The sequence below is a fragment of the Phoenix dactylifera genome, chromosome 4 (genome assembly GCF_051530095.1).
Source record: "Phoenix dactylifera cultivar Ajwa chromosome 4, Ajwa_hap1_PhDact_Kaust_v1.1, whole genome shotgun sequence".
In the NCBI taxonomy this organism is placed as follows: Eukaryota; Viridiplantae; Streptophyta; class Magnoliopsida; order Arecales; family Arecaceae; genus Phoenix; species Phoenix dactylifera.
This window is the reverse complement of record NC_143193.1, coordinates 30,927,896-30,999,984: the sequence shown is the minus strand read 5'-3', so window position 1 is coordinate 30,999,984 and position 72,089 is coordinate 30,927,896. Positions and strand designations below refer to the sequence as shown.

Here is a 72,089-nt window from a genome sequence, read left to right as displayed (position 1 = left end):
TCTTCGCAGAGGCGATTGTTAGTAGCACCGAAAATGATATCATCAACATAAATCTGTACTAATAACATATCTTTGTTTTGCTTTTTCAGAAATAGGGTTGTATCTACATTTCCCCTAGAGAATTCATGTTCTAATAGGAATTTGCTAAGTCTCTCATACCATGCTCTAGGTGCTTGTCTTAAACCATAAAGTGCTTTGTTCAGTTTATATACATGATTAGGGTATTGATGATTTTCAAAACCAGGAGGTTGTTCTACATATACCTCCTCATTAATATACCCATTTAAAAATGCACTTTTTACATCCATTTGAAAAAGTTTGAAGTCCTTAGAGCATGCATATGCTAATAATAGTCTAATAGCCTCAAGTCTAGCTACAGGAGCAAAAGTTTCATCAAAATCTATACCTTCTTCTTGATTATAACCCTTTGCTACTAGTCTAGCCTTATTCCTTATAACAATTCCATTTTCATCAAGTTTATTTTTATAAATCCATTTCGTGCCTATAATAGGATATTCAGAAGGTCTCTCTATTAGATTCCATACCTTATTTCTAGTAAATTGGTTTAATTCTTCTTGCATTGCATTTATCCAATTTACACCATTTTCGGCCTCTTCTATGTGTTTGGGCTCAAAGTGTGAGACAAAAGCTAGATGGTTATTTAAATTTCTAAGGGATGCTCTAGTCCTAACCGGTTGAGATGGATCATCTAGAATTAGTTCCTTAGGATGCCCGTGAGCATACCTCCAAGCTTTAGTTAGCCCATGATCCACAATAGCCTCTTGGCTTGATGGTGCTCCTTCACTCAACTTTTGATTATCATCTTGTAATGCCATCTCATCTATCTTTTCTTCAAGAATTTCAACATCATCATCAAAATTAACTTTCTTACTAGAGGAGATGTCACTAGAGTCATCAAATACAACATGTATAGATTCTTCTATAACTAAGGTTCTTTTATTAAAGACTCTATAGGCTTTACTAGTTGTAGAGTAATCTAAGAATATTCCTTCATCCGATTTAGAGTCAAATTTACCTAGATTATCTTTCCCATTATTATGAACAAAACACCTACATCCAAAAACATGAAAGTAATTAACTTTTGGTTTTCTGTTTTTCCACAGTTCATAAGGTGTTTTCTTTATGATGGGTCTTAATAAAACTCTATTTAATATATGGCAAGAAGTATTAATGGCTTCTTCCCAAAAGTACTTAGGGAGGTTACTTTCACATAACATAGTTCTAGCCATTTCCTCTAGAGTCCTATTTTTCCTTTCCACAACTCCATTTTGTTGTGGTGTCCTAGGTGCAGAAAAATTATGGGTTATCCCCTTTTTACTACAAAATTCCTCAAATGACTGATTTTCGAATTCAGTTCCATGGTCACTTCTAATGGCTATGACTGAAGACTCTCTAGCATTTGTTAGTTCCTTATGGAACTTCTTAAAAACAGAAAATGCTTGATCCTTATGTGCTAGGAACATGACCCATGTGTACCTAGAGTAATCATCTACAATAACTAGACCATATTTATTTCCACCTAGGCTTGTTGTTCTAGTTGGTCCGAATAGGTCCATGTGTAATAATTCTAGAGGCCTAGAGATAGAGACACATTTTATGGATTTAAATGAGTTCCTAGATTGTTTGCCAAATTGACATGCTTCACATATTTTGTTCTTTTCAAATTTTAATTTTGGCAAACCTATCACGGAATCTCTTTTAACTAGTTTAGTTATTATGTCCATGCTTGCATGACCTAACTTACGGTGCCATAACCAACTAGCATCATTATCTTTAGTTTCATTAACAACTAAACATTGGTTATGTTTTGCAAGATCTTCTAGGTCAACAACATATACATTTCCACGTCTAATCCCTTTAAAAACTAAACTATTGTCATTAGGGTTTGTTATAATGCATAGTGATGGTTTAAACATAACATCATATCCTTTATCACATAATTGACTAATGCTTAACAAGTTATGCTTAAGACCATCAACATATCTAACATTATCTATAAAAGTTGAAGGGATAATTTGAACTTTACCAATACCAATGATGTGACCTTGGTTGTTGTCTCCAAAAGTCACAGCACCTCCCTTCTTAGCTTCAAGGGTGAAAAATTGATCCTTATCACCCGTCATGTGCCTTGAGCAGCCACTATCCAAATACCAGCAGTTTTTGTTGACCTTGGCTGCAAGACACTCCTACACAAGCAAATCATGTCAACTTAGGTACCCAAGTTTTCTTGGGTCCTTCATGGTTAGTCAAGTTGGTTCCTTTTGGAACCCATACCCTTTTAATTTTTCTTCTTGATTTACCTTTCCTAAAATTACACACATTTGCTTTATGACCTATAGTTCCACAACAAAAGCAGGTTATTTTCTTAGTTTTAGTTTCCCCAGCTTTAACAAAGAAGTTACTAAGAAGTTTTTGTTTATTTCTTGGTTTATATCCTAAACCCGCTTTATTAAATACTACTCGTTGACTATTGAGTATCATATTTAACTTTTCAGAACTATATGTAAATTTTTCAACTAAGGGTTTGTATTTGTTAAGTTCTTTAGTTAGTGTTTGATTTTTTGTTTTTAGATCATTTAGTTTGTTTGTTAGATCCTTGTTTAAGATTTGTTTATGGTTTTTAAATTCTGAAAATTTTTTAGTTAGTTTTTCATTATCTTTAGTTAAGGTATTAGTCTTTTGAGTTAAAAGTTGGTTGCTTGTCTTAAGTTCTATATTTTCTTTGGTGATTAAATCCTTATTCTTAACTAATTTATCGTATTTATGTAGGTATGATTGATTAGTTATTTTTAGTTCTTTATTCTTAAGATTTATTGCCTTATATTCTATCATTAATTCATTAAAAGCATCATAAAGTTCATCAAATGTAAAATCAAGCTGTGTTTCGGAAGTTACCTCATTTTCATTGGCCATGAAGCAGAAATTGGCCTTCTCTTCTTGTTCTTCATCCGATGATGAAGATGATGTGTCGGAGTCCGATAGGGTGGTGACAAGGGCTTTCTTCTTCTTGTACTTGCTGCCCTTCTTTAGTAAGGGACACTCAGCTCTGATGTGTCCCGGCTTTTTGCACTCATAGCACCCAATCCCCTCATTTTTCCTTTCCTTACCTTTGTCCTTGCGGTAGGAATTTGAGGGGCCTCTCCTTTGATGATAAGCCTTCTTGTGGTTGATGAATTTTTTGAACTTGCGCACAAGAAGTGCCTCACCATCATCTTCCTCATGTTCTTCTCCTTCACTGCTGCTACTGCAAGATAATTCCTTGTTAGATGAAGTAGATTTTAGAGCTATTACCTTTTTCTTGTGGGAGGACTCTTCCTCGTTGTGTTGCTTCATGGTTAGCTCGTGCGTCATTAAGGATCCAAGAAGCTCCTCGAGTGGTAATTTGTTCAAGTTCTTGGCTTCTTGGATTGCCGTCACTTTAGCTTCCCACGACCTTGGTAGACACCGAAGGATTTTCCTGACAAGCTCACTGTTAGTATAGTTCTTGCCAAGGCTTTTTAGGCCATTGACAATGTCAGTAAACCTAGTGAACATGCTAGTGATTGTCTCATTAGAATCCATTTTAAATAGTTCATACTTATGAACCAATATATTAATTTTGGATTCTTTAACTTGATTTGTGCCCTCATGGGTCACTTCAAGTCTATCCCAGATCTCTTTTGCAGAGTTGCAAGTAGAGACCCTATTGAATTCATTTCTGTCTAAGGCACAATAAAACACATTCATAGCTTTAGAATTTAGTTGTGCCTTTCTCATGTCATGTTCATCCCAATCCTTTTCTAATTTGGGTACCGTGATACCCTCTACATATGTGGATGGGATGTATGGGCCATTTACTACAATGGTCCACATCTCATAGTCTTGGGCTTGGATGAATATTCTCATCCTAGCCTTCCAGTATGAGTAGTCGGATCCATTAAAGAAAGGGGATCTTTGGGTGGACTGACCCTCAATGTGGGAAGATCCAAATGGGGTTGTCATTTTGATCTTTTAACTCTTGGGTGGAAGAGTTTAGGCTCTGATACCACTTGTTGCCTAGATAGACAACCCAAGAGGGGGGGTGAATTGGGTTTTAAAATAATTTGGGTATTTAAAACGATGTGGATAAGTAATTAAAACTAGTGTAAGTTATTTAATTAATTACTATGTGCTGTGAGTGATATGAAAGGAAGAAGAATAGAGACACGCAATCACAAACACCAAGTTTTATAGTGGTTCGGAGCTAACCCTTGCTCCTACGTCCACTCCCCAAGTCTCACTTGGGAATTCACTATAACCCCCTTGGATTACAGCCGGTTGTTTTCCAAGCTCACAACCAAACTTGTTGTTTTACGAGCTCACAACGAACTCGGTCGGTTTTCCCAGGCTCACCGACTAGAACCACCCCGATTGTTTTCTCGGGATCACAATCGAACCCTTACACACGTTGGTTTTACACTCGGCTCACCAACCAACCTCAAACCCCTTGATTCAGTCCTCCGATTGAACCAAGCAAATACAATGTGTAAATAAAAAGAAGAAACAGAAAAATACAGCTTCTCAAAAGCAGATAAAAGACAATATGAACAATAAATGAAGTTAAGAAGCCTCAAACGCTTTTAGGTTGGAGAAGAGAAATGGCTTCTTAAACTTCTGGTCTCCTCTTGAGTGAGTAGTCGACTTGAATGCAGGAGGAGAAGGCTTTAATTGCTGGGAAGATGTAGGTGGATGCAGTAAATGCAGATCTTCCTCTTTTTCGTTGAAGAACACGTTGCAGAGCTTGAATGCTTGATTAGTTGGAGTGGAATAGTTCTTCTCTGCCTTGCTACAGTCTTCTGTGGCTATTTAAACCAACCCCCACGGAAACTAGCCGTTAGAGAGCTTTTTCTGCCCGTTCTGCACACTCTGCGCAGCCTGACAATGTGTCCGTTGGTGGGTTAGAGTCGACTCGCGCGATCAGGAGTCGACTCGGCTGTAGCGGGAGTCGACTCAAGCTTTTTCGGAGTCGACTCGGTGTTGGCGTCCGACCGCACCGGAACCCACTCACACCGGCACTGCCCACCAACGTCGGAAAACAAAGAGAGAATAACTCTCTCGCTCCCTCGACACCGGACTCAAGGATCACCGCTTCGCTTATCCCTACGAAGGGCAAAAGATTACCCCGTGATATCAATAGGGTAAAACACTTGAGCACCGCAGCGGATTATCAAACCAAAGGAAGAAGAAATAGGAAGAAGATAGCAAAGCAAACACAAAGATGTAACGAGGTTCGGCTACAAATAGCCTACGTCCTCCACCGCTCCAAATCTCAACTAGGATGAATAGATTACAGAGATGGCACACACCCGAACGATCACACGAGATCGCTCTACAAGAGATTCACACAGAATTCCCTTTGCACAAGAAGTAGGATCCCAATCCTCTTCTTCTCTAGAACCCTAGCCTCACAAACAAGAGTCTCTCTCAAATATACGGCCAATCGCTATACCCTAGGGCTCTCATGAGTCCTATATATAGTCTCAAGACCTTCAGATGATCATAGCCGTCGAAACGCCAACAAAACATCAAAAGAAAACTCATCCGTATGATTTCCGCGAGCTCGAGTCGACTCGGCTTTAGTTCGAGTCGACTCGGGCACGTCTGGACAACTTTCAGTATGACTGGCACGATCTCGAGTCGACTCGACTGTGGCTCGAGTCGACTCGACGATGCTTCGAGTCGACTCGACTGTAGCTCGAGTCGACTCTGACAGTCCAGACAGAAACATAGTTTTTCGGCCTTTCTTCTCCCGGGTCGACTCGATGGACCTCGAGTCGACTCGACTGTTCCCGAGTCGACTCGACTGAAGCTCGAGTCGACTCCGACAGTCCGCCAGATAGAAAACTATGCAGAATTGATTTTTCTTCAATTCTCTTCATCACCAAAGGTCTCCACATACCCCAACAATCTCCCACTTGGAGACCTTGGGTATATCCTCTTGTTACTTCGCTCTCCTCTGTGCTCCCACTGAAACTGAATCATCCTAGTGAAATAGGTACGATGCCTCCTCAACGTCTTCAAGCATGAAGACCAGCAGAAGCTGAACAACTCCTCAGCTTCTCCACCGTGACGACCTTCGTCAGCATATCTGCAGGATTCTGACTTGTATGAATCTTCTCCAACTTGACGAGTCCCTGCTCGAGCAATGACCTCACGAAGTGGTACCGTATGTCAATATGCTTCGTCCTCGAATGGAAAGCTGAATTCTTCGCCAGATGAATTGCACTTTGACTATCTGAATATAACATGCAATCCTTCTGCTCCTTCCCAAGCTCCTTCATCAAGCCTTGAAGCCATATTAGTTCCTTGCACGCCTCTGTGGCTGCCACATACTCCGCCTCCGTAGTCGACAATGCAACAACTGGTTGCAACCTGAAAATCCAACTGACGGCTCCACTGCCCAAGGTGAACAAGTACCCTGTCGTGCTTCTCCTGCCGTCCAAGTCCCCTGCCATGTCTGAGTCCACAAAGCCCTGTAACTGGATCTCAGAACCTCCATAGCACAATGACATGTGCTCCGTGCCCTTCAGATACCTCAGTATCCATTTGACCGCGCGCCAATGCTCCAAGCCTGGGCAGCTCATAAAGCGACTCACAACTCCCACTGCTTGAGCAATGTCTGGTCTTGTACACACCATAGCGTACATCAAGCTCCCCACCGCCGATGCATACGGGATTTTTGACATATTGAGCTCCTCCATCCGCGTCTTCGGACTTTGCCCTTTGGAAAGCTTTAAGTGGGCACCCAACGGTGTGCCAACAGGTTTGGCACCCTCCATGCAGAATCTCCTGAGTACTCGGCTGATGTACTCCGCCTGAGATAGTCTGAGGATATGTTTAGACCTATCTCTGCTGATCCGCATTCCAAGGATCTGTTTCGCTGCTCCTAGATCCTTCATTGCAAATTTTCTTGATAGCTTCAGCTTCAATTTTGCAATCTCATGCATGCTAGCTCCTGCAACTAACATGTCATCAGCATACAATAGCAAGATAATGTAAGATGTACCGAAGTCCCAGAAGTAGCAACAGTGATCCTCCTGACATCTCCTGTATCCTATCTTAAGCATGTAGCTATCGAACTTGAGATACCATTGCCTGGGTGCTTGTTTCAAACCATAGAGGCTTTTCTTTAATTTGCAAACCAAGTCACCCGTGCCAGCTGCAATGTATCCCTCCGGCTGCTGCATATATATCTCCTCATCGAGATCTCCGTGGAGAAAAGCCGTCTTCACATCAAGCTGTTCTAAGTGAAGATCCTCTTCTGCCACCATGCTCAGCACCGCCCGAATAGAACTCATCTTGACTACAGGAGAAAAGATCTCCGTGAAGTCGATACCTGCTCTTTGCTGAAACCCTTTTACAACCAGCCTGGCCTTGTATCGCTTCTTCCCATTCTGCTCTTCCTTCAGCCTGTAAACCCATTTGTTTGACAGTGCTTTCTTCCCCTTGGGCAGATCCACCAAATCCCACGTTTGATTCTGCTCCAATGACTTCATCTCATCATCCATGGCCAACTCCCACTCCTTCCTGGTATCAACCTCCAATGCCTCCGTGAAGCATTCAGGTTCGCCATTATCTGTGAGCAGCAAATAACTAAGAGTCCCATCATACCTTTGAGGAGGCTTCCCATGAGTACTACGAGTGGACCTTCTTAGTTGTGGAGGGGGTGCCAATACTTCAGGTTCTTGCTCTGACTGAGTCTTCTGACCAGAATTTGTAGACTCCTCTTCAGGATCCACAAAACACGGCTCAACAGGTTTTGTTTCTGATTCAGTGCTCTGCTGCATTTTCTCATTGAATACCACATCATTACTACGAATGATCTTCCTGTGTTCGGGATCCCAAAACCGATACCCAAACTGTTGACCTCCGTATCCAACGAAAATGCACTTCTTTGATTTGGCGTCTAGTTTGCTTCTTTGACTGGAATCAACATGGACATAACTGGTACAACCGAATACTCGTAAGTGCGCCAAATCAATCTTCTTTGCTGTCCATGCTTCCTCAGGAATCCCAAATTCAAGTTTCTTTGATGGCCCTCTGTTGATCAAATAGGCAGCAGTGTTAACTGCTTCCGCCCAAAACTGCTGTGGCAATCCAGCATGTATCCTCATACTCCTGGCACGCTCATTAATTGTTCTGTTCATCCTTTCAGCAACTCCATTTTGTTGTGGTGTCCCTGGAACTGTCCTCTGCCTGACGATCCCAGCCTCTGCACAGTAGTCCTCAAACTCCCTGCTACAATACTCACCACCGTTGTCTGATCTCAGGCATTTTAACCTCCTTCCTGTCTCGAGTTCTACCATTGCCTGCCATCTCCTGAAGACCCCAAATACCTCTGACTTGTGCTTCAAGAAGAACACCCAAAGCTTCCTGGTAGCATCATCAATAAAAGTAACATAGTACTGAGATCCACCAATGGAAGAAACCGGTGCAGGCCCCCACACGTCCGTGTGCACGAGATCTAGCTTTTCTTGCTTCCGAGGTTTACCTTCTTTGTTGAATGAAACACGCTTCTGCTTTCCGAGAATACAATCCTCACAGAAGTCCATCTCAACACTCCTGAGATCCTGCAGCTTTTCCAACTGGTGCATCACCTCCAGTCCCTGATAACTCATGTGCCCAAGTCTGCAATGCCATAACTTGGCGTCCACATCTGCTGCAGCAACTCCAATAGAGTTTTCTGTGCCATTGGCGACATAAAGTGTCCCAATCTTCTTGCCACTAGCCACCGTCAACGAACCTCTGGATACCTTCCACTGATCAGCTGTGAAAGTAGTCTTGTACCCTTTGCTCGCCAACTGTCCAACAGAGATCAGATTCCTCTGCAGTTGAGGCACGTGCCGTACGTCCTCAAGCTCAAGTGAAGATCCAGAAATCAACTTCACTTCCGCGCTTCCCCTTCCTTGTATAGTGCAAGGCTCTCCATCCCCTAGGTAGACTTTGCCGAAGTCTCCCTTCTCATATCCTCCAAGAAGCTTCCGTTGGGATGTAGCATGGAAGGACGCGCCCGAGTCTATCACCCAAGACTCGTCACCGGTAGATAAAGATAGAACGAGGGCATCCATGTCACCGTCTTCAGCAAGATTTGCCAGATCCTTGCTGACTCCTTCGGTGTGGTCGCCTTGCTTCCCTTTAGGAGATTTGCAGTCCCTCCTAAAGTGCCCCATCTTCCCGCAGTTCCAGCACTTCGCTCCCTTGTTCTGAGGTGCTCGAGACCTGCTGGATCTCGACTTCGAGTCGCTTCGAAATCGACCGTCCTTCTTTTGTCTTCCCCGGTCAGAGGTGTTTAGTGCACTTCCAGACGACTCCGCAGCTCCAGAAGATTTTCTTCTTGCTTCTTCACTCAGAAGCACTCCCACAACGTCATCAAAGATCAACTTCCCCGTTGCCGAAGAGTTGCTCACCGCCATCACCAGGCCCTCCCAGTTATCAGGTAATCCGGAGAGAATTAGCAATGCCCGAATCTCATCGTCAAAACTAATCTCCACTGACTCCAACTGGGCCGTGAGTCCATTGAACTCGTTGAGGTATTCTGCTACGCTGCCGCCATTTTTCATACGAAGATTAAACAACCTCTTCATGAGAAATACCTTGTTTGATGCTGAGGGTTTCTCGTACATCCGCGACAATGTTGCCATCAACTCCATCGTCGTCTTCTCGTTTTTGATGTTGAATGCCACTTGGGATGCAAGTGACAATCTTATGGTGCCGAGCGTCTTCCGATCGAGGACCTCCCAGTCTTCATCGGACTTCTTCTCTGGTTTCTTCGCTCTACCTCCAAGAGGTAAATAGAGATCCTTCTGGTAAAGGTAATCCTCTATTTGCATCTTCCAAAACCCGAAGTTCGTTCCATTGAACTTCTCAATTCGCAACTTCCCTTCATCCGCCATTGCAGAAAACCAATAGCTCTGATACCAATTGTTGGCGTCCGACCGCACCGGAACCCACTCACACCGGCACTGCCCACCAACATTGGAAAACAAAGAGAGAATAACTCTCTCGCTCCCTCGACACCGGACTCAAGGATCACCGCTTCGCTTATCCCTACGAAGGGCAAAAGATTACCCCGTGATATCAATAGGGTAAAACACTTGAGCACCGCAGCGGATTATCAAACCAAAGGAAGAAGAAATAGGAAGAAGATAGCAAAGCAAACACAAAGATGTAACGAGGTTCGGCTACAAATAGCCTACGTCCTCCACCGCTCCAAATCTCAACTAGGATGAATAGATTACAGAGATGGCACACACCCGAACGATCACACGAGATCGCTCTACAAGAGATTCACACAGAATTCCCTTTGCACAAGAAGTAGGATCCCAATCCTCTTCTTCTCTAGAACCCTAGCCTCACAAACAAGAGTCTCTCTCAAATATACGGCCAATCGCTATACCCTAGGGCTCTCATGAGTCCTATATATAGTCTCAAGACCTTCAGATGATCATAGCCGTCGAAACGCCAACAAAACACCAAAAGAAAACTCATCCGTATGATTTCCGCGAGCTCGAGTCGACTCGGCTTTAGTTCGAGTCGACTCGGGCACGTCTGGACAACTTCCAGTATGACTGGCACGATCTCGAGTCGACTCGACTGTGGCTCGAGTCGACTCGACGATGCTTCGAGTCGACTCGACTGTAGCTCGAGTCGACTCTGACAGTCCAGACAGAAACATGGTTTTTCGGCCTTTCTTCTCCCGGGTCGACTCGATGGACCTCGAGTCGACTCGACTGTTCCCGAGTCGACTCGACTGAAGCTCGAGTCGACTCCGACAGTCCGCCAGACAGAAAACTATGCAGAATTGATTTTTCTTCAATTCTCTTCATCACCAAAGGTCTCCACATACCCCAACACTCGGCAACTGTTCCAAATTTGAATTAAAGTTGCCTTCACGACTGGGAGTCGACTCGTCTTGACCTGGAGTCGACTCGCCAACTTCTGGAGCTGACTTGGCAATTTCGGAGTCGGCTCATCCACTGAAGTCCGTGGATCCAATTTTGAATTTGATCCACTCGAGTCGACTCGACTGTCCTGGGAGTCGACTCGAATCTCAGAGCCCGAACTCCCGATCCTCTGTCTTTTGGCTCGTCCAGTCTTGGAGTCGACTCGAGCTTCCTCGGAGTCGACTCGGCTCTCAGTTTCCGAAACTTGGTCTTCTGCCTTTTTGATGTGAAGCTGTCTTGGAGTCGACTCGAGCTGTCTGGGAGTCGACTCGAATCTCAGAGGCAGTAACTTGGTCTTCTGTCTGTTGATGGTCGCGGAGTCTTGGAGTCGATTCGCGTATTGCGGGAGTCGACTCGAATCTCAGAGTCAATAAAATGCTCTCTGACTTTTTCTTTGTGTACCGCTGAGAGTCGACTCTTGCTTTCTTTGGAGTCGACCTGCCAACCATCGGAGTCGACTCACGTTCCACTGGAGTCGACTCGAATCTCAGACCCAAAAACTGCTCTCTGACTTTTTCTTTGTGTTCCTCTTGGAGTCGACTCTTACTACCCTGGAGTCGACTCGGTGAACATCGGAGTCGACTCGCGCACTTTGGGAGTCGACTCGTTGACAGGTTCTGAGTTGAAGCTTTCTGTTCTTCTGTCTGTTCTCAGTCGGAGTCGACTCGTACTGATCTGGAGTCGACTCGAGCTCGTGCCAGTGAACTTGATACGCTTGGAGTCGACTCGTGATACTCTGGAGTCGACTCGAGTCTCAGACTTTGGTTCAGGCTGATTTCTTAACTTATCCAAAAATACTATGAAACAAGTCTAGAGACACGTAGACAGGATTTTCACTGAAACACTTAATTGAATTCATTAGTAAACAAGAATTATACTCAAATGCTTTGAGCTCATCAAAATCAAATGGGGTTTTAATCAATCACTCCACACAAGGTTTTGCTAAATTAATCACAAGACATTATTTTCTGTTTCCAGAAGGGGTCAATTCCATCTCGACTCACAACTGACTACGCAAGTATTTGACTGCACCCAGTGACCTTCCATCACTGAATTAGAAATTCAGGAAGTCCGGTACCAAAGTACAGTGAGTTGCTTGCTAATCACAGGTTGCGATCTTAGGTCAGAGGGCCAAACTTATACCCATATCCACTCGGAACATTTCTTGATAGTAGAGCATTCCGGAATTAGTCACGTTCAGTGAAAAAATGTACTCCTACACTTAACCTATGTAGCACACCAATGTCTCCACACTCCTTAGTTAAGAGGACAACCAACGTATATGTCACACAACGACCTAATCTCGATAATGTTGTCGTCCCAGTAACAACATATCATTTGGTCGCGAACAAGTTTAAGGACTCAAAGATAAATCCTCCTTTATCATAACATAAGTCCTAAGGACTTCATCATATAAGAGTTCATTTGAAGATGAAATAATGAATAATGCCAAATAACACTTTATAAATTTGTCAATTCATTTACAAAATTCAATCATCAATATGCTGACGATTGACATTTAGGATACAAATCCCAACATGTTCTCCCATAGCTTCGGCCTCCTCTTGAGACATGTTGGCGTAGGGCAAGAGAAGCTAGGAAGGCTTTAACGCACAAAGGAAAGGACAAAGGAAGGAGTTGGTATGAAGAGCGGAACCTTCATGGAACTTTTTGAACTATTAGGCAAAGGAAAGAGTAGGTCTCTCAGGCAAACATAACAGAGACCGAGGAGAGGAACTTTAGGGATCTCAGTTGAAAGGCGGATCTCTTCAAAATAGGCATAAAGCCAAATTTTATCTAGCTCCAAGTGCCTAAAGTAAAGTTTTGTAAGCTTTGATAAAAATAGCCTAAGACAATGCGTGCTAAAGATACAGGTTGATATTCGGTTAGGGAAGGAGCCAGTCAAAGGAGCCTTTATTATTTTCACTGATCGACAATAGAGAAAACACCCACAGATTCAAATGAGAAAGAATGTAACACACTTTTACCTTAAGATAGGTTCTTCTCAATAGCGAAAGGCCTTCATATAAGACATATAGCTAGTCATTTTACTGAAATCGAGGCTAAAGTTGCTTGCAAGGATCTTGACTGGGATGTTTGCATTAAACACTTCACTAGTAGAACCTTAAATCTAAAAGGCTGGGGCTAGACATTCTAAAGTTGAAGTGGAAAGAGTTGGTATACATACATACATACATACATACATACATACATATATATATATATATATATATATATATATATATATATATATATATATATGTAGTCATGTATGTAAGTGTGTGTATGTATGTATGTATAGGATTTTGGATTTTTGGCTATGTGTTAATCCTCAAGGATGGATTTTAATGATCACAAAAATAATTGAGTTAAATATGTACTCTAATGATGTTGGCTTAAATGTGAAGGGTTAGACCCCTAGACAAAAGTTGCACTTACAACCTCCAAGAATCAAGAAGGATAAAATCAAAGATCTCTGAAAAATCTATGAAAAACTTAATGAGTCGACCCATACAGAAACTGAGTCGACCCCTGTATAGTTCAAGAAAAATAGAGAAAAAATCACCGCCTGAGACCAACTACATGAGCCGATTCTTGTGTTTAAGGAGGCGACTCAATTGCTACATGAGCCGACCCCTGACTTTAATGAGTCGACCCTTGGGGGAGCATAGGAAACTTATGTGCGCTAAAGGAATGAGGCGACTCTGGTGATTGAAGAGCCAACCCAATATCTACATGAGTCGACTCCCGACATTGACGAGTCGAATCTTGAGGCAAGCGGAGGAAGTTTGTATGGATTGAAGAAAAGAGCCGACTTCTATGCTTAGTGAGCCATCTCCCTTGGTAAATGGGACGACCCCCGAACCAGGTGAGTCGACCCCTGGCATCCTGATAGCTCCAACGGCTACTTTCCACAGTACTTGTTCTGGGTGACAATGGATAGTTTATTGGTGTGACGGCTATCTAGTACTTTCTGAAAAGCTTACAGTCTATAAATTTAAAGGAACACCAAGAAAAAAAGAAGAAGAGGGAGCGGATCAAGTGAGAAAATTATATCACCCAAAATTCAAGCTTCAAAATATAAAATCCTCACAAAAGAGCCTTCTAGAAAAAACCATATTACGAGGAAATCAATTGAAATATTCAACAGAGAAATTGTTGCTATGCTATCAAGATCTTCGACTGCAGCCAACAACCATCTTCAAAGCTTCTTATCCATATTTATTATTTCGTTTACCTTGAAACTTTGTTTAAATAGTTACAGCTTTTATTACATATTTCTTAAACTCTGCTGTAACAGTTTTATCTGCTCTAAAATTGATAAAGGTTCTTCCAAACCTTAATTGGAAGTTGTTGAATCAGGGGATTCAACAAGGGTTAAGGTTTTGGTTGGTGAGCCTGTGAAAATCGACTGGGTTGTTTGTGAAATCGAAAAACATTCGTGTAAAATTTTGGTTAGTGAGCCTGTAAGAACTTACTGGGTTGTTTGTGAATTCGGAAAACAAACGGGTTCGTTGTGATTCCGAAAAAACAACGAGTTGTGAGCTTGTAAAACAACCATACTGTAATCTGGGTGATTATAGTAAAATTTTCAAGAGTCTTGGGGAGTGGATGTAGGTGTGGGTTACACCAAACTACTATAAATTCTCTGTATCTGTGTGTGTTTTTCTCTTTACACTATTGCACTTTAATCTCCGCTATTATTCATTCGTTGCTTAAAGCACATTATATCTTTCATATTGAAATTATAGTTTATCCGCTGCATTCTAGTTAAAGATTTTTTAAAAACCCAATTCACCCTCCTCTTGGGCTGTATATCTGGGCAACACTATGGATCCACATAAATTGAAACCTAATTCAATAAGACCTCATGACTAATTTTGGGACCCAAATCCAACCATAGTTTATTTCATATAACACAAGGTGTAGCTAATGGAAACTATGACCAACTAGATCATTCCAAATATAGAAGTTGCTAGTAGATTTGTAAGCAAAAATGGACATAAATTTTCTTATACATTTTTTATTAGGGATCAAATTTTAGCCAAGTTACCAAATTTGTAATAGAATAATTCTAGTATATTTTTTTGTTATCCAGTTCTATTTTCAGTATGATTCTACATCAGGTTTAATGCCCAAATTAGGGTTCGTCTATCATGATTTATAAATATGCAGTAATATATTGTAAGGGGCAGCCTTTGGAATATTAATAAAAAAAATTTCGAGAGTTTTTTTTTATCAAGTAAAAAATTCTTCAATCTAGTTCTTTTCTATTTGCATATTGATCTTTGAAGCATAACTTCATTGATCAAATCGTCCCTTCTTCCTTTTCTCGTTGTACCATTATTGGGTCTATTTTTCAATTTGCCCAAACTTTATATCTGAGATTTGGTTAGTGAATCATCAACCCCATTGACACCCCTACCCCCTTTCCTCTTCTCTCTTTATTCTCTAAGACTCTCCTATTTGCCACTTCTAGTATCAAGCCAGACCTCATGTTATGCTTAATCATCTTCAGGGCCTAGCTTAGGTTGATGATTTAGTTAGCTTATTGTAACCAGGGGCGGCTCAATACATTTCGGGGCCTAAGGCGAATCCAATGAACGAGGCCTTTTTTTTAATAAATTTTTTTTAATAAATATAAAATACTTAAAAAAATATATGAAAATAGATAGGTATCAAGTACACTATTTCAACAAAGATACATAAATCTAATAAAGATAGATAAGAAGTCTTTTTAATTTAATATAATTCTTGAATGAAAGCACATAAAAGTAATTACTCTAAATGAAGGGCCATGAAACTGATTAAGTAACTGAGATAATGCTTGGCAATACTGTTTACCATGTCAAGCAAGAGCCGAATAGGAAAAGGTCATCCCATGGCACTTCATGGTCAAGGTAAAGAAAAGAATTTGTCCATAAAGGAACCTCTCTAAAAGAGAAAGTAGGGTCATTATGGGAAATTCACTCCATCTAATTAATAAAAGTCCCGTCCCACCATCTCCCCTTCAAGTGAGTACCCAAGCAGCAACTGCAACATCACAGCACAGCAGCCATTCAACCCCCCCCCTCCTTTTCTCTCTCTACCACCCAAGAGGGGAGAAGAAACCGAGAGGAGAAAACTAAAAGAATCTCCACCCTCCAAGAAGTCCATCTCCAATCCCCCTATCTTTCTTCCGGATGGCCCAGCTGGATCAGGAGTAATGTGAGGGAAGGAAAACCAAGACCAAAACCAAAAAAGAGAAGGGATGAAAGATGAGAGTGGCTTCAAGCGTCTTTCAAGCCAACCAAATCCCTCCTCTCTCTCTCTCTCTCTCTCCCCACCCAAAACAAAACTACAGTCCCCAACATCCCAAATTGCCCCTCTGCAGGCCAGGAAACTCTCCACCTCCCTTCCATCAAGGGGGAAGACTCGTAGCCAGCTCTTGATCCCGTTTTAGAGGGGGCCTTTGCTTCCTTTTGGTCAGCCTCCCGGGGCCTTCCATTGGCCCGGGGCCTTAGGCGACCGCCTCGGTCGCCTAGGGCTCGGGCCGACCCTGATTGTAACTGCCTATCTTCAGATCGCTAACATGGGCTACTTTTGTTGATCTATATAAGATAACGAAGAGATTAGAGAACCCGCCCGAGCTTTGCACCAATCAGGCCCTCCGATGCTTAAGTTAGTAAAAATATTTTGATATGAAAATGAAAAAGGGATTAGAGAGAAAAAGTGTTGTTCAACTAGGATTTTTCTAATTATCTTTCAGGAAGGATCTTTAGGTCTATTTATAACTGAAGGATATGGTATCCCTGGAGATCGTGTGTCTAACAACCAAGAGGTGTGCTGTAATTGTCAGAAATTCCATTTGAACTACATGTGATCCGACTATAATATCCTAGAATCAGGCTATAATGACCTAGAATCGTGCCATAATTATAGTGGAATATGTTGTACTCGTTCGGCTTGGTGCTGAGCTAAATGGTTGTCAGGCCAAGCTGAACAACTCGATCTCGAAGGTCAACTACGTCTACTCTGCTTGGCTTGATCTTCTGGTTGGCGGGAGTTGTTTCGGTTTGATCATGTTGATGAGTCATTGAAATTGTTATGTCATTTGTGAGCCGGACAAATATGGTTGCGCTATGCCACCACGCTTATTTGATTCCACGTCACTTATTATGTTCAACAGAATGATAGCGTATTACTAGAATTCATTTTGTGGTCTTATTTATTATTTTTGGTGGCACCATAGCATATGTTCTTATTTTTTTATCTGAATTTTTTATAGTTAATTGATTGCTTAGTTAAAATATTATATTAGAGCATTAATACGTAATATTCTATGTTTCTTCCGAATTTACAGTTCGTAGTGAATGCCTTGTTTTTTGGATTATTTAATCTTATAAAACCATTTTAAACTTTAGTTTAATATTGAACTTCTATGGACTCAATTTGACGTTACAAAATCAATAAACCTAGACATGCTCAACTGGATTCCGTCATGTCAGCCCTTGCTGGACGAAACAGTACACACACCATGGAGCCAGGGCCGGTCCAAGCCCTAGGCGACCGCCCGACCGAGGCGGTCGCCTAAGGCCCCGGGCCAATGAAAGGCCCCCGGGAGGCTGACCAAAAGGAAGCAAAGGCTCCATATAAAATGGGATCTGGAGCTGGCTATGAGTCTTCCCCCTTGATGGAAGGAAGGTGGAGAGTTTCCTGGCCTGCAGAGGGGCAATTTGGGAAGTTGGGGACAGTAGTTTTGTTTTGGGTGGGGGGAGAGGGAGAGAGAGAGGAGGGATTTGGTTGGCTTGATAGACGCCTGAGGCCACTCTTATCTTTCATCCCTTCTCTTTTTTGGTTTTGGTCTTGGTTTTCCTTCCCTCACATTACTCCTGATCCAGCTGGGCCATCCGGAAGAAAGATAGGGGGATTGGAGATGGACTTCTTGGAGGGTGGAGATTCTTTTAGTTTTCTCCTCTCGGTTTCTTCTCCCCTCTTGGGTGGTAGAGAGAGAAAAGAAGGGAGGGGGTTGAATGGCTGCTGTGCTGTGATGTTGCAGTTGCCGCTTGGGTACTCACTTGAAGGGGAGATGGTGGGATGGGACTTTTATTAATTAGATGAAGTGAATTTCCCATAATAACCCTACTTTTTCTTATAGAGAGGTTCCATTATGGACAAATTCTTTTCTTTACCTTGACCTTGAAGTGCCGTGGGATTCCCTTTTTCTATTTGGCTCTTGCTTGACATGGTAAATAGTTTTGCCAAGCATTATCTCAGTTATTTAATCGGTTTCATGGTCCTTCATTTAGAGTAAGTACTTTTATGTACTTCTATTTAAGAATTATATTAAATTGAAAAGGCTTCTTGCCTATCTTTGTTAGATTCATGTATCTTTATTGAAATAGTGTACTTAATAGCTATCTATTTTTATATATTTTTTTAAATATTTTATATTTATTAAAAAAATTATTATTAAATAAAAAAAAGTTCTCATCCATTGAATTCGCGGCCTATTGAGCCGCCCCTGCATGGAGCATTCACGGTTGGGTGCCCGGGTGGACTCGCTCGTGCGATGCAAAGGCAGCTCGGGTCTCCCGGTCGAACAGTAGAACGTACCGCCTTCGCGGCGACTAGTCCTCAGAATGCCCAACCTCTCTTCCATCACCCACCAACCGAACCCCAAAATCATAACCTCCAAGCACGCCTGTCTTCCTTCACCTCCCCATGCATCGATTACTTTCTTTCTTTATTTTCAACATCATGACGACGAGGGCCACTTTTTCCTCTCCCCCTCCTCCCTCCTCTCATGAACTCTTCCTCTTCAAGAAAAGTAAACAAGACCAAGTCTTACAAAATGACCCAAGACTTCTCCCACGCTCATTTCTATGCCTTCTCGTCTTTCCCCTCCCTCTCTCGCCCCTCCCAAGATAGGAGACAAAGGACGGGATGACAAGAATCTGCTGCTTCTACCCCGTTGTTTTCCTCCTTTTCCACGGCCTCGTCGCCACTAGACTTGCCTCTGCCGATCCCCCTGGTAAGTCGCACCCAGCCCGTCATCTATTTCATATTTGTTTCTTGAACTCATCCAGCTGAAAGAACATGCTGCTACAATTCGCAAAACTAGCATCGAGAGTAGAATTACAATTTTAGAAACAGGGTGGCACTTGGGAAGAGAACTCGCTATCAGAGAATGTAGCTCACCCTGCTTGCCAACCAGGTTTTCTGAGCCTCTCCTGCGGTGGATCGACGAGTTACACTGACTCTTCCAATATCTCATGGATCCCGGATAGCTCCTACGTTACTACCGGCAATTCAACTGCTGCTGAATTCGCTGAAGGGAGTTCGGTGTCTCGGCTCCCCTTGCGTTTCTTCCCGGATTCCGGACAGGGTCGCCATTGTTATAGGTTGCCAACAGGAAATTTGTCTCTGGTTCTAGTTAGGCCTCGCTTCGTTTACAAGAACTATGATGGAAGGGACCAGCCTCCGGCCTTTGCGGTGTCTGTAGGGACGGCGACCTCGGCTTTTGTGAATCTCAGCCGACTCGATCCATGGGTGGAGGAGTTTGTGTGGAAGGTTAAGAAGGAAAGCCTATCATTCTGCTTGCTCTCGACCCAAGGTGGTGGCTTCCCTGTTATCTCATCTCTGGAAGTTCGCCCTCTTCCTGATGGAGCTTATGGGACTAGTTTGGATGAATTTGCAAATAAGTCACTAAAGAAACGTTTCAGGATAAATTGTGGTTATTCTGGCAATGGTTCACTAAGGTAATGATATCGCACTTCATGTTAATCTCTTGCACTGTTTTTGATCTACTATATTGTACTTGTTATGTTTGACTGCTTGATGTGCAAGGCAGGTATCCATTTGATTATTATGATCGTGTGTGGGATGTGGATCAGAATTTTTCACCGTCACATTTGACAGCAGGGTTCCAAATTCCAATTCCTCTGAGACTTTCAGGGATCAGGGAGAGCCCTCCTATTGCCATTCTTCAGACAGCAAGGGTTCTGGCAAGAAGAAATATGTTGACTTACAACTTCCCACTTGATAATCTTGGAGACTATTATGTGGTCCTGTATTTTGCGGGCATTATGCCTGTCTCTTCCTCATTTGATGTTCTGATTAATGACAATGTTGTCAGTTCAGATTATAGTGTGAAGCATGCAGAGGCTAGTTCAATTTTCTTTTCGGCGGAGAGCGTTGATTACTTGAATATCACATTCCGGAATGCCAGCTTCTACCCACTAGTGAATGCCATTGAAATATATGAAATTCTTGATATACCCCTGGAATGCTCAGGAACCACAGGTTTCAATAAGTGCTTAATTAATTTATGCGTTTTCTAAGTCTGTGCAACTGCATTGATTCTTAGCCATTCTACTCTTTTACATGATGCAGTTTCCGCACTTCAGGTTATTCAGCAATCAACTGGATTTGACTTTGGATGGGAAGATGATCCATGCTCTCCAACACAATGGAAGCATGTTGGTTGTGATGGAAGCCTTGTTACATCACTGTGAGCTTTGAAATTTCTTTAGATTCAAATATTAGGCTTCTTGATAATTTTGGCAGTCCAATAATAATGTTGTTGCTAATATCCTTAGGGAGCTTTCTGATGTGGACTTGGGAGCAATAACTCCTACATTTGGAGATCTTCTAGACCTTAAAACATTGTATGTCATTTGCTATACAGTTCTGCATTCGGTTTCGGTATTCCTGTTCAATCTTCACAGTTTTGTATGATAGTGTGGAATATGTTTCAGAGATTTGCATAACACATCCCTTGCTGGAGAAATAATGAATTTGGCCAGTCTTCAGCTACTGGAGACCTTGTAATATTTACTCTTCAGTTTCAGATATGTCTTTTATGTTTAGTATTTTTTTTTCTTTAAACTTCTTCTTCACTTATGAATGCATATGATGTGGGACACATACTGCAGGAACCTGAGTTTCAATAAGCTTACATCATTTGGGTCTGATTTTGATACTATGATCAGTCTTCAGATTCTGTAAGTTTGAGCTACCAAATACAATTGGAGAAGTTGACTATAGAAATGGGTTGGTTCTATCATTTTCAAATGCTGATCCCTTTTTTGCACTGAACTAAAACAACATTCATGTCCTAACAATACTCTGTTTTTGATCCTGTAGGATAATACATAATCTGAAGAGTTCTAATCAATATTTTTTTCTTGTAGATATACTTTATTCATTATCAAATGATTTTATTTTTCTTTCCTTTTTACAGTTTATGTTAGAGATTTATATATTGAAAGCTGGTAATTTGATTTGATGTGAACATGAGCTATTAGGGGTGCAATGAGTCAATGTGAGCTAATTATCACCTTGCTTGGGCTTGCCTCATTATGTACTAGGGTTGTTCAAGTTTGGCTCAAGATTGAGCCTAGCCTGACTCAAGTTGATCAGTTTCGTCTCGTATAATCTCTGAGATGAGCTCCTACTTAGAAACAACAGAGCTTTGTTGCAATGTCGCAGCCAGGTCCTTACCCTAGAAATATACCTCTAGATCACATCAAACACAAGGTGCCTTGAGAGGTCACTCGAGAAATCTACTTATCTTGCTAAACTGCGGTAGATTTTTTTGTTTTTCTTATTTCTAAATATTTTTTCAACTGTTTGAGGAAGATGGGAGCCTCTATGGACTGGTTTCTACACAAAAATTTGGGTATCATATCTGTTCATTTTTTGAGTTATCATCTTTTGCTGCTTAAAGATTTTATTGTATTTTCAGTATGTTTAATTACGTGATAATTGTGCAATTTTCTTTATTATTTTATTAAAGGGGGGACATTCTTTATTTTACAAAGCTCAATTAATATGGTAGGTAATCCTATGCATTTTTTTTAACCATGATTTTACAAATAAATTGTTATATAACTTGACATTAGTGTTATATCTTTTTGCATCCTTTCTAGAGCTAGCTTTAGTTCAGTTTTTATAATTGAAAGTTTTCACACAAGAATCTTTTGCAATTGTGGTTTTTTAATAAGTTCATATCATAATTACTATTCGAATATCTATCACTTTGGTGACTGGTCATATGTTGGTAGCTCAACCTTGAGTCAACCATAGTCTAACCGTCTCTACACTCTTTTAGTATGTTGATTCCAAAGCCTAGGTTTGCTTACCAAGAAAACAGGAGAAAGATAAGCAGAAAAACATCTCCTTTCCTGCTCATATTTGTCAGGGCCATGCATGGTTTGCTAGAACATACCACCCTGTCCTGGGCTTACCATACTATATAGGTAGTGAGCCGATACTCGGTATGGGAGTGTACCAAGTGTTGGTATCACAAACCAACCTATACTGACACAATACCAGCATGGCACTGGTATGGGTTCCCAAACCTGTCCTGCAAATCATGCTGGCATGTAAGAAGAAACAAAAAAATTAAAAAAAGAATAGCAGCTATAGTTATGATGTCATATGTGATGCTTGGCTATTAAATCTAGGTGAAGATGATGCTCTTCTCCCCTCCCCCACCTTAGATTTGGCTAGGTAATGAAGAAGAAAAGCTGCCTTGCCAGATTTGTTCAAGGGACATAAGTGCTTGGCTCTAACCTCAGTCTGATCAGCAACACTAGAAGTTTGTTCTCAGCCCAGATCTTTCTGGTACTGGTGGGTTGGGTGATGAGAGAATGGTGAAAGATCTCTATTTTGAGATGGTCTTTTAGGTTGGAGAGGACTCATCGGTTGTGCAAATTCTCCTATTAGCTAATTCTTGATTTCTGAATAGAAAATGGGATTTTAATATGTGAATCCACTCTCTATTTTGAGGACATTCATGATTATTCCATTTTCATCTTCATAAGTGTTAGAGAGGTTTGGGTTAAGAGACAAGAGGGGCTGGTCTTCTGACCTTTTGAAATTAGATGCTTTCCCTTTTGCTAAGAAGGAAGATACGTCCATGGAAGAAACTTTCCTCATAGTGTGATGCAACTTTCTAGATGGAGGGGTGACTAAAGGGGGGGGGCTTCAAAAGTGTTCAGTCAGTCATTTCTTTGATAATAGTTCAATATGATCTTTATTTTCTATTGTTGAAAAAAATCCAAGGATCCTCTACCTTCTAAGTAAAGCAAGTTGCAGGCCTTTAATACATAGCCAAACTCCTTCCTTTCCAAGAAGTATTTTCTCTAGTTGATCAGGCAGAAATCACTTGCGATGTCAGCCTTGACTTTCAAAAAGACATGCATGTTTTGCAAATTTGGCGAAAAAACCATTAGGGCAAGTTCAATTCCAATGTGCAAGTATTAAGGGAGCAAGGAGGGAATGGAGTTCATTAAGATCAAATGTTCTCCCATAGATAGATATTTTTTGTAGTTTGTTGTCTATTATTTTGTTGTGAGGAACATCCAATTTGATGCCCTAATAAGACCTTAGATCTGGATGGCTAGATTTTGATAGGTAACGAATCAAGTTTAGTTTAAAAGGCATGCTCTGAAGCATGGTATGTTGAACCAGCCCGTATTGGCTGGTTCAGCCAGTACCGGACCGGTCCGGTGCTTGACCGGTTCGGTTTCGCAGTGAAAAATAGTTCTGTATAGGCCTGAACTGACCGGTACGAGGGTGGACTAGTACAAGGGTTAACCTGATGGAATCGGACCGGTTTTATCCTGTTCGGTCAGTGCGAACTGGAGTCCTGTGGTATTAAATGCCACAGAAATGCCACTCTATGGCATATAACACGCCGCATGCGCGCTGCACTTTTCTGCGCTGTTGGCCGGTTCGGTACCGGTTCAAATCGGTCCGAACTGATACCGTACCGGTCTGGTAGGCGACTTGTACGCCTACCGGTGCCGGTACGGCATACCTTGCTTTGAAGTAAGATAGCAGGCTATTTCCATGGTGGATAAGTAGGTTTTTGCAAGAGTTAATTTTTAATCTTGAAGCCAACTTGAAATGTGGAGACACAATTTTCTCATAACCAATTGCTCTTCCTTGGGTTTTAAAAAAACAAAAAAGTATCATCCATGAATTGAAGGACAATGATTTTATTGGTTGCCAGAATTGGACCAAATCCAAAAATAAGCCCAAAATCTACCCTGCTGAGACTGTTTTATCCAATGCATTAGCCACTGGATGAAGAGGAAGGGAGAGAGTGTATTACCTTGTTTGAGTCATCTAGGAATGGTGAAAGATTTATGCAGAGATCCAGTCAAGAGTACAACTGATTTGCTAATAGTGAGGCAGTGTTTGTCCATGATCTTCATTTCTTCCAAACTATCTATACCTCAAAAGATCATGAGAAAATATAAATGCATTTCAGTGAAAAGCTTTTTAAAATTCAAGTTTGAGTATGATGCCTTCTCTCTGTGATGCTTTATAGTGGAGTGAACTTGTGTAGGGCTATCAAGCACAAAATAACCCTAAAGTAAGATTTGCTGAGATGGCTAATGAGCTTGGGAAAGAAGTGCTTTGTTCTGGTAGCCAAGACTTTGATAATGATTTGAAGACCTCATGAATGAGGCTAATATGGTGGAAGTCTTTCATATACGAAAAACCCCTTCCTTATTTGGATTATGTTGACAAAGGATTATTTTAATGTACTAAGATTAACACTGTTTTGTTACATCATGTTGAAAGAGCTTCATGATATTCTCGTATATCTTCCCCAAGAAAAGAATTAGAAACTCACAAAGGCGAAGAACCTTTTCACTGCCAAGATAAAAAATATCCACTTCGACTTCTTCCTCCATGAAAATGTGGTCTAAAGGAGAGAGATCCAAGTAGTTTGAAGGATAAAGAACAGACCTTTTAATGGAAAATGTGCATTAAAAGGGGTATTAGAATATCCATAAAAATGTTTTGAATTCCTCTACCATGCCATATAAGGTTCATTAAAGACCAATCCCATAAAAAATCAGTTGTATGGACTATGGAGATAGATTAGTTCACCTTCTATGAAGTAGCTTGTCTTATTGTCCCCTTTAAGCAAATTTATTTGGATTGTTGATTTGAGAGAATTTCTTCCTTCCTAATGGTCTTCAAGCTGTACCTTCAGGGGGAAAATTTTAGCAGGCTTAGGAAGAGACAGACCCTTAATCACATTGAGATAGTGGAATCCTTTTGCCAGGGAGGTATTCATCTTATAGATGAGGTTTGCTGCAAGATTAGGAAAGGTGCACTACAAGAATATAGGATTTTATTGTCAAGTTTTATAGCAGCAAAATAATGTTTATATGGTGGAAAAAGAAAATTGCCTCTAAAAAATTATGTATACCTATAGTGGTACCATAAATTTTCTCTTAAAAATTTTCTATTTATAGTGGCACTATTTTCCACTGCAATTTTTTGTGTCAAAACATTAAAAAATTCATGCTGAAGTTTTAGCAATTGTGGCTACTGGCTATAAAGGCTATTCTCTTTTTTTTTTGCCACAAATCCATCGCAATAAGTATTTAAGTGGCAATTTTATTACTTTTAGTGTGGCTATTTCTTTTGCTGCTAAAAGTCTGTGTTGTTGTAGTAGAGGGACATTTTGGACCACCATTTTTTGAATGTTATTCTAGGTATCATTATACTCTAGCCAAAGTTTTCTAAAGTCATTATTCTTGTACCATTTATTAAAATTTACCCTTATAATTGATGCTTCTGACCTACCTCTAGCTCCTTCTACCTCAACTTGGATACTTCCTTTTTACCACTTTTTTTAGCAGATCCTGTGATACAAGTTCTTGTGAGTTGCATAATCAGCCTTTCTTTCTATATCCGCTCCTTAACTTATTTATTATTTTCTAAAAAGATGTTCAAACGCCTGCTATGTCCTTCATTCTTTGGAAATCAGTAGATCCTTTATCATTTGTTTCATTTCTTTTCTTTTCCATTCTCTCTTTCTCTCTCTCTGTCTTGGATAGAATTATGATGGGAATTGGTAGCACAACCTATTAGAAAGATCTAGGTTTACTTGGAAAACGACACCAAGATTTGAATCCGGAACCTCCTCCCATGTGGAGGGTTGGAACCACTGGGCTATAGTCCAGTTTGTGGTCCTTGATCACTTTTCAAATAACATAGTTTATTAATATATTTTGTCTTTCCTCTTGGTTACTCAAGAACTTTTGTAGCGAGTCTTTTATTAGTCATGAAGTTTCAAATTTCCCCTGAAAATTTACCCTGTTTATATTTCACCACCTTATTTTCGATATCCTTTACCTTCATCCATTTAATTTATACTCTTATTTTTATATAGAAGAGGGCTAAGCTAGTCAGTCAGGCTTTCTCCTGGCATGAGCTTACGAGATATGCATTCCGATCACTTATTCCTTGGCTGATGAACAATATGCTTCTGACACATTTGATCCAGTATTCAAAATAATCGAATACTTCTGGCATGATTGATTTAGTACTGAAAATAGTTGAATACTCATATTTTGCCGCGAAAATCATATTATCCACTGCTTTAACCCTCATTTCCACTTAACTTTCCACCTATAGATATCATATCTTCCTCTAGGATTGGATATAGGAAAAACTTAACTGCATTATAATTAGAAATACTTGAAAATTCTATCAATATGACAGCGCATCTAAAGCTGTAATTATATGATCTATGTCCGCTTCCATATCTTTGAGCAACATTAAAACTAAGAGGTGGAGACCGACATTATTTTTGACAATGGTTTGCTCATGTTCTTAATTCAGGCATGTTATTGGTTACAGCTGGTAAATAGCTTAATAAAAGTGTGGTGAAATTGCAAGTAATGGTCAACTTAAAAATGTGAAATTGGAATGCTGGCAGCTGTCACAATTGCCCATGCTTTGGGTCCTTGTTAACTTTTGGCAAGCTTCTGAGTTATTATATGCTTGAATATGAAGGAGATGGACATTTCTAGTCTTCTTTGTCCTGTATGGGTCCGAAATCTGGGTATGTGCTATTCTTCCATGCCCTTGTGGATTTAAAGATCCAATTTATTCAGTTGCTGTCAACAGGATTGAACACATCAAAGAAGGGTCATATTCTGTATGGAATCATATTTTCTCTTGTAATCAGATCACATACAACACCTTCGTAAAATCCTGGATTTTCCTTTTCTAATGACGATACAATTGTTTGGAAACCTTTAATAATCCAAAAGTCTGGAGCATTTGCAGTTTTGAGTTAGAAACTCAGCAAAAAACTGGAGTTTCATCAAATTTGAGGTGAGATTAGTCAAATTTGTTTTCCCTAGAATGTGTTTATCGTCTTTCAAAATTAAAGGCTTAAAATTCAACCTAGAGAGGGAAAGGTGCTTGAGAACAGCAAGAGTTTGGTTAGTGTTTTGACAATGTCAAGAACTCCTTTTGGTGTGGATCTGAGTTTGATTAATATTTGAGTTGAATCAAATTTTTTAAAATCAAACCAATTGCAGCAAGTTCAAATTTCACTTGCTAAACTCACTGTTTTAGAGAGGGAATCTGCAAGAAATCTGAAAGTTGGTCACTGTTTTTGATTGTTATCAAATTTAAGATTACCTTTCCTTTCTAGACCCATCCGAATCCAGCCCATTTTGATTGTCTTAATGCTTGTCTTATGAAATTAATTTTTCTATACATTATTAGACTGGTTGTCCTGACTTGTCTTTCATTACACTACAGAAAAATTCATCTTTTCCAGCGCTTTTTACAACCTTTGCCGACACTTATAAGCGTCGGCTAAAGTTCCGACGATGCTACTAAAAGCATCGCAAAAGCGTCGGCAATACCGGAGTGGCAAAAATTTTTGCCGACGCTACATGAAAGCGTCAGCAAAAATAGGAATTTGCCGACACTTATAAAGCGTCGGCGAACCTGTTTTTGCCAACGCTACAAGAAAGAACTTTCACCGACGCTTTAAAGCGTCGGCGTAGGCTTGCTGGGCATATGCCACGATGTTTTTTACCGACGTTTAAAAGCGTCGGAATTTGTATTTTTTTTAAAAAAAAATAAAAATACAAAATACATATATTTTGACACACATTATAAAACACACATTATAACAATATGAACAAACCATATAATTTGTCTCATTCTATGTGCAAATATTTTTCATTATTTTTGCATGGAACTATATTTCATAATTTTGTCTCATTTCCATCCCTAGTCATTATGCAAATCTTTTTAGCTTTTCTTTGTAAGTAGTTTATTCAATCTTAGATATTGTGTTTTGCAATCCATGAAGGGACTTGCAAAACAATAGTTTAGAGGGAACAGTTCCAGACAGTTTGGGAAGTTTGAAGGACCTCCACTTATTGTAAGTGTTCTTTTTTTTTAATAACTGAAACTGTGTCATTCTTTTCATTGCATTAGAATTTGTTTTTGTTGCCTAAGGATGATTAAGGTTTGATATTATGCAGAAATCTGGAAAACAATAGACTTCATGGTGTGTTGACTCAGTCCTTGAACAAGCAAACTTTGGAAGTCAGGTTTGATTATTTATATTTCACACCTTGCTGTTTGGTATAAGATGTTAGCCATCTTTATACAATCTTTCTTCCCTTCAGAACATCAGGGAATTTGTGCCTTTCCTTCTCGCCTTCTACATGCAATGGCCTTTCAGACCGCCCTTCAATTCAGACTCCACAATTCACGGTTGTTAACGTGAAGAAAACTTATGGTCGCAACCACAAAGCAATAATAATAGGTGCTGTGGGAGGCATTTTTTGTGCACTCCTACTTATTGCAGTTGCTATGGTCATTTACAGGAGGCGTAAACAAGGAAATGATGTGACATTACAAACATGTATGCATAATCCTATTTGCAGTAGGTAATCTGCATGAAATTAACAATGCATCTGATTCAATTTTGCCAATCTTGATTGTAATGCACAGCAAGAGAGATACAGAAATGGAATGCAGCCAGTGTATTCACATATAAAGAGATTAAGGTTGCAACAAACAATTTTAAAGATGTTATAGGCAGCGGGGGCTTTGGCTCTATCTACCTTGGAAAGCTTCTTGACGGCAAGTTAGTAGCTGTTAAAGTACGCTCTGACAAAACACAACTTGGTGCTGATTCATTTATCAATGAGGTTTGTACTTACAAAAGTAAAAATATAATGTGCATATCCTATCATTAATGATCATGTTTAACTAAACCCTTAATAAGTAATTTCCCTCCACCAATGATCAATATTGTCTTTTGTTTGCTCAAATAGATGCCATGATGTAATAAGAGAAAGGGGATAATGGGATATAGTGGCCTAGTACCCAGGCCATGCATCGCCCTTGTACCTTTATATTCTATCTTCTTCCTTCATTTAGCTTAAATTTGTTCGTTCTCTATTTTTTAAATTGTTTCACGTATGTCTCATTTATTATAGGCCTCTAGTCACAATAAGATAATCAGAAGACTTGATTACCTTATGCCGATGCATAATGCAAGACATAAGGCTTACTCAGAATATTAACATTGCTTGATAGATTATTTTCTAAATCAAGTGCTAACAGCCCTATTATACCAAAGATATTATATAATTACAAAATATTATTTTGTGCGTGTAAGTTATAGATGGATAGAGAGAGAGAGAGGGAATTTTGATGCAAAACTGATATCTAACTAGGAAATTAGTCAGTGCTCTTTATCTGATTGATTTGAATCAAGACTTTAATTTAGAAACTGATTATCAATTTGGTAGATTGAAATGAGATTGCAAAAATTAGGTTATTGTTTGCATCAAGGACTGAGGTTTTGATTGGTCTTGGCTGTACCTTCTATCCCCAGTTGGACGTGTCTGAGTCCTTGGATGCATATAGGACCCTCCTTCTTCTTGGAAGAAGGACACAACACCCAATACCAGGCCTGATGCGATCTAAAGGGCCTTTTTTGTGGTGGTGGCATTTTTGTGGGGAGAGGAGGAAAGAGGAATGATGAAAGATAGACAGGAGCTTTCCTAAAGTTGAAACTCTAATAAACAAAAACATCTAGGAAAAAATTAATAAGTGGCATAAGTGCCAGTACCAACACCATAAACCATTCATGGAACTTAAAACCTCACTTAATGCTGTAAGTAGTATCTAAGCAAACTCTAAGCATGACCACCAACAAACCTATGCTCTGATTCCATGTTAACTAACCAACTCCAAAAGCTTAAACTAATAATAAAATGGAGAAAATATATATCAGACTTAACAAGAACTACTTAACCAAAGTGCAGTGTTTCATGGGCATCCATCAAGTAATAAATACAACTATCATTGTAGGTTGTCATTTTGCAAATGATAAGGGATCTTACGTATCCTATCAATGTTAGATATCTCATTGTTATGTTCTTGTTTTTTGATGAGTGAGAAATCCAATAGTTTTATTAAAATTCTGTCAATATTTGGCAAGAATCAAATCCAAATATTCATTTACAGATTTTGTCCTATTCCTATCCTTTTGGAAACGTTAATATTCTTCCATAATGAAAGATAATATTATTTCTTAAAATTACTCAATTTGGGTTTCTATGTGACCACATATATGTATATACACAAAAACTACATTAAATAACAATTGTCATGACACTAAGACTTTCTTAAGAAATTATGGGTAATTAGTCTACTTAAAAATAAGTTTCCAAATCATGGTCTGCCGTACCATACCGAACCGGGCGGTATGGGGCGTACCGTACTGGTTCGGTACCGGTATACGGTACGGGGATGTACCAACACTTGGTACGCCGAACGGGCCTCGTACCATACTGTACCGACACAGTGATAGCATGGAACCGGTACATGGCCAGGTATCATGACTCCGAATTTCACTCCAACAAAATCCTCAAAGGAACCAACCTAAAAGTTGCATAAAGTAGGAATTGGACAAAAAGACATCAATGACAACCTCTAATACCATGTATTTCGTTAAGAAAAAAAAAATCCTATGTGGAGACCTCCAAATGTATATTCTATCTTGCCCATGAGATCTTTTTCTGAATGTCTCAGCAAGCCATCCCTTGAAACTGAGCCCCTCCTTGATGCCTTTGAGCTGAGCCCTGATCACTTGTTTGAGAAAACAGCAACCGCGGCTTCATAGTCTTCCTTTCTACTCGTGGAACTTTCCTGTCAAGGATCTCCAAATTCTCTCAAGGTGGTCAAATATACATTCTATTTTCAAATGCCATCAAATTGTCATACTCCTCCACCCCCCCCCCCCCCCCCCCCTCTCCCAACACAGTGCTCTCCCTGCCTTTTTTTTCCCTTTCGAATTGTTTGACACTGTATTTACAAGTCCTGCTTTGTCATGTCAACACTTGCTCAGTTATTTCCTGAGAAACAAAAATGCATGTTGAATTTAAGATGTCTCTAACCCAGATTTTTTTTGTGTATTTGCATGTTCCGGTACATTTTGTAGGAAACCTTGTTCTGTTCCTGTCCTAAAACTTCTGGACAAGCATCTTCTTATGTGCTTTCTGTAATCAGTTCTAAACTCATAATTTCTTTTATGCTTGGAATGAACAACATGGAATACTAGTCTTTCATATAATATTTTTTATGCATCTCACTAAATTAACTTAGGGTTGCTATTAGTGATCAGTCATGATCTGGTTCTGCAGGTGCATCTTTTGTCCCAAGTTCGGCATCAGAATCTTGTCTCTTTGGAGGGATTTTGCCAGGAATCAAAGCAGCAAATCCTAGTATATGAATACCTACCTGGTGGATCCTTGGCTGATAATTTATATGGTATGCAGTAATGGTCAATTTTTTCAAGTTCCACATATTATATCAGTGATGTATTCCTTTGTAACTTCATTTGATTTAGATAAAGTATTAATTTTAGGTTCGAACAGTAAAAGGGCAACACTAAATTGGGCTCGTAGGCTGAAGATTGCTGTTGATGCTGCGAAAGGTTCACATCCTCCTCTATCAGTCTATTCAAATATTACAAAGAGATTAATTAACTTCCTTCAAATTCATGATATTGTAACTTTTCCTCACACAGCATCCTTTAGCTTGTCATGTTTAAAATGAGTGGCTGATGATATTTTACACAATAACATCATATTGCTTTTGGTCTATGCTTTTTGAAAGATTAAGTACATAAATCAGACTATATAGTATATACTGTATTGCAAACAATCGGACCTTGTTCCAGCTATCTTGGGTTAGATTTGTGAACCAAATATTCTTGTCAAGGCCAAGAAACCATACTGATACAATTTAATTTAAAGCTAATAGATATGATCTCCAACACAAATATATATTCCCATTTTATATGTATTGGAAAGAATTCTAACCATGTGATATGCTAACTAAAACTTTGCTTGCCTTGTTAATCCTACATAGAAGAGCAAAATGATGTACAATGAACATCATCATTTGCATACTATATGCCTACAAAGTGATATTACAGAATATTGTAATGAAGAAAATGGTGCATAATGATTTAACCTTGTACCACCAGAAATTGGCTGTTGAAAAGAAAAATTTTCTGAAAAAAGAACTTTTGAAGATCATTGACAGCTTCAAATGTGAAGGAAGAGAGCAATATATTGTAATTATCCAATGAAAATACTCAACTATTTTGAAGGCCAATGAAAGAGGACAAGCTACATGTCGAAAGTGATCATCTTGAAGGCTAATCTCTGGATGACAAACTCCAAAATAAGTATCAATAAGATTATCTTGGTAGATACAACTGCATAAATTCTCAAGGATCTTTAAAGGATCAAATTGATATTAAAGAAGAAGTTGAGGTCTACAAGTTTAACGGAATGATTTATCAAGGTCTCGAGAAATTTGTTAGGAGTTAAACCATTAAAGTAAGAGGAATTTCATGAATGTTTTCCCCTTTTTCCATGCATCTATATAGCCGAGGAAATTGATTTTAAAGAAGGTCCAAAAATCCAAGAAATGCCCAAAATGATGGACCTTGGGTAGAATTAGCTTGTGATGCTTTGACCATTCGTAATGGATTTTTTGATTTGCGAATAGTGATCTTGAATGTCAAATGTCGACTATAGTAGTGTCAAATTACTAATTTCCTCTATTGCAATATCGAATGATCATACATCTAGTTTAGTAGCACCAATTGCTAGTCTTGATCAATTCAAAGGCGTTAGTTAGAGCCAAGGAACCTAAATAATACCTTCCGGCTAATCTTTCTTTGATCAGATCCTGGGTTATTATGAATGATATTAGAGTGGACCTAGCTCATGGCCATATGAACCAAGAGACACTGCAGCAAGGTCCATTTGAATTGACCATGGGTTAATCGTAGTGTTTGGATTAGATTTATGGTACCTGGGATTGGATTTGAATGGATTTGGATTCTTAGGTTGGTGAGGATGTCAGAGCTTAAATGGATGGAATATGTGAGGACCTATGTAGGCGGTCCCACATCGGCTAAGCAATTGGTAGATCCTAGGCATTTATATAGAGCCAAAGAACCTAAATAATACCTTCTAGCTAGCCCTTTTAGGTGAGGTCCTAGGTTGTTACAAGTGTAGCATGGTTTGAAGCAAGATCGATAGCATCAGAATCAATACATATGCCGGTAGGCCGGCTGTATGGGACAGTACCATGTTGTGCCATTCCAACACATACTAATAAAAACCAAATCGGTGAGGGAGGGGGAGAGGGAGGAGAGAGAGGAAAAGAGAGGGGAAATGGAGAGGGAGAGGGAGGGAGGGAGGGAGAGAGAGGAAAGGGTGGTGGAGAGAGATAGAGGCGACCGGAGGAAGAGAGAGAGGGCTTTCGAAGCCCTCTCCTCTGCGATGCCGGAAGTTGCTGATTTCACTAAAAAAAATTCAAAAAAAGAGTCCGAATCCCCTATTTTGTTTCAAAGTAGAGGCTCCTTCCTTGTTCCGGCACTGCAAAGCAAAGAGGGCTTTAAAAAACCCTCTCTCTCTCCCTCCACCTCTCTCTCTCTCTCCCCACCGCCCTCTCTCTCCCTCCTTTCCTCCCTCTTCCTCTCTCTTCTCTCTTTTTTCTTCTCTTCTCTCTCTCTCTCTCCCCCTCCCTCACTAGTTTCTCAAACTTAGGGGCAGAACTATGCCAGTCCACCCCCAATATACCTTGGTACGCCCCGAACCAAGCGGTTTGGGATGGTACTGCTGACTTTGGTTTGAAGTACTGTACCATGCTAGTGTGTACTAGTTGTATAGGGAATAAATGATATGGATACGTTTCTTGGTGTTGTATTGTAGTTACACATGGTAATACATCTAGCTTTTGCAATGCTAGCACCAACAACCATATTGTGCATTGTTATGGTATGATATTGTCTAGTTTGTACTGCACCAATTTGGATGTGATGGTAAGGTATTAGTGTGGGAACTAGTTACCTAGACTTCAAACCTTGTAATTATACTCTTGTACTTCCTTTTATGCATTGAATTTAGTGACATCAAGGGTGAATGCATTTATATGATGCCAACTCCATGCTATATCTTATATTGCCAACTTTATAGTTGCAAGTGAAGAACCTGCTGTGGATTTCAGATGACACTCCAATCACCCTTGAGGATCATAGGTGCTGACTTGGATCAAGAATTTTGAGTTCTAAGAGCAAAATCTTAGGGTGTTTACTCTTGTAGGGTCTTTTGGTAATCTTACATATAGTTTACTCTTAAATGAGAACTTCTAAGCCATTTCAGTTGGTCGTTTCACTACATAGTTGAAAATCTATAATAGTCATATGCTCTCAGACTAGTTTTCCTTTGTTATTCTATTAGCACTGTCTTGAAATGCTTAAAATACATGTTTATGCAACATTGCTTTGCACCATCATTACCTTCACTTAGTTTGAAGGGGTTGATTATGAAGAATTCACAAGAGACGGACAGTGCATATTTGACCTTTTAACATAGAAAAATTAGTGAATAAAACTATACTTCCATGTAATGTACCCTTGTTATTTCACTCTTGACAACCTTTTCTTTGACAGTTTCAACTGATTTCTCGATGCGAGAAATAGCAAATTAAATCCACTTTGCAATTCAATAAACTTTTGGAATAAATTCGTTATAAAGCTTGGACATCTAACTCATGCTAGTACCAAACTAATGTAAATCATTAAATAATTCGCAAAATATTTTGCATTAGAGCAAGAGAAGTGATATGTGAAGTCCACCAGAAGGGAATATCTGAATAAAATTCTTAAAATTTGTTTCTCAATATGAGTCCATATTTAAAGAGACTAAAATTACTAGGGCAACTACTGAAGTGCTCGAAGGATCTTGCTTACCAATAATGGCCCAAAATCACTTCCATAACAATTCGACTCTAGAAAGGACTTCAAATTAAATCAAGACTTTGACCGTTATTAACTTTTCTAACATGACATAACCTGGAACTTGTTGGAAGGGCCATTGAACAACTAATTTGAGAACTTACATCTCTCTGATGTATATCACAAGAATCTAAAATATGATAAAAATACAGAAAACTAATTTTCTCAGTACAATACTAAGAATTAAAGGGCTCTGGAATATTATCTGTGGGAGGGAATGAGGTTACTTTAGAAACAAGAAAATTAGTGGAAGCCTTCTTTGTTGGTATACTCTCTCAAATTCGCTTCGAGGTTTTCATAAATAGGCCACTAAATGCCAAATTACAATGAAGCCTGAGAACCACAAGGGTGAGAGTCAGTGCCACTCCTAGTATGGAACCATTCGTGCAAGGTGTTTGTTGGACTGGTAAAGGATGAAGGTGAGACTCCTTAACAATTGGCCTGATGGTAACTGGTTCCAAGTGAAGTAAAGGAATGATGATAAGACAATTATTGCATCAGAGGCCTAACCTCACGAGGGTAATTAGAAGTTTACAGAATACCTCAAGATCTGTAAATAATTTAGGGAAGACTAGTAGAATTGAGCATGTAATTAATTGATGCAAAGTTTTCCAGTCATTAGAGAATCTTAGATGGACTAACAACCTTAGCAAACAGACTAATAGTTGCATCATAAGTATTCTTATATGTCTGCTTTATGATGCCTAGAGGCTAGACAGGTCTTCCTATATATATTGCTTGTCCAGGAGCCAGCAATATAGGGATGAGAGGTGCTCCATAGAAGTTGACAGGAGAATTCTTTGCTTAGCTTGGTGCTACTTAAAGCAAAGAAGAGGCATTGATAGACTTGGAGGTTTCCGAACGTCAATATAACAGAAGTCATCTAGATAGCTAGAATACTTCTTATAAAACAAGGATGTAAGATGACAAACCATATTAACCCATTAACAGGATGATATAGAGGACATTCATCTATGGGATATATATTTACACATGCTATGTAGGTGACCATAAGACTAATTGGCCACAAAATTAGCAAGAAGATGCTCGCTAGATTTGACTGCATATCTAAGTGGGCCTACTAAAGATTAAAGAAAAGATTTCTACGATTAAATAATGATCTAAAACTCCACATCACCCCCTGCACACACAAATTTATTAAGAAAAGGACAAGGGGAAATGAAGTTCAAAATGTGGACCATGGGAAGTAAATAAATGAGTCCAAAATAACAGCAAGAACTAAGAAGATTGGAGCACAGAGAAAAGTTGAAGATTCAACAAGGCTGTAAACCAACCATACAATGAATTAAAAGCCCCATAAAGTCAGTGAAGAACACTTATGAGCTTAGGAAGATATTAATAGGTTCAATCAAGCTCTATGTGTGTGTGTGGGAGAGAGAGAGAACCTCTAACACATTGAGGTCAATTAATGCCTAATAGTGGGAATCAAGGTTTGCCATCTCGGTACTAGACCCCATACCTGTACCAACCTATTACAGTGTTGGTATGCCCAGTTCAGCGTACTGGCATGGTATGGTACAGTCAATATGCATCAGTATCGACCAGTATGGCAAACTTTGGTGGAAATATAAATTATGACTTCTATAGACCAGCAAAAATGGAAATTAGCCCTCGTTGATAAAAAAAAGAGATAGGCCAGCACAATCAAATAGCAATGGTCATAATGATATTAATGTTCAAAATCTTCAATTTCGTAACTCCATTGCTATTTTCATCATGGTAGAAAGCTCCTAACTCTTACCATCTGTTGAGTGTTCAACCATGGGAACAGAGTGAAAGTTAGGATCTAGCGAATCTGTATGTCAACCTATTTTGATAGTATTAGATGGTTGGGAAAGAAGCAAGATCAGAAGCAAAGTTGTGCACTTTTGTAGCCTTCCAGTGAGTGAAATTTGTTCATAACATGATGACAATCAGCTGAACCAATGGAAAAGACTCTTGTATAAGAAGGTAAATGAACCCAGATCTCAACAACTTCAAGACGTGTGGGAGCATTAATGGCAATCCAATGAAGTATGAACAGTGTAGGTGATAGGCTCGTGTTAGCGACCATTGGAGTATTCCTTCTTAGGGGAAGATGCAACTATCATAGTCGACAATGGCAAAAGATCAGCTAACGGCTGGACCATGAAGATTGCTATTCAAAGTTATATATGAGGGTGTACGGTTGCTCCAATGCATAGATTTTGATGAGTATTTGTTAGATTGTTGCAAAGTTTCTACCAAATTTTCTAATTTTAGGGGCAACAACCAAATGTGTGTAACAAGCTTCACCAAACCATCCCAAACCATCTATTTTGGGTAGTGCCAAACTAAACTAGAGTTGAACAGAGACGGTTCCTGGTTTCATTTTAGGTTGGATACAAAACTAGTCAAAATTGAGCAGAACCTCCTGGTTTCGCTATGTTCAGGGTATTTTTCACCAATTCTACCTAGTTCAACGAACATAACCCTTGATCCACCCTCCCTTCTCTCCCGATCTAATCTTCTGATGTTTCTTCCATTCCACCTTTCTCCCAAACCCTCCTTTCTCTCCTCACCTCTCTTGTTAGCATCCCTCATATGCCATGAAAATTTCGAAATAATTTTCAGATTGCAGCGGAAAAACATATGCGGGATCCGTTCATCGCATGAACGTGTTTTAAAACCTTTCGTTTATAGATAGATTAGAATTAAATTATTTTAAACCATTTTAAAATCATTAAGAAGATCAAATCTTCACCTTATGCGGGTAGATGGTCTCCGCAAATCTGATTTACGTGGTATTTGATCAAGGTTCAGTGGAAGCCGCACACATGTCTGGCCTCTACGGGTATCCACACGAAGTAATGAGTCGATCGAAGCCTTTGGATCTCCCCGGGGTGCTAGCTCCCTTGCAGAGAAGGCTATTGATGGCTGAAGTCCTCTCCTTTGAATCAACCTTTGATTGGCTTGAGAGGAGGTAGAAGAAAGAGGGATCTAGGAAGAAGAAAACAAGGCTCTTCGCAGCCTTTTCTTTTTCTCCGCGTAGGAACCAAGGAAAGAGATGAATGAGGGCCACGCCACAATCTTTTTCTTCCCTTCTCTCTTGTGGATGAAAGGAGGAATAGGAGGGGAGTCTTGCTGCCGTGAAGCACCAGAAAATGGCATGAATAGAAGGGCCAAAACCCCTCTCCTTTTAATGCCATAATAGATAAGGATGAGCTCCTACTTTTTAGGAGCTCATCATTATCATTTTATTTTCCAAGAGAGGAGGGGCGTAGCCCCTCCTTTTCATCTCATGCAAGCAAGGGAGGGGCGTGGGCCCCTTCCTCTTCTCCCTTCTATTCTCACACCCCACTTAATCATATTAAGTGGGGTGGGTTTAGCCACATTCATAGGGACTCAATCCTTTTCTAAAAAGGATTAGATGAACCCAATTCAATTCCTCCAAATTCTAATCCAATTAGGATTTAATTAAACCATGACTCTATTGAACTCTTCGATCCTAATCCAATTAGGAGTCATTTAATTAATTAGATTAAAATTAAAATTAATTAGGACTTGAGAAAATCTTAATTTAATCAGGACTTGTTCAAATTTCAGCCCTAAGACAATTAGGACTTTAGAAATCCTATTCCAAGTAGGACTCTAATTTAATTTGAAATCCTAATCCAATTAGGACTTCATGAATCCCACTCCAAGTAGGATTTATAATCAAGTTCAATTAATTAAATTCAATTAATTAAATTAAATTGCAATCCGATTGCAATTGTTCCTTCTTCCAACCACTAACTCTTAGCGGGTTATCCATTTATCAATCTAATTGATTATTTGTGATTCCTAATCACATTCAACCATCGGATCGGTTAATACCTCTAATGTGTGTGACCCCATAGGTTCTATTCTGATTGGTAGTAAGATATATTGCGGTCTCTATCACAATATCATTGAAAACTTCTTTCAATGGGTTGAAACAATTTCAACTCAACTCATCAGGGATTATCGACCATCAAGATGATCCCTGTGAGTCTCACCATCCACCAGTGACACCTAGCAGTATGTAGTGGCCACCCAGCAGAATAGAATGATGAACCTCTACGTGCAGTTATCGTATGATACAGTCCTTCTATCGTGGATCCCTATAGACCGGAGGTCATGGATAATCCGTCAAACCCCGTCGTCTGTCATATGTCTAGATTTATTCGACTTGAGTTCGAGAGTGGAAAACTCTTTCTCTACTTTATATTACTGCCCTGGCCAAGGTCTTAGAACTCAATCTAATAAATCACATTGGATCACTCCTCTTCTATCAAGGTCGATAGATTCCATGTAAGTGCATACCCTACTCCTACAGTGAACCTACTACAGCCAATCTACACAACAAGGATCCATATGACTAGAGACCATGTATATGTGCAATTGATAGTCAACTTTAAAGACCATGCAATAGCACGTATCTAGTAGGATAGTGATTACGGGTATCGATCCACAGGGATTGGGGTATAGTTGTTTTCTTAAAAATAAAAATATTTAAAAGGAAGAGTTTGTGAAGAAAATTAAACTAAGGAATTTAATAAAAAAATGCAATTAAAATGATATTAGTTTGAGGGAACCTAGGGCAAGAAATTCACCACTAACATCGGAACAAGGGTTATTTGTATTTTAACTTATTCTTGGATTAATATGCAAATTGGCTACAAGCCTAATAAGCATTTAAATAGAAATTCACAAAAGTAATTTGGGAATAATCCATCTTCAGTTAGCATGAAATGTCTATCCTAAACTAATGTGGCAGGACACTGCATCTTCCCTAAGCAAGGACTATCTTATATTTACTTAGTGATCATGAAGAACAGTTGTATAAACGTCATATTTAAAATCACAGAAATTAAATATGAGATGAAATAAGATATCCATTGAAAACAATAAGTTCATACAACCCCAAGAATATAAAATAAAATATAAAACCCATGTCCCTTTGTTAGGGTTGCATCTGGCCCTAGAGATCAGCCTTCCATGGAGTCATGGGCGACAGCAGCAGTGGCACAGCAGCGGGCTCCCATTTCTTCCTTCTCTTCCTCCCTTCCCTGAATCTCTCCTTCCTTCTCTAGCATTTTATTTTTTTATTTTCCTTCCCGTGGGAAGTTCTTCCCACTATATCCAAAAAAACTCTCTTTCCTTTCACTTCTGTGGGAACTCCCTCCCAAAAGAGAGATGGTTCCAAGGAAGAGAAGAACTCTTCCTTTTATAGCTTTCACCAGCCCCCTCTCCTCCTCCTCTCTCCTTCTTTCTTCTATGGCTGATCCGAATGGAGGATAAGCTCGTGGAGACCTTATCTCTTCCGTGAATGATGGGAGATGTTGCCGCATCTGATCTGGTTGTTGGAGTAAATCCTGTTGATGTGAATCCAAGGAATGAAGGAGCCGAGCTTCTTCAACATGTGGGAGGTTCCTTGAATGCGGCTGGGAGAAGTGGATGATGCCGCTGGGAGATTTCCATGAATCGCGGATGGGAGCTTCTAGTCCGTGAGTTCGGGAGGATGAGGATGAGTTCGGTGGGTGATGAAGATGAACTCCTGGATTTATTTCGCTGAGGGAAGATCTCGGAAGATCATGCGGAGGATTTGGTTCTGTTTCTTAACAGAGCCCTGTCTGCTGGAACTAGGTGCTTGGGAGGAGCTTGGCACTTATCTGTGGGAATGGAAGTGGTTGTGGCTACGGCTGAGAGGTGATGCCAGAAGAATCGGGAAGATAAGGAACTTGGCTTTGTTCCGAAATAGGGGATTTGATGCGAGGCTGGATTCGTGAGCTGAGAAGAAGTCGGGATAAGCTTGGGAACTAGCGGAAGATGGGATGCTCATCCGGCTGGGAGGAGATTTTTGGATGATGTAGACGAAATTTGGGATCAATGGCTTTGTTTTTGAAGCTAAAACAGGGGATGCAGAAGCTAAGAATGTGGGATAAGGATGCAAGTTAAGATTGAAGGAAGGCTGAGATCCGATCTTTGGGATGCTGCCGATGGTTGGATGCGGCTGGGAGGAAATCCGGATGGGGTCTGGATTTGGTTGAGATGGGGCTTGGGAGATGAACACGGAACAGGGAATAAGCTTGAACGTTGTTGAGAGCTTATCCGTGGAGATGGAAACGCTAGAGATGGAGACGTGAGAGGATCTCGGCCTGCTGGGTGGAAGCATTCAGTTGGGAACGGGCTAGTTGCAGATGGGAGATTCGGCGAAGAAGATGAGGCTGAATCTATAATCGGCTGGGAGCGTGAACAGAGGAGATGAGCTGGGGCTTTGATCTTTATCCATGGATGTGGGAAGGGATAAGGATGAGAAGAGATGGAGTCGATCCGGAAGTTGGGAGGAAGGAACTCGGGATGAGCGTGATTCGGAATGGGATACGGCTGGGAGCGCATGGGAGCTGTCTGTGAAGAAAGGGAATGGTTGGATAGTTGGGATCTCTATTCTTCCGTGGCGGATGCAGGGGATTGGAGTTTATCCGGGTTGTATTTGGACGTGGAGATCACATGGGATCCGGTTTTGGGATATGGATTAACGGGATGAAGGCTGGGATTCATCACAGGTGGAAGCGGTTCTAGTCTTTGGAAATGGGAGGGAAGGAATGACGTGGAGGAAGATGGTGTTCTTTGTTCCAACTCATGGAAAAAACAATGGGTTTGAGAGGAGTTGGGTGATGCAAGATGAATGGCTGAGATGGGATGAGGCTTTGGGATCCGTGCAACTAAGATAGTATGCTTTGAGATCCGAGAAACAAATAATTGAAGGGATTTTATTGTTTTTGAGATTAAAATTGGATCATGTGGAAAAAGAGTTGGAACGAGTGGAAAGAAATTTAGGTGAACATGTGAAGAGTCAGGAATTAATGGGAAGCACTGGGTTTTGGAGAAGAGTTCTTGGAGTCGACTCTGGAGGATGTGAAATTGTGAAATGATGCAGTGTAGTTTAGGCTTTACCTAATTAAGCGTGACTCGACCTGCATACATTAAGCTTAATTAGTAAATAAATAAGTAAAACTCGAATTATCTTTAATAATTTATTAAAATGCAATGATGAAGGTAACACATTTTTTAGTTGAATTTACAAAATATGTGAATTAAAATAATGATAAGTGTTATGAATAAGATATTAATTTATGCATTATTTAGCACTTATCAGCAGTCAAACTACAATAGCCTCACTGTGAATAGCCGAAGCACCGCAGGTCAAAGGACCAATCACACTACTGCAACATCAAGCAAGTCACTGACGAGTGGATAGACATCCAAATGACTTCTTGTCTTGGTCACGCTCAGTACCCTTGTTCTCTAACAAGCACCTGCACTATTACTTCAGTGTCTCCACACCGTGGACTCGAGTCTCGTCCATCCATAGGAAAAGTAATGTGTGCACTGATCTCATCGGATCGATCATCGTCCTCGTGATGATCCATCGATCAGGAGCGTTTAGAAATTAATCACTAATGATACATGGCTCAAATTCTCAACTCTTTACAGCTTCAGAGGCGGCGATATACTCAGCTTCCATGGTAGAATCAGCAATGATCGGTTGTTTGGAACTCTTCCAATTTACCGTACCACTATTGCACAAGAACACATATTCAGATGTAGACTTTCTATCATCAATATCAGTCATAAAGTCTGAATTTGTGTATCCTTCTACCTTTAACTCTGATGCTCCCCCAAAGACCAAGAACAAATCTTTAGTTCTTTTTAAGTACTTAAGAATGTTCTTCACAGCTGTCCAGTGCTCTTCGCCTGGATTCGACTGATATCTGTTGGGAACCCGCCCATGCCGCTGATATTTCAAACAAAAATCAGATGGCAGCGGAAAGGGGGGCATGTGCGGGATCAACGTTCATCGCATGAACGTTGTTTCGAGACCTTTCGTAATTAGGTAAGAATTAAAACTTTTAAAACTATTAGGAAGATCAAATCTTCACCTTGCGCGGGTAGATGATCACCGCAAATCTGAATTCGTGGTTTTTGGAAGAGGGTTCGCTTGAAGCCGTTCAAACGTCCGGCCTCTACGGGTATCCACACGAAGTAGAGGACCGATCAAATCTTTCTTGTCTTCCCGGGGTGCTAGCTCCCTTACAAAGACTTCTTTTGATGGCTGATCTCCTCTCTTTCAATCAACCCTTGATTGTGCTTGAGAGGAGGAAGAAGAAGGATGAAGATGAGGAAGAAGAAAGAACCCCACGCAGCCTTCTTTTGTTCCTTGCGTTGGATGAAGGAAGGGAAGGGGAGGAGGCCGCCAACACTTGGAGATCCTTTTCCCTTGCTTGCGGCTGAACTAAGAGAGGAGAGGGGCTGGTGGCGGCAGCAAGAGGGGGAAGAGAGCACACCTAGGGCGCCGGCCCTTGGTCCCTTTTTTATAAGCATCAAGGGCTCCTACAAGTTAGGAGCCCTTGACAACCTTCTTTCTTTGGAGCGCCGGCCCCTTCTCTCTTCTTGTCGCCCTAACCAATTGGAGAGGGGCTGATGCCCCTCTTACTTGGTTAGCCTAATCCTCTTCCAAAGAGGATTAGGTGCCTCTCTCATGGTTTAATCCTAATTAGATTAGGATTAGCCAATTTTGGGTTCAATCTATGCTAGTCCTAATCCAATTAGGACTTGAATGAACCATGACTCAATTGAACTCTTCAATCCTAATCCAATTAGGAGTCATGTCGACTCATTAGATTAATAATTAATTTAGACTTAAGGAATCCTAATCCAATTAGGATTTGTTTAATTTTAGTCCTAATCCAATTAGGACTCTATTTGAATCCGAAGTCCTAATCCAATTAGGATTTCTAGGAATCCTACTCCAAGTAGGAATCCAATTTTAATTCAAAATTCCTAATCTCATTAGGATTGTAGGAATCCTATTCCAAGTAGGAATTCCAGTCCTACTCCAACTAGGATTTCCAGTCCTAATCCAATTAGGACTCTAGGAATCCTACCCGAAGTAGGACTCTTGTTTCAAGTCCAATTAATTAATTCCCTTGGTTCCTTCTTCAACTTCTTATCAATCAAATTGATTACTTGTGATTCTTAATCACGATTTCAACCATCGGATCGGTCAATACTTCTAGTGTGTGTAACCCCATAGGTTCTATTCTGACTGGTAGTGAGATATATTGTGATCTCTATCTCAATATCATTGAAAACTCCTTTCAATGGGTTGGAACGATTCCAACTCAACTCATTAGGGTTTATCGATCATCAAGATAATCCCTATGAGTCCCACCATCCACCAGTGACACCTAGCAGCATGTAGTGGCTACCCAGCAGAATGGAATGATGAACCTCTAGGTGCAGTTAACATGTGATACAGTCCTACTATCGTGGATCCCTACAGGACGGAGGTCATGGACAACTCGTCAAACCCCATCGTCTGTCATATGTCAAGATTTATTCGACTCGAGTTCGATAGTGGAAAACTCTTTCTCCACTTTATATTACTGCCCTGGCCAAGGTCTTATAACTCAGTCTAACAAATCACATAGGATCACTCCTCTTCTATCAAGGTCGATAGATTCCTTGTAGGTGCATACCCTACTCCTACAGTGAACCTACTGCAGCCAATCTACACTGTATGGACCCATATGGCTAGAGACCATGTATGTGTGCAGTCAAACTACAGTAACCTCACTGTGAGTAGCCGAAGCACCGCAGGTCAAAGGACCAGTCACACTACTGCAACATCAAGCAAGTCACTGACGAGTGGATAGACATCCAAGTGACTTCTTGTCTTGGTCACGCTCAGTACCCTTGTTCTCTAACAAGCACCTGCACTATCACTTCAGTGTCCCTACACTGTGGACTCAAGTCTCGTCCATCCAGAAGGAAAGTGATCTGTGCACTGATCGGATCGATCACCGTCCTCGTGATGATCCATTGATCAGGAGCATTTAGAAATTAATCACTAATGATACATGGCTCAAATTCTCAACTCTTGAGAATATGTATCATCATCTTATTAATTTCTTGGACGATTCATAGACACATAAACAATATGAATGAAAAAGATGCCTTTTATTTATTCAATAATAAATAGTCAAGTACAAAATTATGTCCCTAGAATCAACAATGTGTCAGCCAAATTGGCTTCTAGGGCATACATCTAACAATCTCCCACTTGCACTAAAGCCAATTGGTCATATATCTTAGGCCCATCTTCTCAAGGTGGGCTTCAGTCTTTTGCTGACTCAGCTGCTTAGTGAACGGGTCTGCCACGTTATCCACGGAGTCTACTCTCTGCACCTCTACATCATAGTCGCGTATGAAATGGAAGCGCCGCTCTATGTGCTTGGATTTTTGATGAGACCATGGCTCCATAGCTTGTGCTATGGTGCCAATGTTATCGCAGTAAAGTGTTATGGCATCTAATGACATTACACCTAACTCTGCAATTAACTTTTAGTCAGAAGGTTTCCACTGCACCCTTAGATACGGCTTAACATTCAGCTTCTAAGGTAGAATCTATAATAATCGGTTGTTTGGAACTCTTCCAATTTACTGAACCACAATTGCACATATTCTGATGTAGACTTTCTATCATCAATATGTGTGCATCCTTCTACCTTCAACTCTGATCTTCTCCCAAAGACCAAGAACATGTCCTTAGTTCTTCTCAAGTACTTAAGACTGTTCTTTCACAGCTGTCTAGTGTTCTTCACCTGGATTCGACTGATATCTGCTTGTGACACTCACAGCAAGAGCTATATCAGGTCGTGTACACAGCATGGCATACATGAGGCTTCCTATTGCCGATGCATAGGGAATCTTGCTCATGCGTTGAATCTCTTCAGATGTGTTGGGGCACATCTTCTTGGAGAGATGAATTCCATGCCTAACGGGTAAGAGACCCCTCTTGGAGTTTTCCATGCTGAACCTCTTCAGCACCTCCTCTATGTACATTTTCTGTGACAGGCCAAGCATCCTTTTGGATCTATCTCTATAGACCTTTATTCCCAAAATATAGGATGCTTCCCCAAGGTCTTTCATGGAGAATTCTTTTGACAACCAGACCTTAACCGAGGTTAGCATGGGAATATCATTCCCTATCAGGAGAATGTCATCTACGTACAGTACGAGGAAAACGACAGCACTCCCACTAACCTTTTTGTAAACACACGGTTCCTCTTCGTTTTTGATGAAATCAAACGTTTTGATTGCGTCATCGAAACGAGTGTTCCAACTCCGAGATGCTTGCTTTAGTCCATAGATGGACCTTTGCAGCTTGCAGACCTTGTGATCTCCATCACTGGAAGTGAAACCCAAAGGCTGTTCCATATAGATATCTTCATCAAGATATCCATTCAGGAAAGCAATTTTCACATCCATCTGCCAAATTTCATAATCATGAAATGCTGCAATGGCAAGCAATGTTCGGATGGATTTTAGCATGGCTACAGGTGAAAGGTCTCCTGATAGTCAATGCCTTCGCGCTGACTATACCCTTTCGCCACAAGCCTTGCCTTATAGGTCTCTACCTCTCCATCCGAACCTATCTTCCTTTTGTAGATCCATTTGCATCCAATAGGTACAATACCTTCTGGTGGGTCTACTAAGGTCCAGACTTGGTTGGAACGCATGGAGTCTAACTCTGACTTCATTGCTTCCAGCCATTTCTCGGAATCGATATCAGATATCGCCTCGTTGTAGGTTTTGGGATCCTGTATGTGATCCCTATCTCCCACTAGGAACATTTCCTTGGTATCCTCTTCTAGTATACCTAAGTATCTATCGGGAGGATGGGAGACCCTACTAGATCTACGAGGTGGTCGAGGGACATCGTGTACTGGCTCTGTATGAATGGGTTCAATAGGATCCATGACTCGTTGCTTTTCAGAGACTTTCTCTTCAAGCTCAATTTTCCTCCCACTGCCTCTATCAAGGATAAACTGATTTTCCAAGAAGATGGCATGACGGCTCACAAACACATTGTGATCCTCTGAGACGTAAAAATTGTATCCTAATGACTCTTTAGGATATCCTATAAAACGAGCACTTATGGTCCTAGCCTCTAACTTGTCCGCCTGTAGTCTCTTGACGTGGGCCGGACATCCCCAAATCTTGAGATGACCCAGACTTGGTTTCTTACCATGCCATATCTCATACGGTGTGGTAGGAACGGATTTAGAGGGAACTCTATTCAATAAATAAATCGCTGTGAGTAAGGCATCTCCCCAAAGGAACATAGGTAAATCAGTGAAGCTCATCATGGACCTGACCATGTCCAACAGGGTCCGATTCCTCCTCTCTGACACCCCGTTGAGTTGAGGTGTACCCGGAGGTGTCCATTGTGAGACTATGCCGTTTTCTTTGAGATAGTCCCGGAATTCCCCACTAAGGTATTCTCCTCCTCGATCTGATCGAAGAGCCTTAAGAGGTTTTCCAGTTTGTTTTTCTACTTCATTCTTGAACTCTTTGAACTTTTCAAGACTCAGACTTGTGTCTCATAAGATACACATACCCATACCGTGAATAATCATCGGTAAAGGTAATGAAGTAAGAATAACGTCCCCTGGCTAGCACATCGAATGGGCCACATACATCTGTATGTACTAGGGTAAGTATTTCAGTGGTCCTCTCCCCATGTCCTACAAAGGGCAGTCTAGCCATTTTTCCTTGAAGACAGGACTCGCAAACTGGGTATGACTCGGAAGTCAATGAGCCTAAAAGCCCATCTTTATCCATTTTGTTCATTCTGTCCTCTCCAATATGGCCAAGCCTGAGGTGCCACAAATATCTTTGGTTTATCTCATCTCTGGATCTTTTGGATCCTTTGGCACTCACATCTTGCTCGGTAACATTCACAGATACATCCATATGTAAATGATAGAGACTGTCAATCATGAAACCACGTGCGACTATTTTATTTCTCAAATGAATAGAACAGCAGTCTTTGTCAAATGTAAAAACATGACCTTCCTGTGCTAGACATGAAACAGAAATCAAATTTCTGCTAGCAACAGGTACATAATAGCAGTCTCTAAGTATTAAACTAGATCCAGACGGTAGTCGCAGATGGTAGGTGCCCACAGCCACAGCAGCAACTTTTGCCCCGTTGCCAACCCTAAGGGTTACCGCACCTTCCGCCAGCCTTCTACTTTCCTTTAGACCCTGCATGGTAGTGCACAGATGAGCACTAGAACCAGAATCTATAACCCAACTAGAAGTAGAAGAAACCGTTAGATTAGTTTCAATTATGAGCAAGTCTATACCTTCTGAAGGTGTGTCACCTTTCTTGTTCTTCAGGCTCTCGAGGTATGAAGGACAGTTTCTCTTCCAGTGGCCTTCGACATTGCAGTGGAAATATTTTCCTTTGTCGTTAGCCTTTTTCTTTTGAACTTCCTTCTTTGGCTTCTTGTCTTTCTTCTGCTTCTTAGCAGGCTTCTTTTTCTTCCAAGTAGACTTTCTCTTGGAACCAGAAGTCAACTCAGCAGCAAGGACATTGCCCCTTGAACCTTTCAAGGCTCCCTCAGCAGTTACCAACATGTTGATTAGTTCAGTCTTAGTGCATTCAATCTTATTCATGTGGTAGTTTACTATAAACTGACCAAATGAATCAGGAAGTGACTGTAGGATCAAATCCACTTGTAATTCCTTGTGCATGTCCATACCGAGCTTCTCAAGCTCCTCTAGGTCCTTGATCATGGTCAGACCGTGATCATGGACAGACTGCCCCTCGCGCATCTTCGCTTTGAAAAGCCTCTTGGACACTTCAAAACGAGCTGTGCGACTCTGCTCACCATACAACTCTTGCAGGTGTGCCAGTATGTCCCTAGCAGTCTTTATATTTTCATGCTGGCATTGGAGTTCATTAGACATGGATGCCATCATATAGCATTTCACTCTAATGTCATCATCCAACCACTTTTTATGCATCTCACGCTGAACATCAGTAGGACGTGTTGGTAGTGTGGGGATGTCTGAATCGAGTATGTAGCCTATTTTCTCACAGTCCAAAACAATTTTGAGATTTCTAAGCCAGTCTTTATAATTGGTTCCGGTCAGTCGGTTGGTCTCAAGAATACGGGTCAAAGGGTTTGAAGCCGACATTGTATCTACAGAGAGTAAAGATTCTAGTTAGATTTTTGTACTTGATCCTAATCTGTTCTAAGGTCTTTTAGAACAAATGTAACTCCCACTATTTTCTCGAATTCCTCACACTCCCCTGGTAGGAAAACGGAAATCCCACACGACTAGGGTTTCTAGTGGGTACTGCGGTCCCACCGATTTACATGCCACCTTACCTAACAGTTATTGGTGACACATAGATGAATGAGTGTACAACTCTTGTACAATGCTTCTCAAGCATGTTGCAGTGTAACTTGGTCTCTAAGCCATGAAGACCTCACCTAACAGTTATTGGTCCCATTTCTTAGTTAAGTCAGACCCACCGTATAACCGTAGGAATAAAGTCGTCATTGGGTCCTCACCTAACAGTTATTGGTGCCCAACCCCACCTTTACCCTACAACATCTCATGTCTATAGAGAGGTCCAGCCCTCCGATGCAACTTGACCACTGTGTCCAGCCGAGACAAATCAACATCAGAAAGGCCTTAGCAGCTCTACTACAGTGGAAGACCTATTGACTTAATATTGGTTAATCAGGTCTTAGTGTTTGCAACTTGAGCCCTTCATAAGAGGTAATCGAACAATTGGCCAGGTAAGCAGGTGGGAGGCTCCCCTTACTCAGAGAGTAAGGTCCTAATTAAGTAACCACCTTTCATGCTTTCCTAGACACCAATTAGATCAATTAATCTAATATGACTTGCTCATGTCGGTTCACTCTCGACTTGATTGAGGAGGTTTTGATTTAGGTCTCAATTGGGTTTGCTACATCACATGTAAACCTATCTACCCGACTCGCATTTACATCACATGCAAACGGCACATCACAGGCAGTTATAATCGCAGCATCAAATTAAAGCTAAACTTTAACTAGGTGATGATCATGGATTCTAATTAGGTCGTATTACAAGCACATGCACATCAATCGATCAAGTGGTCTTCAACTCTTGAATTGGTTCCAAGCCTCCTTGATTCGATCCTTGATCAACCCTTGATCCCATCGCCATCAACCGCTTGGATCACCTTTCATCTCATGCTTTTGCTTCAGCTTGATCGTTGATGTACATCACATCACAGAAATACAACCAGATGTAAAATAAAAATAAAAATAAATTACATCTCCTTTTAGGAGGCACGCAGGCCTCTCAAAACATCAAATAAGATGCATGCAAGCATCTGAAAAATTACATGACATCGCAGATCACATCGCAGGTCATTACATTTGATACCAAAAGGGGTTGAATCCTATGATCATCACCGTATGCAACAATTATAATTTTCAGATCTGAAAACTAACTGATTATATCATGACATAGGTCGCTGATCATGCTAATCATGATTCTAAACTTTGTAATCCCATTAACAATGCAATTAGAATCATCTTTTTATCACATAAAAATCAGCATGTAAAAAATCAGCACCCCTGAAAAATCTGCATGCAGAATTTTTCAGCATGCATGATCAATCAATTTTCAGATCTAATAAGCCTTTAGATATTTAATTCTTACCTTAATCTACGAAGCCTAGGCTCTGATACCACTGTTGGGAACCCGCCCATGCCGCTGATATTTCAAACAAAAATCAGATGGCAGCGGAAAGGGGGGCATGTGCGGGATCAACGTTCATCGCATGAACGTTGTTTCGAGACCTTTCGTAATTAGGTAAGAATTAAAACTTTTAAAACTATTAGGAAGATCAAATCTTCACCTTGCGCGGGTAGATGATCACCGCAAATCTGAATTCGTGGTTTTTGGAAGAGGGTTCGCTTGAAGCCGTTCAAACGTCCGGCCTCTACGGGTATCCACACGAAGTAGAGGACCGATCAAATCTTTCTTGTCTTCCCGGGGTGCTAGCTCCCTTACAAAGACTTCTTTTGATGGCTGATCTCCTCTCTTTCAATCAACCCTTGATTGTGCTTGAGAGGAGGAAGAAGAAGGATGAAGATGAGGAAGAAGAAAGAACCCCACGCAGCCTTCTTTTGTTCCTTGCGTTGGATGAAGGAAGGGAAGGGGAGGAGGCCGCCAACACTTGGAGATCCTTTTCCCTTGCTTGCGGCTGAACTAAGAGAGGAGAGGGGCTGGTGGCGGCAGCAAGAGGGGGAAGAGAGCACACCTAGGGCGCCGGCCCTTGGTCCCTTTTTTATAAGCATCAAGGGCTCCTACAAGTTAGGAGCCCTTGACAACCTTCTTTCTTTGGAGCGCCGGCCCCTTCTCTCTTCTTGTCGCCCTAACCAATTGGAGAGGGGCTGATGCCCCTCTTACTTGGTTAGCCTAATCCTCTTCCAAAGAGGATTAGGTGCCTCTCTCATGGTTTAATCCTAATCTAATTAGGATTAGCCAATTTTGGGTTCAATCTATGCTAGTCCTAATCCAATTAGGACTTGAATGAACCATGACTCAATTGAACTCTTCAATCCTAATCCAATTAGGAGTCATGTTGACTCATTAGATTAATAATTAATTTAGACTTAAGGAATCCTAATCCAATTAGGATTTGTTTAATTTTAGTCCTAATCCAATTAGGACTCTATTTGAATCCGAAGTCCTAATCCAATTAGGATTTCTAGGAATCCTACTCCAAGTAGGAATCCAATTTTAATTCAAAATTCCTAATCTCATTAGGATTGTAGGAATCCTATTCCAAGTAGGAATTCCAGTCCTACTCCAACTAGGATTCCCAGTCCTAATCCAATTAGGACTCTAGGAATCCTACCCGAAGTAGGACTCTTGTTTCAAGTCCAATTAATTAATTCCCTTGGTTCCTTCTTCAACTTCTTATCAATCAAATTGATTACTTGTGATTCTTAATCACGATTTCAACCATCGGATCGGTCAATACTTCTAGTGTGTGTGACCCCATAGGTTCTATTCTGACTGGTAGTGAGATATATTGTGATCTCTATCTCAATATCATTGAAAACTCCTTTCAATGGGTTGGAACGATTCCAACTCAACTCATTAGGGTTTATCGATCATCAAGATAATCCCTATGAGTCCCACCATCCACCAGTGACACCTAGCAGCATGTAGTGGCTACCCAGCAGAATGGAATGATGAACCTCTAGGTGCAGTTAACATGTGATACAGTCCTACTATCGTGGATCCCTACAGGACGGAGGTCATGGACAACTCGTCAAACCCCATCGTCTGTCATATGTCAAGATTTATTCGACTCGAGTTCGATAGTGGAAAACTTTCTCCACTTTATATTACTGCCCTGGCCAAGGTCTTAGAACTCAGTCTAACAAATCACATAGGATCACTCCTCTTCTATCAAGGTCGATAGATTCCTTGTAGGTGCATACCCTACTCCTACAGTGAACCTACTGCAGCCAATCTACACTGCATGGACCCATATGGCTAGAGACCATGTATGTGTGCAGTCAAACTACAGTAACCTCACTGTGAGTAGCCGAAGCACCGCAGGTCAAAGGACCAGTCACACTACTGCAACATCAAGCAAGTCACTGACGAGTGGATAGACATCCAAGTGACTTCTTGTCTTGGTCACGCTCAGTACCCTTGTTCTCTAACAAGCACCTGCACTATCACTTCAGTGTCCCTACACTGTGGACTCAAGTCTCGTCCATCCAGAAGGAAAGTGATCTGTGCACTGATCGGATCGATCACCGTCCTCGTGATGATCCATTGATCAGGAGCATTTAGAAATTAATCACTAATGATACATGGCTCAAATTCTCAACTCTTGAGAATATGTATCATCATCTTATTAATTTCTTGGACGATTCATAGACACATAAACAATATGAATGAAAAAGATGCCTTTTATTTATTCAATAATAAATAGTCAAGTACAAAATTATGTCCCTAAAATCAACAATGTGTCAGCCAAATTGGCTTCTAGGGCATACATCTAACAATATCTGCTAGTGACACTCACAGCAAGGGCTATATCAGGTCGTGTACACAGCATGACATACATGAGGCTCCCTATTGCAGAAGCATAAGGGATCCTGCTCATGCATTGAATCTCTTCAGATGTGTTGGGGCACATTTTCTTGGAGAGATGAATCCCATGCCTAAGGGGTAATAGACCCCTTTTGGAGTTTTCCATGCTGAACCTTTTCAGCACCTCCTTTATGTACATCTTCTGTGATAGGCCAAGCAACCTCTTAGATCTATCTCTATAGACCTTAATCCCCAAAATGTAGGATGCTTCCCCAAGGTCTTTCATGGAGAACTCTTTTGACAACTAGACCTTGACCGAGGTGAGCATGGGAACATCATTCCCAATCAAGAGGATGTCATCCACGTACAGTACGAGGAACACAATAGCACTCCTACTAACCTTCTTGTAAACACACGGTTCCTCTTCGTTCTTGATGAAATCAAACGATTTGATCGCATCATTGAAACGAGTGTTCTAACTCCGAGATGTTTGCTTTAGTCCATAGATGGACCTTTGCAGCTTCCAGACCTTGTGATCTCCATCACTGGAAGTGAAACCCAAAGGCTGCTCCATATAGATATCTTTATCAAGATATCCATTTAGGAAAATAGTTTTCACATCCATCTGCCATATTTCATAATCATGAAATGCTGCAATGCAAGCAATGTTCGAATGGATTTTAGTATGGCTACAGGTGAAAAGGTCTCCTGATAGTCAATACTTTCGCGCTGACTATACCCTTTCGCCACTAGCCTTGCCTTATAGGTCTCTACCTTTCCATCCGAACCTATCTTCCTTCTATAGATCCATTTGCATCCAATAGGTACTATACCTTCTGGTGGATCTACTAAGGTCCAGACTTGGTTGGAATACATGGAGTCTATCTCTGACTTCATGGCTTCCAGCCATTTCTCGGAATCGATATCAGATATCGTCTCATTGTAGGTATTGGGATCCTGTATATGTTCCCTATGTCCCATGAGGAACATTTCCTCGATGTCCTCTACTAGTATACCTAAGTATCTATCGGAAGGATGGAAGACCCTACTAGATCTACGAGGTGAAGGAGGTATTATGTATACTGGCTCTATGTGAATAGGTTCTATAGGATCCACGTTGCTTTTCAGAGACTTTCTCTTCAAGCTCAATTTTCCTCCCACTGCCTCTATTAAGGATAAACTGTTTTTTCAGGAAGACGGCATGTCGGCTCACAAACACATTGTGATCCTTTGAGACGTAAAAATTTATCCTAATGACTCTTTAGGATATCCAATGAAACGAGCACTTATGGTCCTAGGCTCTAACTTATCTGCCTGTTGTCGTTTGACGTGGGCCGGACATCCCCAAATCTTAAGATGACCAAGACTCGGCTTCTTACCATGCCATATCTCATACGGTATGGTAGGAACAGATTTAGAGGGAACTCTATTCAATAAGTAAATTGCGGATAATAAGGTATCTCCCCAAAGAAACATAGGTAGATTAGTGAAGCTCATCATGGATCGGACCATATCCAATAGAGTCCGATTCCTCCTTTCTGACACCCCGTTGAGTTGAGGTGTACCTGGAGGCGTCCATTGTGAGACTATGCCATTCTCCTCGAGATAGTCCCGGAATTCTCCATTAAGGTATTCTCCTCCTCGATCTGATCGAAGAACCTTAAGGGTTTTTTCGGTCTTTTTTTCTACTTCATTTCTGAACTCTTTGAATGTTTCAAAAAACTCAGATTTGTATCTCATAAGATACACATACCCATATCGTGAATAGTCATCGGTAAAGGTAATGAAGTACGAATAACGACCCCTGGCTGACACATCAAATGGGCCACATACATCAGTGTATACCAGAGTAAGTATTTCAGTGGTCCTCTCCCCATGTCCTACAAAAGGTAATCTAGCCATTTTTTCTTGAAGATAGGATTCACAAACTGGATATGACTCGGAAGTCAATGGGCCGAGAAGTCCATCTTTCTCCATTTTGTTCATTCTGTCCTCTCTAATATGGCCAAGCCTAAGGTGCTACAAATACTTCTAGTTTATCTCATCTCTGGATCTTTTAGATCCTATGGCACTCACAACTTGCTCATACACATTCACAGACACATCAACATGCAAGTGATAGAGACTGTCAATCATGAAACCACATGCAACTAATTTATTTCTGAAATAAATAGAACAGCAGTCTTTGTCAAATGTCAAAATATGACCATCCTGTGCTAAACATGAAACATAAATCAAATTCCTGCTAGCAGCAGGGACATAATAATAGTCTCTAAGCAATAAACTAAAACCAGACGGTAGTCGCAGAGGATAGGTGCCCACAGCTACAGCAGCAACTCTTGCCCTGTTGCCAACCCGAAGGGTCACTGCACCTTCCGCCAGCCTCCTACTTTCCTTTAGACCCTGCATAGTAGTACACAAATGAGCACTAGAACCAGAATCTATAACCCAATTAGAAGTAGAAGAAACCGTAAGGTTAGTTTCAATTACGAGCAAGTCTAACATACCTTCAGAAGGTGTGTCTGCCTTTTTGTTCTTCAGGCTCTCGAGGTATGAAGGGTAGTTCCTTTTTCGATGGCCGTCGACGTTGCAGTGGAAACATTTTTCCTTGTCATTAGCCTTTTTCTTGTGAACTTCCTTCTTAGGCTTCTTGTCTTTCTTCTGCTTCTTTACAGGCTTCTTTTTCTTCTAAGTAGACTTTCTTTTGGAACCAGAAGTCAGCTCAGCAGTCAGAACAGAACCCTTTGAACCTTTCAAGGCTCCCTCAGCAGTTACCAACATATTCAGTAGTTCAGTTTTTGTGCATTCAATTTTATTCATATGGTAGTTTACTATAAACTGACCAAATGAATCAAGAAGGGATTGCAGGATCAAATCTATCTGCAGTTCCTTATGCATGGTCATACCGAGCTTCTCAAACTCCTGTAGGTCCTTGATCATAGTCAAACAGTGATCGTGGACAGACTGCCCCTCGCGCATTTTTGCCTTGAAGAGCCTCTTGGATACTTCAAAGCGTGCAGTGCGGCTTTGCTCACCATACAACTCTTGTAGGTGAGCGAGTATTTTCCTAGCAGTCTTCATATTCTCATGCTGGCATTGAAGTTCATTAGTTATGGATGCCATGATGTAGCACTTGACCCTGATGTCATCATCTGCCCACTTTTGATGCGTCTTATGCTGATCATCAGTAGGACGTGCTGGTAACCTGGGGATATCACTCTCGAGTATATACCCTAGTTTCTCACAATTCAGAACAATTTTCAGGTTTCTAAGCCACTCTTTGTAATTAGTTTCAGTCAGTCGGTTGGTCTCAAGGATACGGGTCAAAGGGTTTGAAGCTGACATTGTGATCTGTAGAGAGTAAAGATTCTAGTTAGACTTTATACTTGAACTCTATTTGTTTTAGGGTCTTTTAAAACAAATGGACTCCCACTATTTTCTCGAATCCCTCATACTCCCCTGATGAAGAAACGAAAACCCTACGCGACTAGGGTTTCTAGTGGGTAATAACCCTTCATGAACCTTTCATTTTTCGAGTCAAGCTTCGCAGCCATCCCTGCTTGCGTTTTCGGTGAAGTTTTCCACTTCGTTCAGTTACGGGGGGTTGGAACTCACTGTGCCCGCGCCCGAAACCCGAAAGATAGATTTGACTCTGATGCACCTGCGACCGGTGAGAAACCTATCTACGTGGAGTGCCTTCATCCTCTGTTCTGCTATCAGATTTAATTGCTCAAACCTGCCCCTTGCTTTTCCATTCTGCTTTCGGTCTCACCGATTTACATGCCGCCTCACCTAATAGTTATTGATAACATATAAATAGATGAGTGTACAACTCTTGTACAATGCTTCTCAAGCAAATTGCAGTGGTACTTTGTCTCTAAGTCATGAAGACCTCACCTAACAGTTATTGGCCCCATTACTTAGTTAAGTCAGACCCACCGTATAACCGCAAAAATAAAGTCGTCATTGGGTCCTCACCTAACAGTTATTGGTGCCCAACCCCATCTTTACCCCACAACATCTCATGTCTAAAAGAGAGGTCCAGTCCCCCGATGCAACTTGCCTACTGTGTCCAGCCGAGACAAATCAACACCAGAAAGACCTTAGCAGCTCTACTACGGTGGAAGACCTATGGACTTAATATTGCATAATCATGTCTTAGTGTTTGCAACTTAAGTTCTTCATAAGAGGTAATCGAACAATTGGCCAGGTAAGCAGGAGGAAGGCTCCCCTTACTCGGAGAGTAAGGTCCTAATTAAGTAACCACCTTTTAGGCTTGCCTAGATACCAATTAGATCAATTAATGTAATATGACTAACTCATGTTGGTTCACTCTCAACTGATTAGGGAGGTTTATAATTAGGTCTCAATTGATCGCGTATTCACATCTCATGCAAATATAAGTCTACCCGCATAGACATAAGCAGTAAATATCCAAGCATTTATCAAAATAAAATTAAATGGTGATGATCATGGATCCAGGATGGGGTCATTTTACAAGCACATGCACATCAATTGGTTTGATCGTCTTCAACTCTTGACTCGATCTTGATCCTCTAGGTCCATTTGTGATCAACTCCTTGATCCATCTTCAATCAACCCTTGATCTCGATCCGCGCATATTGAGCTTGTTGATGTACATATCGATCAACCATCGACGTGCAGCACACATCATAGATTACATCCCAGATTGCTTTAAAAATTAAATAAAAATAAAAATAAAATTACAACCCTTTTTCATGAGACACGCAGGTCTCTAATACATGAATTTAAGATGCACGCAGGCATCTGAAAATTAAAATTACATGCATCACAGAACATCGCAGAATATTTCAGCATATTCAAAGGGTCCATCCATGATCATCACCATACGCATCACATGCATAAAAATTATTTTCAAATCTGTAATTTAATTGATTATTTCATCTCATGACTTGCTGATTATGCAAGATTTGATTCTAAACATTTGTAATCACATTATCAAAGCATTAGAATCATTAATCTAAGCATCCATTCATTAGTATGCAGAATAATCAGCAAGCTGAAAATTCTGCATACATAAATTTCAGCAAGCATAATTCCTTAAATTTCAGATCTAAAATGCCTTGAAAAATTTAATTCTAATCTTAATCTACATAACCATGGCTCTGATACCACTGTTAGCATCCCTCATATACCTGAAAATTTCGAAATAATTTTCAGATTGCAGCGAAAAAATATATGTGGGATCCGTTCATCAAATGAACGTGTTTTAAAACCTTTCATTTGTAGATAGATTAGAATTAAATTATCTTAAACCATTTTAAAATCATTAAGAAGATCAGATCTTCACCTTGTGCGGGTAGATGGTCTCCGCAAATCTGATTTACGTGGTATTTGATCAAGGCTCAGTGGAAGCCGCACATGCGTCCGGCCTCTACGGGTATCCACACGAAGTAATGAGTCGATCGAAGCCTTTGGATCTCCCCGGGGTGCTAGCTCCCTTGCAGAGAAGGCTATTGATGGCTGAAGTCCTCTCCTTTCAATCAACGTTTGATTGGCTTGAGAGGAGGTAGAAGAAAGAGGGATCTAGGAAGAAGAAAACAAAGCTCTTCGTAGCCTTTTCTTTTTCTCCGCATAGGAACCAAGGAAAGAGATGAATGAGGGCCACGCCACAATCTTTTTCTTCCCTTCTCTCTTGCGGATGAAAGGAGGAATAGGAGGGGAGTCTTGCTGCCGTGAAGCACCAGAAAATAGCATGAATAGAAGGGCCAAAACCCCTCTCCTTTTAATGCCATAATAGATAAGGATGAGCTCCTACTTTTTAGGAGCTCATCATTATCATTTTATTTTCCAAGAGAGGAGGGGCGTAGCCCCTCCTTTTCATCTCACGCAAACAAGGGAGGGGCGTGGGCCCCTCCCTCTTCTCCCTTCTATTCTCACGCCCCACTTAATCATATTAAGTGGGGTGGGTTTAGCCACATTCATAGGGACTCAATCTTTTTCTAAAAAGGATTAGATGAACCCAATTCAATTCCTCCAAATTCTAATCCAATTAGGATTTAATTGAACCATGACTCTATTGAACTCTTCAATCCTAATCCAATTAGGAGTCATTTAATTAATTAGATTAAAATTAAAATTAATTAGGACTTGAGAAAATCCTAATTTAATCAGGACTTATTCAAATTTCAGCCCTAAGACAATTAGGACTTTAGAAATTCTATTCCAAGTAGGACTCTAATTTAATTTGAAATCCTAATCCAATTAGGACTTCATGAATCCCACTCCAAGTAGGACTTATGATCAAGTCCAATTAATTAAATCCAATTAATTAAATTAAATTGCAATCCGATTGCAATTGTTCCTTCTTCCAACCACTAACTCTTAGCGGGTTATCCATTTATCAATCTAATTGATTATTTATGATTCCTAATCACATTCAACCATCGGATCGGTCAATACCTCTAATGTGTGTGACCCCATAGGTTCTATTCTGACTGGTAGTGAGATATATTACGATCTCTATCACAATATCATTGAAAACTCCTTTCAATGGGTTGAAACAATTTCAACTCAACTCACCAGGGATTATCGACTATCAAGATGATCCCTGTGAGTCTCACCATCCACCAGTGATACCTAGCAGTATGTAGTGGCCACCCAGCAGAATAGAATGATGAACCTCTAGGTGCAGTTATCGTATGATACAGTCCTTCTATCGTGGATCCCTACAGACCGGAGGTCATGGATAACTCGTCAAACCTTGTCGTCTGTCATATGTCTAAATTTATTCGACTTGAGTTCGAGAGTGGAAAACTCTTTCTCCACTTTATATTACTGCCCTGGCCAAGGTCTTAGAACTCAGTCTAATAAATCACATAGGATCACTTCTCTTCTATAAAGGTCGATAGATTCCATGTAAGTGCATACCCTACTCCTACAGTGAACCTACTGCAGCCAATCTACACAACAAGGACCCATATGACTAGAGACCATGTATATGTGCAGTCAAACTACAATAGCCTCACTGTGAATAGCCGAAGCACCGCAGGTCAAAGGACCAGTCACACTACTGCAACATCAAGCAAGTCACTGACGAGTGGATAGACATCCAAGTGACTTCTTGTCTTGGTCACGCTCAGTACCCTTGTTCTCTAACAAGCACCTGCACTATCACTTCAGTGTCCCTACACCTTGAACTCGAGTCTCGTCCATCCATAAGAAAAGCGATCTGTGCACTGATCGGATCGATCACCGTCCTCGTGATGATCCATTGATCAGGAGCATTTAGAAATTAATCATCAATGATACATGCCTCAAATTCTTAACTCTTGAGAATATGTATCATCATCTTATTAATTCCTTGGACGATTCATAGACACATAAACAATATGAATGAAAAGATGCCCATTTATTATTCAATAATAATAAAGTCAAGTACAAATTTATGTTCCAGAATTAATAATGTGTCCGCCAGATTGGCTTCTAGGGCATACATCTAACATCTCTCTCTTCCATGAGTGACCAACTGGCAAACTATGATGGTGATGATGGACCAAAGTGGGCTTAGGATTTGGGATTTCTCTTTTCTCCTCTCTCTCTCTCTCTGTCTGTAGTTGATCTCCCTTAACTGCTTGATGTCAATGTTTCCTGCTGATCAACCTCGCTGGCTCCACTATATCTACTCCACTATATCTACCACCACCTCAGGTACACTGTACCTCCCTCCCTCCCTCCCTTGCCCCCTCATTTTTCTATAAATTTGGAAATGGCACCTTATTGGCATATTATGTGTTGGTATAGTGCGGTCTTGTATTGACCCTGTTCCTGATTGATATAGCACCTAGGACCAATTTTGCAGACCTTGGTTTGTACATTTGCAATGTTTGTTATTCTCATGTACTAAGCAAAATCATATGCAAATATGTAAAAAGATACAACCTACAAGGCGCTACACCAATAAATTTTCTGATATTTATTCAAGATTTTGAATTTTTCTTAGATATAATGAATCGCACCATAAACAATGGTTGACAAGTTTGCCCACATGATAAGTTGAATTGCAAGCTAGTCTACCTGATCTGACTCATTCAATTTGCTGTGTGGTGGTTCGGTTCATCTTTAATCTTGTGGGCCTTTATGAAAGTTTTTCATGCACAAGTTCCCTAATGTTCTAAGAGAGGAGGGAGAGATAAAGAGGGTGAGGGGGGGATAGAGATAGCCGGAGAGAGACGGGGGAGAGAGGGGAGGAGACAAAAGAGGGGAGTACATGTCATTGGCCTCATCGTCAATGTCGTCATCAGCTTTAGTGGTGAAAAGCCGAAAATCCTAGTGGCTAGGACCTTGACCTCACAAAGGATCATAACTCATATATGAGAGGCTCATGCAAGGTGATTGCAATCAAGCAAGAACCACGTTGCAGGGGTTTAAAGATAATTGGGTAGTTTGGCCCTCGAGCTAAGTCAACCCACTGAAAAACAAGCAAAACTGGGTGGTTCCCCTTAGCTTGGAGTGGTTCGAGCTGGCTCACATCAAGTCCCAAACTGAAATGTTGAATTAAACTATTTGCGCACTTTAGTTCTTTATGCCCCAAACCGGGTGGTTTGGATCAGTTTGGAGACATTGGTTTTAGGTCTTATAACTCGACACCATTATACAAGAGGATTTCATACTAAAAAATGTTCATTCTGATATAACACTAAAGAAACGTCTTGTGTTTCTATTTTTCCAAACTTTAGTTGCAAGTCTTACCGCATGCTAGAAGCTTTACCAAGTTAAATTGTAGATTTATTTTACAATATAAATTACTGCTAGCAGCCCATATTGCATTGGTATTTTCACATTCTATTATTTATTTTACAAAATAGGAGCTTCTCCACTGTTGTCTCCCTCTCCCTCCCTCTCTCTCTCTTTTCCTTTTTTCCCTTTTCTCTCTCCCCCTTCCTCCATCTCTCTCTCTCTCTCTCTGCCGCCCTCTCCCGCTCTCTCCCTCCGTTCTTCCGTCTCTCTCTCTTTTCCTCACCTTCTCTCTCTCCCACTTCGTTGCTGGTTTTGCTTTCTTAGTTCACGCTGGAATAGCATGGCACAAAATTGTACGCTGCCATACCACTGGTGTACTGGTGTGGATGTCGGTTCCGGTACTGTGAACCTTGCAGCCAAATATTGCTATTAGGTTTACTTTATAAAGATAGATTGGCTGGTAAGCTAGAAATAAGAAGAAAAAAAAATAGAAGTTCATAGGAGAATCCATAGTCCAAGCCTTGAAGATTTGTATCATATCAATGACTGGCTGATATAGTATTATCCTTGATAGGGGTGGTACACCTCAATATGCCCAGGTACAACTGAGCAAAAATGAAAAAGAAAAATGTACATCGAGTGATAGGGGTCAATACGCCTCTACTTAGGTGGTGATATGAGTTAATATGGCTGATAAGACAAGATATGGGCCCAGTTCCGATGATGTCTGTCCATAACAGCCAGTACAAGGCTGGTGAGCATGAGATTTCAACCCTTGCTCTTAAGCTGCCTGCTAGAAATTTTGCATTACTTTTAATGCATTTTAATACAGCTTAGTGGTTTGTGTAAGGTTGTTTTTGGGGCGTATGAAAGAACTTACAATGCATATGATACTGTCAGTTCTGAATCTCATTTTTCTTGTAAAAGGACTGGACTATCTACACAACGGGAACAATCCACGTATTATCCACCGTGATGTTAAGTGCAGCAACATCCTCTTAGACTCGGAGATGAATGCAAAAGTTGGTGACTTTGGCCTCTCCAAGCAGGTGCTTCGGGCAGATGCAACCCATGTGACTACTGCTGTCAAGGGCACTGCTGGTTACCTTGACCCTGAGTATGTCTTACGTTTCCTGTTATTTTTTGATTTCTCTTTCTGATTTAAATTTTTAAAATCCTCCCTGTTACTTCTGCTTTACAGATATTATGCCACCCAGCAATTGACTGAGAAAAGTGATGTCTACAGCTTTGGTGTTGTTTTATTAGAGTTGATTTGTGGTCGAGAACCTTTGAGTCATGCTGGCTCTCCAGATTCTTACAGTCTAGTGTTATGGGTACTCTCTGCACTTTGACTTTCCTGTCAAGCACTATTGCACTTTATGTGAATCAACCTATCTTCAGTCTTCTTTTTCACATATTAAGACTTACACTCAATCTCACAAACTAAGAATAACCTTATTTAATTTTATTCTTTTCATAAGGGAAAATATTTGAGAAACAAAATATTAATTGGATAGGAAAAACATATTTAGGATTAGTTTCACAGTTAGAACCATTATTTTCACATTTAGATATCATACACTGTCAACTATCTCTTTTTCTATATCCTGACGATAGAATTAAACTCTGTATGCTATAAATATTCAGTTTTCTTGATTCTTGCTTCAGACTTTTATTTCCAGTGAGCAAACAAACAGATCTTCTCATCATTTACTCTCTGGAAACGGAAGCAATTGATTCAAGAGAGATTCTTCTTTCCCCTAAACCTCTTATACCTTTCCACCTTTCTGTGTTAATGCCTTAATGCATAAATATCAGTTTCTATCACCCTGTTAGTATATACAATTTATCCCTGGGGATGAAATCTGATAACTTACTATACCATTGTTGGTACATTATTTCTGATCTTAATTTATGAACCACAGGCAAAGCCCTACCTGCAAGCCGGTTCCCTTGAGATTGTGGATGAAAGCTTGAAGGATTGTTTCGATGCAGAAAGCATGAGAAAGGCATCTTCTATAGCTGTAAGATGTGTGGAGAGAGATGCCTCAGAGAGGCCAACAATTGCAGAAGTACTGGCTGAGTTAAAGGAAGCCTACAGTATTCAGCTAACTTCCCTTTCATCTGGAGGACATTTGTATTGAACTATTATTGCTCGTTACCAAACACACATTAGATATATATTTGGTCGCATGTCTACTTATTTTACAATATTCAATATTAAGGTTTGTGAAATGCAGTAGAGCATGTAATCAGGGTGATAATTTTATATTTAGTTAACAGCATTTTTAATATGAAGTTTATAATTAACTATATTGTTTCCTCGTTGATGCCTAGAGAACGGATGCCTAATCAATATCCCCACTTGAAGTGAACATTCTGTCCGAAAATTGACATCCAGCTCTCTGTTCTTGTCGATCTGACATATTTTATGTTGCAGGTTTATTTATGATATAAATGGTGCAGGTTTATTAAAAGTCTTGGTGTTTTTATTGATCTTACTCAGTGAGTAGTTGCACTTGCTATTGGTTAGTGAATTGGAAGGTATCCAAGTTATTTAATAGCATGCTGTTAAAACATGATAGTATGGTTCTCTAGATAATAAGATTATCTCTTTACATAATTTTTTTCAAATTACTATGCTCTTCACATGTTGAGTCTTTGTTTTTTCCTGTCCCACCTTCTAACCAATATTAATTAGGGTATATTGTGAGGCTATGGCGCAGGCCTTGCCCTTTGGTCTGGCCTGGTCCTAGAGGGACGCTTGAAGGCCTACCCTTCAAACACACCGCGCATTGCACCTTATATTATCTTCCTCTCTTTTTTATCAACATCTTCTTTTTCTTCTTTTCTTTCTTAGGTTTTTCTATCATTGGCCCCTATTATTGTGCTCATCATGGCTGCCACCAAATTTGTCTGTAACAAGAATATCTCTCACCAACTCTTATCATCTGACCTATCTCCTAGTGTCTAGGGGACCATATTGAACTAATCAGTTACTGGTACGGTCTATGAGACCATGTTGAACTAGTCTGTTACTGGTACGGTTCAGCCTATCAATTTGATGCATGTGCCATACCTCCCTTGCGGCTTCAACTCTCCAAAATTGAGACATTTGAAGCCTCGTGAAGCCTCCTCCTTCAGCTACTCTCTCTCCAATTATATTCTCTCTTTTTGTTGGAGTTTGCTTGAAGGCCAAATTTGGAGCTTGAGCCCTCTATCTCCCTCTCTCGCCTCCTCTATTCCTCGAAGCCCTCTTCCTCCGAATCCAGACATGTCCGACGGCATCCCATCCATAGATGATGATGATGACGTTGCCCAACCAAGTGAATCCCCTCTCTCTTTCCCCCTCCTCCCTCCCCATCTCTCTCTTCCTCCCTCTCCTTCTTCTTCTTTCTTCTTCTTCTTCCTCTTTTTTTTTTTGCTAAAATGGAAGTATTATACATAACATGTATGGATACAACCAAGAAAACTCCTTCTCTCTCTTCCCCTCCCTCTCCTTGTTTCAATATACCCTGGCATGGTATACGAACTTGTACGAACTGGTCACAAGCTAGTATGAGCATACCTTCTTCAGTATGTTATTGCCGCTAGTCGGATTCATTGGAGGAATCATCGAGATTTAACTTGAAATACACTTGTCTTATCTCAGCAGTAATTTCTTCTGTACTTCTGTGACCCAAAAGCCCCATCAGCCCTCCAATTTTTCACTCTTCAAAAGCTTGTCACCAAACATGGAGCCTCTTATCGATGAGCGAGCCGAGGCTTGAACCAACAACAAATCAACCACCAGACCGCTGTTTTCAAGCCAAGCCTCTCTTTCTTTTTCTTTCTTTTCCTTCTGGTTACTGCTGGCTATGCCCCCGCCCATTGTTGCCATTGATCACTAGCTCTTCGGCCTTTATGACCGATGCTCACTAGAGCTGAGGACAGCTCCCAATCAACGGTCAAGATCCACCCCATCGCTAGCACCATGATTCCTTGCTTTGCTCGCTCTCTCTTTCTCTCTTCTCCCTTATTTCTCTCTCTCATCTCTCTCTAGTATTTGGTAGAACCCATCAAAGGGTCCCTTGTGTGCTTCTGTCAACCCCAAGCAAGGGTCTTCAATAGACTTCCTAGACTTCTTGTTAGTCTATACAGCATGGTCATCAGTCTAGATGTGGTGTGAACGTATATGCTCTAATGTATTTGATAGTGTAATTTATTCTACATTGGCAGCATATCTGTTTAATCACATGATATATTTGTGACAATTTGGATTGGATATTGTTGCTGGAAATTGGACCCGGAGGCGGCCGTCGGCTGAGAAGGAGGAGCTCCGGTGCGGGAACGATGGATGGCGGTCCGTCGGCGTCCTCCGGGAGACCTGCAAAAAGCCGGTGCCCGGGGATTCCGACACCGGCCCTCTGATGCCTAAGTCAGAGGGGGCAAGTGTATGGAAGGAGAAGAAAATATGTCACCGGGGTTTTCAGAGTCCAACCCTCCCTAAGATGGGAGGGTTTTCCTTTTATAGAGGAGTACTGGATTACCTGTGATATGACGGGGCGAAGTTACCATATAATTGAGCATGTCGTATGAATTAATGCACGATCGTGTGAATTAATGCCTTCCGTAGGAGATCAGGCCGGAGCCAAGGAGGTGTCATGGTTGATCAGACGCAGCCGAGCAGATTTGCCGTGAGGGCTTGAGATCCGTAGATAGCAGGAGCCATGCGCATTAATTGTTGAGTAAGCCGGAGGTCTGCAGAAACCATGCGCATTAATAGTTGAGTAAGCCGGAGGTCTGCAGAGACCGTGCGCATTAATTGTTGAGTAAGCCGGAAGTCTACAGAGACTATGCGCATTAATTGTTGAGTAAGCCGCTCAAGGCATGGTCCCAGATCGGGCTGTAGAAGGACGTGACCACAGCGGGCAGTTGGAGAGGTCTGGCTTCTGAGATCGGACGCTTTCTAGGTCGGGCACCTTTCAGGCCGGACGCTTTTCAGGTCGGGCGCCTTCCAGGTCGGGCGCCTTCGACCACGTGCTGACGGCCTACTCACGTGCTTTGGGGCGATTTATTTTTTTCCAACACTACCCCCGACTTCCAAGTTCGAGCCGTCTGCGAGCTCGGGCATGGAAGGTAGTGGCCTTTATTGCGTTGGTGGGGGCCAGGGGGTCTTAAATTATTCCGGCGTTTTGCACGTTTCGGGGCACCTTTTAATGAGAGGAGATGGGCGACGCCTTTTCGCCCCTCGAGGCCGCCTCGCCCGATGAGCTCATGATGGGGTCCTGGGATCCGACGGGATACTGCCTCGATTCTGTATTTGAAGCGTCGATCCAGGTTAAATATGTCGCTTCGATTTTTGGGGCCGACACGTGGCATAATCTGGACAGAAGGTGGGATTTTGTTCCGCCGATCTGGGCCGTCGGGAGGGGCTATATAAACCCTCCAACTTAGCCCTAGAAGGTCCTGCCTGGCCGTTTGTTACTGCTGTTTTCCTTTCTTCTTTCTGTTCTCCTTCTTTCTCTCCTGGTTGCGACCGAGTCTTTCCGGCGGCGTTCAGAGGCAGTTTTCGGCGGTGTTCAGAGACGATTTCCGGCGTCCCCATAGTAGGTCGTCTTCCCACATTGGCTCGGGGGGTCCCTTTCCTTCAATATTTGCTTTTCTCTCCTTCTTTCCTTTTACTTCTTGTTTTCTCTTTCGCTCCTTGTCTTTTCCTTTGTTTTTCCTTTTTCTGAGATGGGTCTTGGTCCCGATGAGGTCGGATCTACCTTAACCGAAGAAGACCTAGATCTGGTCCGTTCTCGGTTCTTCTTCCGGCCCGAGTTTCATCTCGAACTCACAGGGTCGGAGGGCCGGGTGACGAAACCTCCACCAAGTCGATCGGGGTGTACATTGATACGCTCTGGGCCGGCCTGCGGTTTTCCCTCCATGAGTTCATGAATGAGTTGCTGGTGGAGTATCGGCTCGTCCCAGCGCAACTCGCCCCAAACTTATGGAGGATCATTGTCGGGTTCTTGTCCCTTTGCCTTGCGCACGGGATTCCGACATTGGTAAGTTTATTTCATTGTAATTTCAAGTGAAACATACTCTTAAGTGGACAATAGTAATTTTCATTGTTTAGAGTATGTAGCACCACCATGACATATATCAAAATTGTTTAAAGTTTATTTCATTGATTATATGGATAAATCTAACCTTAAGTTGCAGCAAAGTATGGATTGAGTCGACCCCAAGCTTGATTGAGTCGACCCCGGCACATCAAGGAAACATCTGGCACACTTCTGCAAAAATGGCACGGATGAACAGTACTTGGGTCGACCCAAGTGAAAGTTGAGTCGACCCCATCTTCAAGCTTCAAGAAAACAAGTCTCTGGAATCCCTGAGAGAGTCGACCCAAATGGAACTTGAGTCAACCCAACCTTGAGTCGACCCCAACAGAACATGAGTCGACCCAAAGTCTATGTCATTCAAAAATCAGTTCTCTGGAATCTCTGAGAGGGTCGACCCAAGTGAAATTTGAGTCGACCCAAACCAACCTTGAGTCGACCCAAAAAGTGTTGAGTCGACCCAAGTGAAGGAAGGCTGAAACACAAGGCTCTATGGTTCCTGAGAGGGTCGACCCCAATGTTGCATGAGTTGACCCAAGTGAAAGTTGGATCGACCCTAGTAAAAGTTGAGTCGACCCAAGCATGGGCAGAAGCATAACGGCTAATTCTGCAGAAGTTCTTTTTGACCTCCAAACAGTAAGTAACGGCTAGTTTTTGAAATCTGACCAATGAGGGATGTCCAATGGGTAAGAAAACTATTTAAAGGGACACTATTCATCAGAGAAGAATATCCTTTTGCAAAAAGATCAAAGCTTACACAAGAAAGACAAGTGCCCTAATCTTCTTCATCCAAGTGCTTCATTCAAGAGTTGAAAGAAAGTGGTTGAGCAGATTCCAAGAGATATCAAGAGCTCCATCCACCCTTGAAGAGTGAAGCATTCTTGACAAAGAAGAGAGAAGTCTCATCAAGCGATAACTATTTTCTAAACTCTTCTTTGTAGCTTATAATTATTATATTTGCTCATCTAGGTGCTTCAACTTTCTTCTTTCTTTTGTTAATCACCTTGTAAAGGTTTGTTGGTGAGCCCGCAAAACCAACGGTGTAGGTTTATTGGTGAACCCGTAAAACCAATTGTGAAGGTTCGTTGGTGAGCCCGTAAAACCAACAAAAGTTATTGGTGATCCCGGAAAACCAAAGTGTAAAGGTTTTTGGATTGTGAGCCCGGAAAACAATCCAACTGTAATCTGAGGGGTTATAGTGAATTTCCAAGGGGTCGCTTGGGGAGTGGACGTAGGTGCTTAGGAGAGCACCGAACCATTATACTTCTTGTGTGTTTGTATTGTGCATTGTTCTAATTTCACTCACTCATCAATTAACTAAAGTAAGATAGCAAAAATTTAGAAAAACCAATTCACCCCCTCTCTTGGCTTGTCACCTTGGGCAACAAGTGGTATCAGAGCGAGGTGCTCATATAGTATTTGTTGATCTCACAATCAAGAGACAAAGATCATGACAACCCAAATGGACCTCCTCTATTTAATGGCACTAATTACACATACTGGAAAGCTAGGATGAGGATATTCATTCAAGCTCTAGACTATGAATTGTGGTATATTATAACTAGAGGACCTCACACACCCACAATTAGTGTAGAGGGCACTATCATACCCAAACCAGAAATGGATTGGAATGAAAGTGATAGAAGACTAGCACAACTAAATGCTAAAGCGATTAATATACTTTACTGTTCACTAGATGTAAGTGAATTCAATAGAATATCTACATGCATCTCCGCAAAAAAAATTTGGGATAAACTTGAGGTCACACATGAAGGAACTAATCAAGTTAAGGAGTCAAAAATAAACATATTAGTACATAAATATAGTTGTTTAAAATCAAATCCACTGAGTCCATAACTAAAATGTTTACTCGTTTCACAGAAATCATAAATGGGCTAAAGAGTTTAGAAAAGTCTTACACTAACTCTGAATTGGTGCGAAAAATTCTCAGATCTCTACCAAAAGTTTGGAAGGCCAAGGTAATAGCAATTCAGGAAGCAAAGGACCTCAATACACTGCAATTGGAGGAACTTCTAGAATCACTCATGACCCATGAGTTGACCATGAGGCAAAATTCAGAAGATTAAGTCAAGAAAAGAAAGACCATTGCATTAAAGACTACCACTCCAAAACAGGAAACTGAATCGGAAGAATCTGATGATGATGAGGAATTTGATGAAGAAGGAATGGCTATGCTTGGAAGAAAATTCAGAAAATTTATGAGAGAAAAGAAGAAACTTCATAAAAAGAAGCCCTTCTTCAAAGGTAGTTCAAGCAAAGAAAATGGTAAGGACAAGGAAAAAGAAAAGGAAACGCCAATTTGCTATGAGTGTAACAAGCCCGGGCATTTCAAGATAGATTGTCCGAAATTGAAGTGGATGGCACGAAAACTTAAAAAGAAGAACTTCATGGCTGAACGGAGTGAAAGTGAGGCGTCAAGTTCGGAAGAGGAAGATCAACAAGAGACGGCTCAAATCTACCATATGGCTAATGACGATGAGGTAGATTCTGAACTTGAATGTGATTTTACTGTTGATGAATTACATGATGCATTTTTAGAACTCATGGAAGAACACAAAAAACTAATCAACAAAAATAAAGTTCTAAAAGATGAAAATCAATCTCTTATCAAAGATAAGCTGAAACTATCTAATAACTATGAAACATTAAGTAGAAGATTCTCAAATAAAACCAAGAATCTAATTGCTGAAAATGTCAAGTTAAAAGAAGATGCTAAAAAATACAAATCCTTAGTAGACAAGTTTATACTTAGCTCAACCAAATTAAATATGATTTTTGATAGTCAAAAAGCTGTATATGATAAAGCTGGATTAGGATATAAAATAAATAGGAAACAAAAATACTTAAAGAATATATTTGTGAAAGCCAAAAATGAAAATATAACTTGTCATTGCTGCAATAAATTAGGACATAAAGTATATGAATGTAACTATAGAAAGTCCAGCTACAACAAATTGAGTAATAATTATAAGCTTAAATCTAAGAAAGTTTGGGTTCCAAAAGGAACATCAAGTACTAACCCTAAAGGACCCAACATAGTTTGGGTACCTAATGTTAGATGTATGCCGTAGAAGCCAATTTGGCTGACACATTGTTGATTCTAGGGACATAATTTTGTACTTGACTATTTATTATTGAATAAATAAAAGGCATCTTTTCATTCATATTATTTATGTGTCTATGAATCGTCCAAGGAATTAATAAGATGATGATACATATTCTCAAGAGTTGAGAATTTGAGCCATGTATCATTGGTGATTAATTTCTAAATGCTCCTGATCAATGGATCATCACGAGGACGGTGATCGATCCGATCAGTGCACAGATCACTTTCCTTCTGGATGGACGAGACTCGAGTCCACAGTGTAGGGACACTGAAATGATAGTGCAGGTGCTTGTTAGAGAACAAGGGTACTGAGCGTGACCAAGACAAGAAGTCACTTGGATGTCTATCCACTCGTCAGTGACTTGCTTGATGTTGCAGTAGTGTGACTGGTCCTTTGACCTGCGGTGCTTCGGCTACTCACAGTGAGGTTATTGTAGTTTGATTGCACACATACATGGTCTCTAGCCATATGGGTCCATGCAGTGTAGATTGGCTGCAGTAAGTTCACTGTAGGAGTAGGGTATGCACCTATAAGGAATCTATCGACCTTGATAGAAGAGGAGTGATCCTATGTGATTTGTTAGACTGAGTTCTAAGACCTTGGCCAGGGCAGTAATATAAAGTGAAAAAAGAGTTTTCCACTATCGAACTCAAGTCGAATAAATCTTGACATATGACAGACGATGGGGTTTGACGAGTTGTCCATGACCTCCGTCCTGTAGAGATCCACGATAGTAGGACTGTATCACACGTTAACTGCACCTAGAGGTTCATCATTCCATTCTGCTGGGTAGCCACTACATGCTGCTAGGTGTCACTGGTGGATGGTGGGACTCATAGGGATTATCTTGATGATCGATAAACCCTAATGAGTTGAGTTGGAATCGTTCCAACCCATTGAAAGGAGTTTTCAATGATATTGAGATAGAGATCACAATATATCTCACTACCAGTCAGAATAGAACCTATGGGGTCACACACACTAGAAGTATTGACCGATCCGATGGTTGAAATCGTGATTAGGA

The 72,089-nt window shown here is 40.8% G+C and overlaps 1 protein-coding gene across 4 annotated transcripts; it reads left to right on the top strand.

Annotated features, from left to right (window-relative positions):
- Positions 1 to 18,784: 18,784 nt before the first annotated feature.
- Positions 18,785 to 64,161, top strand: LOC103710569 (Leucine-rich repeat protein kinase family protein). Of its 4 annotated transcripts, none has more exons than XM_088719811.2 (16): positions 18,791 to 18,996; positions 19,180 to 19,723; positions 19,816 to 20,267; positions 20,358 to 20,475; positions 20,564 to 20,632; positions 20,723 to 20,791; positions 20,900 to 20,968; positions 28,117 to 28,188; positions 28,292 to 28,360; positions 28,439 to 28,677; positions 28,767 to 28,966; positions 31,472 to 31,598; positions 31,696 to 31,764; positions 62,776 to 62,965; positions 63,050 to 63,182; positions 63,774 to 64,161. In XM_088719811.2, the coding sequence occupies exons 1-16, from the start codon at positions 18,909 to 18,911 to the stop codon at positions 63,990 to 63,992; spliced, it is 2,727 nt and encodes a 908-aa protein (XP_088575937.2). In that variant the 5' UTR covers positions 18,791 to 18,908; the 3' UTR covers positions 63,993 to 64,161. The 4 variants fall into 4 exon arrangements, with proteins under 4 accessions (XP_088575939.2, XP_088575937.2, XP_088575936.2 ...); XM_088719810.2 differs by having other exon boundaries at positions 18,795 to 18,996; positions 31,678 to 31,764; XM_088719813.2 differs by lacking the exon at positions 20,900 to 20,968 and having other exon boundaries at positions 18,785 to 18,996.
- The last annotated feature ends 7,928 nt before the right edge of the window (positions 64,162 to 72,089 follow it).

Bases quoted from the DNA above. Each gene is read 5' to 3' on its own strand.
- LOC103710569 (XM_088719810.2), top strand. From the start codon at position 18,909: ATGACAAGAATCTGCTGCTTCTACCCCGTTGTTTTCCTCCTTTTCCAC. The intron at 20,268-20,357 runs GTTTCAATAAGT...TACATGATGCAG, and splicing joins GGAATGCTCAGGAACCACAG to TTTCCGCACTTCAGGTTATT. The intron at 62,966-63,049 runs GTATGTCTTACG...TCTGCTTTACAG, and splicing joins GCTGGTTACCTTGACCCTGA to ATATTATGCCACCCAGCAAT.